General features: G+C 34.1%; 8 protein-coding genes across 9 annotated transcripts in view; 6 read left to right on the forward strand and 2 right to left on the reverse strand.

The window, feature by feature from the left end:
* Window positions 1-3,402: 3,402 nt before the first annotated feature.
* LOC129873215 (protein DUF642 L-GALACTONO-1,4-LACTONE-RESPONSIVE GENE 2) lies at window positions 3,403-6,667 on the forward strand. Its single transcript, XM_055948260.1, has 3 exons — window positions 3,403-3,603; window positions 5,056-5,556; window positions 5,788-6,667. Exons 1-3 carry the CDS (start codon window positions 3,510-3,512, stop codon window positions 6,369-6,371), a joined length of 1,179 nt encoding a protein of 392 aa, XP_055804235.1. The 5' UTR covers window positions 3,403-3,509; the 3' UTR covers window positions 6,372-6,667.
* Window positions 6,668-8,705: 2,038 nt separating this feature from the next.
* On the forward strand, window positions 8,706-14,173 carry LOC129872858 (la-related protein 6A). The gene is made up of 11 exons (XM_055947797.1): window positions 8,706-9,069; window positions 10,216-10,297; window positions 10,503-10,597; window positions 10,726-10,797; window positions 10,882-10,961; window positions 11,054-11,138; window positions 11,408-11,455; window positions 11,547-11,612; window positions 11,707-11,841; window positions 13,607-13,730; window positions 13,818-14,173. Exons 1-11 carry the CDS (start codon window positions 8,863-8,865, stop codon window positions 13,943-13,945), a joined length of 1,122 nt encoding a protein of 373 aa, XP_055803772.1. The 5' UTR covers window positions 8,706-8,862; the 3' UTR covers window positions 13,946-14,173.
* A 1,574-nt stretch (window positions 14,174-15,747) lies between these two features.
* On the forward strand, window positions 15,748-20,794 carry LOC129874205 (phospho-N-acetylmuramoyl-pentapeptide-transferase homolog). Of its 2 annotated transcripts, XM_055949456.1 has the most exons (8): window positions 15,748-16,087; window positions 16,196-16,270; window positions 17,039-17,256; window positions 17,445-17,892; window positions 17,986-18,050; window positions 18,739-18,932; window positions 19,144-19,352; window positions 20,339-20,794. In XM_055949456.1, the coding sequence occupies exons 1-8, from the start codon at window positions 15,911-15,913 to the stop codon at window positions 20,519-20,521; spliced, it is 1,569 nt and encodes a 522-aa protein (XP_055805431.1). In that variant the 5' UTR covers window positions 15,748-15,910; the 3' UTR covers window positions 20,522-20,794. The 2 variants fall into 2 exon arrangements, with proteins under 2 accessions (XP_055805431.1, XP_055805432.1); XM_055949457.1 differs by lacking the exon at window positions 16,196-16,270.
* A 1,071-nt stretch (window positions 20,795-21,865) lies between these two features.
* On the forward strand, window positions 21,866-25,086 carry LOC129874588 (40S ribosomal protein S14-2). The gene is made up of 6 exons (XM_055949894.1): window positions 21,866-21,972; window positions 22,859-22,978; window positions 23,064-23,109; window positions 24,355-24,440; window positions 24,547-24,676; window positions 24,804-25,086. The coding sequence occupies exons 1-6, from the start codon at window positions 21,970-21,972 to the stop codon at window positions 24,869-24,871; spliced, it is 453 nt and encodes a 150-aa protein (XP_055805869.1). The 5' UTR covers window positions 21,866-21,969; the 3' UTR covers window positions 24,872-25,086.
* Window positions 25,087-26,867: 1,781 nt separating this feature from the next.
* Window positions 26,868-28,676, forward strand: LOC129874504 (cytochrome P450 710A11). Its single transcript, XM_055949796.1, has one exon. It carries the CDS (start codon window positions 26,907-26,909, stop codon window positions 28,422-28,424), a length of 1,518 nt encoding a protein of 505 aa, XP_055805771.1. The 5' UTR covers window positions 26,868-26,906; the 3' UTR covers window positions 28,425-28,676.
* Window positions 28,677-49,434: 20,758 nt separating this feature from the next.
* Window positions 49,435-53,085, reverse strand: LOC129873485 (F-box/kelch-repeat protein At3g23880-like). Its single transcript, XM_055948589.1, has 2 exons — window positions 51,651-53,085; window positions 49,435-50,009 (listed from the first exon to the last, which is right to left on the reverse strand). The coding sequence occupies exons 1-2, from the start codon at window positions 52,861-52,863 to the stop codon at window positions 49,999-50,001; spliced, it is 1,224 nt and encodes a 407-aa protein (XP_055804564.1). The 5' UTR covers window positions 52,864-53,085; the 3' UTR covers window positions 49,435-49,998.
* A 240-nt stretch (window positions 53,086-53,325) lies between these two features.
* LOC129874194 (GDSL esterase/lipase At4g10955-like) lies at window positions 53,326-54,764 on the reverse strand. Its single transcript, XM_055949444.1, has 2 exons — window positions 54,599-54,764; window positions 53,326-54,496 (listed from the first exon to the last, which is right to left on the reverse strand). The coding sequence occupies exons 1-2, from the start codon at window positions 54,733-54,735 to the stop codon at window positions 53,536-53,538; spliced, it is 1,098 nt and encodes a 365-aa protein (XP_055805419.1). The 5' UTR covers window positions 54,736-54,764; the 3' UTR covers window positions 53,326-53,535.
* A 2,545-nt stretch (window positions 54,765-57,309) lies between these two features.
* The window catches only part of LOC129873417 (60S ribosomal protein L18a-like protein), a 6,806-nt gene continuing 4,340 nt past the window's right edge, over window positions 57,310-59,775 (forward strand). Inside the window, exon 1 of the mRNA XM_055948511.1 lies at window positions 57,310-57,762. Within this exon, the coding sequence (XP_055804486.1) occupies window positions 57,549-57,762 (214 nt within the window). The 5' untranslated portion in view covers window positions 57,310-57,548. The remainder of the gene's footprint in view (window positions 57,763-59,775) is intronic.

The raw sequence follows: 59,775 nt of genomic DNA on the forward strand, positions 1-59,775 counted from the left end.
TACTTTTTGTGTTCAGTATGTATAAAAGAAATACTCTTTTAGTCTATTTTACTTGTTTGTAATTGACTTGACACTCCTAAGGAGTAATAAATTAGAATAATAATTTTATTATATTATTTTTTGAATATAATAAATTTAATATTTTAAAAAATAACAATAATTAACAATAAAAATAAATTAGGAACTAACTAAAAATTATCTCTTAATTTTTTAAAATTAGACAAGTAAAAATGAATGTAGGAAGTAAAAGTGCTGAGGGTGGAAATGAGAGCTAGAGCCCGTTTGGATGGACTTAAAAAAAATAACTTTTAAGTATGAAGTGCTTTTAGAACTTTTATGTGTTGAAAGTTATTTTTATAAATAAGCAGTTGAGTGTTTGGATAAAAGTGTTTATGCTGAAAATAAGTTGTTGATGTGCTTGGCAAATAAGTGCTGTTAAACACTTATTTTCTGTCAAAATGACTGAAATACCCTTAAAGCTGTTAACACCATAATAAGTTGATTTAAAAGATTTTTAAAGTCTAAAGTTGTTTTAATCAAAAGTAATTTATAATGTAAAATCACTTCCACTATAAAATATTTATTTAAGTTAATTATTTTATAAATACATGTCCCATTTACACTTTCTAATGAAGTTTGTTGGAGTAATGTGATTGTTTTAGTATCTTTTGTTTCCAATCGAAATCACTCCACTATATTTTTTATAAATAGATGTCCCATTTACGCTATCTTTTTTAAAAAAATCTTTTTGACAAAATACAGTACTCTATGTTTACTGTAGGAATTAAACGAACCAAATGTCATGGGATTAGATGTAACGACAATGATGTTGGCAATTAAGTATGAATGGATGTACATATCAAGTTGAGTTAAAGATACGAAATAAGTTGAAAGATAGTGATTGTTTTGAGTTTTAGGATTAAAGAATAAAAAGGATACTTTGGAAATTTAGTTAAAATATAAAGGATATAAAAATAATTTTTATGGTCAAAGAAAATATCTTTAAGCACTTCAAAAAAAAGTTAGAATTTCTAACTTTTCATTTTTGGATGATTTTAAGAACTTTATGGCTTAAATTTAACATTAGCCAAACACCACAATAAACTAAAAATGACTTATAAATTTATTTGACCAACTTATAAACCCATCCAAATGGGCTCTTACTGGGTGGGGGTGAAAACAGTATGTAGAAATTATAGACGCTTTAAACATTTTCTAAATTAAATTTTGTAGACAAGAGAGAACTACTCCGATGATAAGCATCACTTCCAACCCAAAAGATATTTTAAGTCTAAATTTATATATATTTTTTATATATTCAAATAAAATTTCAATTTTAAATCATGTCCAAACAAATCCTTATTACTGTACATACCACTGGCCTGCTTCCTGTATGACATGTATTATCAACACAAATTGGCATTGATAGAGGGATCAAGAGGAGCGTGGTAGGCCAAAGTTGGTTTCACAAGAAGACAATCTTTTTGGGGTTTCTTGAATCAAAATTTTGTCTAATGATGTAAGACGAGTCATTTTGATGGGAGATTATTTCTCTAGTGGATAAAGACCACAATAAATATGAAGTTGGAAGAATCTTAATTTAACAAAAAGTCTCTCTCAAGAAACACCTTTTCTTAATACTCCATTATTATTGTACTAAGAAAAGCATATGTCCTTCATCATTCATTGATCAACAGAAGAATAAAGTTACTCGTAAAGGTAAATTAGCTAGCTGTTTAAAGTGGACCTCAAAAAACCTTAGCCCCTTTGATCCCAATCAAAAGCAAACAAAAGTAACTGAAAAATTATACTGCATTATTAAAGATACTTTAAATAATACTTTCTCCATTTTATTTCACATGACACCATTTTTTTAGGCTATTCAAAAAGCCTCCTATTTTTTCCTTAAATTTTATTTTCATTGTTGATGTATATGCATTTTATTATTAATAATAAAATATTAAATGCATATGTTAGTGGATATAAATTGTGATGAAAGATAACTTTACACTATTAGTTTTTGTAACTCTTATAGTCACTAGTTTATTGTAACTCATATGACGATTAGTTTCTTATGACTTGTGTAACATCTATCGCATCCATCTACTCACATTACTATCCCTCATTCTATCATTGATTATATGGAAGACTTCTTCCTCTATAAACAGATGAAATATGTTAAGTTTGAAAAAAATATTATAGTATGTAGTAGTGAAAGAAAGAGTTGAGACAGAGAGAATATTTGAAATCTTCAACTATATTCATTATATAAAAGAGAATAATTATATGTTGAAGGAAAATGTTTTTTAGGTGGAGCTTTGAACTCTACAACAAATACAAAGTAGTTTGAGTTATGCATGTTGTTGGGCTGTTGTATCTTGAATGAGACAAGTCAAAAAATATACTGCTGGATCTATGTAGATTACGCGCAGTGAGCTTGAGTATTTTTAAAGAGAACGAGAAATCCGCGTTTCAGTCTGAATATATTATTATTCAACTTTGTCATTTTATTTTCAACTGTAATTTATTATATTTTGTGATATATTACACCAACACATTCAAAATACAACCACAAACGTTCAAATTTTAGTCTTAAATTAAGTTATTTAGTATAAGGATCGTTTGGTAGAGTGTGTTAGCAAAAAATAATGCATGCATTAATTAAGTATATTAATAGTACCTTATTTGATACATTTTTTCAAGGCATGTATATATATTCTATTGTGTATTAAGTCTTGCATTGCTAATACCACGGATTTCCATGTATTAGTTATGCAAGGAGATTTAATGCTTGCATTATTACGGTTAAAGACCCAATTATTCCTCAAAACCTCTTTTACATCTTTTCTATCATAATTGTTGATGATATTTTTGTAAGTAAATATTTATATGCAATGCATATTATTTTTTAATACACTAAACTAAACAATGACTAAAAAATATTCTATGTATAATTAATGCAAGCATAACTAATTTAAACATTACTAATACACTCTATTTAATATTATTTTAATAGACTTTACCAAACTATTCATAACAATTTTACTATTGATGAAGAAAACGATGTAAAGAAAAAAAATGAAACGCGAAAGAAAAAGGAAAAGGAAAAAAGAAAAAATTACCTTCGTTCATTTTTATTTGTTATTATTTAATTTGGTACATCTATTAAAAACTAATTATTAATATAAATATTTTCTCATATTTCTATTAATTAATGTCTAATATTAGATTTTAAAAAATAATTTAAAAAATAATAATTAATAATAAAAATAAAATATGAAAAAATTAAAAATTTCTTTCTCAAAAATAACAAGATATAAATGGAAACTTACAAGTGAAAAAATAAAAATAAACAGAGTACGGAAAAGAGCGCGAGGCCGACAAGAAAAGGAAAAGGAAAAATAAAAAGAGCTTGAATCTTGGATAAAAAGGACATTTGCTCTTGCCCCTTTTCTTCACTCACTCAGAGCACTGTGAGAAAGAAAAGAGGGAATTTGTTGATTGTCGCCATGGAAATAGGTCGGAGCAGATCAACAAAATGCAAATGGGTCACCACATTTCTTTTTCTGCTTGCTTGCTCTGCTGCTGGACAAGTTCAAGATGGTATGCTTTCTTCTCTTCTCTTTCAATTTTACCATTTGATTTCCTACTTTGAAGCTACACACCAAACTATTTTACTTTTTTTTTCTTAACTTTGATGTTTGCTTGGTATGAGATCTGCTAAATAATTTCTCCTCTCTTCATATTTAGCTTCAAATGTAGGCTAATTAAAGCGTATAATCATTTTGGGACTCGACATATGTAGGAACATTTAAATCACAAACAATATACTCCCGATGTTCCTTCTTATTTGTCGATTATTTCAAAATATATTTTTATTTTTACTTGTTATTTTTAATATATATATTTATGTATTATTCTTAATATTAATTACGTATTAATTATTATTTTCTTAATAAGTATCCAACATCAAATATATAAAGTAAAAGTGAATGAAATTAGCATCTGTTATATTTTGTTATCTCCGTTTGAAACAAAATTAATTAACAAATGAAAATACTACTATTGTTAAGTACAATACATTTTTTTAATCTCAAAGTTAAGTTATAAATGGAGTAAAGTAAATGTTGCATTTAATTAAGTAATGATGTTGTTGATGTTGATATTCATGAGGTGTTACTGCGACACCCTGTAAGAATCATGACTATGCAGGGGTTTGTTTGGGGAAGGTATGAGAGAAAGTAATTTTGTATTAATTTTGATACTATTATTTAGCAAGTACAATTATTTTATACACAGTAATTCATTATATTAATAGTATTAATACATTTCTTATTCTAATACTACATTTTATTTAATATCGCTTTTTTATATTACATTTAGTACAACAAATCAAATTTGTAGGAATTCATTAGTATAAAAGTTTATTTATAGTGAGAGATAAAAAAAGAAAAAAATCATAAATCACTCAAGTTACATTTTAGGCCCTACAGAGTTACTACCCATAGTATTTAATTAGATAAATATTCCTTTCATACCATCACCATATTTGTCAAAGAATTTTACCCCGCCATGTGAACTGTAGTTGAAATGTTCCTTCATTTAATACATTATCTTTTGGTACGACTTTCAAGTAGGCTCAATAATTTTTACTTTTTCTTTCACATAATTATTCGTACAAAAATATTTTTAATGTGTATGTAGGTGTTAAGATAATGGATTTTGATTTCAAATTTCAAAAACTAGTTCAAGATTCTTTAAAAAAGACTTAACTCATTGGAGGCAATTGAGAAACTAAGACAGCTAAATCATAACTCCAACGAGTTGATTCTGACCCAGTGAAACAAACACACAACAAACATATTATTGGTCTAACTACGAGTTACCGTACACATATCGTATTTCTAAATTTTTATTTAGAGATTATTTTTGAAGGATTGTTAGCTCAAGTGTTATTACCTAAGTGAAAACATTGTTAATTAAATTCTTAGTGAAGTGTACATTTGTAGCACACACATCGTTACTTAATTATCAATCCAACCTTGTGTTTTGCAGGTCCGTTAGTTAACGGTAATTTTGAGACACCTCCGTCAGGCGGTTTCTCTTCCGGCGACGGGTACTCCGACGGGCCAACCGAAATCCCGAGCTGGAAATCAAACGGCACCGTAGAGGTAGTGGAATCAGGGCAAAAACAAGGTGGGATGATCCTCATCGTACCACAAGGTAGACACGCAGTTCGGCTCGGAAACGACGCCGAGATAAGCCAAGAGCTCAAAGTAGAGAAAGGCTCCATTTACTCAATCACTTTCAGCGCGGCTCGCACGTGCGCCCAGCTAGAGTCCCTGAACGTTTCAGTTCCTCCAGCATCACAGACCATTGATCTTCAGACTCTGTATAATGTTCAAGGCTGGGATTCCTACGCGTGGGCCTTTCAGGCTGAGGAAGATGACGCGCGGGTCGTTTTTACAAATCCTGGCATGGAAGATGACCCTACTTGTGGACCCATTATCGATGATATTGCTATCAAGAAGCTTTTCGGTCCAGATAAGTCAAAAGGTAAGGTCACTTCTGTTTCTTTATTGGCCCCATTTCCAGCTGTTTTGGTCAAAGATTCTCTCAAGTTTTTATTTTAATAGTTTCGACATAATTTGATTGATCATATCGTATTAGGAAAAAATTGCAATACTTTTGAAACCGTATGATATAAACCTATCATGACATTCACAACATTCCTGTAGTTATAAAAGCTTATTGTTAAATTCTTCCTTAAATTGGTTATTGGAACAGATAATGCAGTACTTAATGGAGACTTTGAAGAAGGTCCATGGATGTTTAGGAACGCTTCTCTTGGTGTTCTGCTTCCGACTAACCTCGACGAGGAAACATCATCACTTCCTGGTTGGATAGTTGAATCAAATCGAGCAGTTCGATACATCGATACATATCACTTCACAGTTCCAGAAGGGAAAAGAGCTATAGAATTGCTTTCAGGAAAAGAAGGCATTATATCCCAGATGGTTGAAACCAAGCCCAACAAGCCATACAGATTGACATTTTTGTTGGGCCATGCAGGGGATTCATGCAAGGAACCACTAGCAATCATGGCCTTTGCTGGTGATCAGGCCCAAAACATCCATTACACTCCCAATTCCAATTCTTCATTTCAGAATGCTAACCTGAATTTCACAGCCAAGGCGGACAGGACACGTGTCGCATTCTATAGTATCTATTACAATACAAGAAGTGATGATATGAGCTCTCTTTGTGGACCTGTTGTGGATGATGTGAGGGTTGAACTATCAGGGTCTAGCAGACTCAAGATTTTCGGGTTTGGGTTTATGTTTTGGTTGTTAGTATTACTTTTGGGTTAATCTGAATAGCTTTCTGTTCCACTCAACTTATATGGGTGTCCAATGTAGTACCACAGCAGGGAGGTCCAGAATCGGACGCCCCTGGTATAAAAAAGAAAAAAGGAAAAAAAAGGCTTGCTGTATTAAATAGAAGGTATGTATGTCTTCTCATGTCAATGTAGTATGTCTTAGTATTTTGCAATCAAAATTTCAAGGTGCTTTCAATTTGTTAAGGTTCAGTAATCTTGGGATCCTTCACACTATTATCTTGTGTGGTGCTATGACAAATAATAATACTACTACAATGCTATTTCTCACTTGGCTCTGTTTGCAGATCTGAAATTATCAAATTTATGATGTATGACTAATACCTAGTATAACTATCGGAAACAACCTTTCTATCTTGCAAAGTTAGAAGTATGGTTTACGTACATTCAACTCTTTTCAGATTACACTTGTGTGATTACATTGGGTATGTTGTTGTTGACTAATAGTTAGTAACATGAATGACTAATGACTAATACCTACTATAACTTTGTTGGATGCTTATGACTTGGAAGTCTTCATGAGTCTTGGTTTATTGTGGAAGCTGATGATCAGCCTTGTCCATGGCTGAAATTGCTCTCGCAGCAGTCATCAAGAAGGCAATTGACATATCCAGCAATGCACTGTTTAATGAAGTATCTTCAGCCTCATCCTTGCAGGAAAACATCGGTTGGATTGAAACAGAGAAGAGACACATGAGATCCTACATAGCGGATGTAGAGGCCAAGCAAATAACAAGTCAGAGAGTAGCAAACTTGATAAATGATATTCAACATCTTGCCAAGAATGTTGAAATTGTTCTCAACACTCATCTCTGTGAAATAGCATGTCATCCCGAGGGAGAGTGGAGGCTTCAATGTCTCAAAAAAGCTCCTCGGATTTTCTCATGTTATAGCCAAACCACCCATAAGTTGGTTGCTCGGGTTGAAGAGATTAAGACTAGAAAAGTTTCAGACATTGATCGTGCCCGGGTGACATATAACATCACAGATTCAAGCAACAATAATAAAGATGAAATTTTCATGAGTACTTTCGATCAGAGAAGCTCTTTCCTACATGTGGATGAATCGAAAATCATTGGTCTAGAGAAAGATTTCAAGGAGTTGAGGACGAAGTTGCTCGACATAAACCTAGAGTTTGATGTGATCTCATGTTTTCCAAGAGCCAAAACCGAAAGTATTATTACTTCTTTATATTTTGCATTGATTGCACTCACCAACTGCCTAATAAATTTAATTGTTTTGCATCTGTGAGGTGAAATGATGATTCTTAAATCGGAAATATTGTATTGTACTTCATGGAGTTAATTTATTTTCTTGTTAATTGAAAGAGCTGATTCTGCAGACTCGTTTTATGTAATCCATATGATGTACAGTATACTTGTCTCTATGGGTAAAATCATATTAATAGTTCCATGGTGTTTCTTTTTTTTTCTTTCTTTTTTCGAAGGAGTGTATTGGAGCCACGATAAAATTATCCCCGTGTGACCTATAGTCATGAATTTGAGCTATGAAATTAGTCATTAATATTTGTATTGGATCAACTATCTACCTCACACCCATTAGGAGTTCTGTCTTTATTGAATATATTTAATCCACCGAATCGAAGTTCTAAACTCCAGCGTCTAGCGAATAAAAATAAATGATAATGTGGTATATTGAAACCTACCTCAGTATTAGTACGATAATTTTTCACCGAAGTCGTATACAAATTATGACCTACCACTAAATAAAAGATATATTTAATGGTAATAGATGTTTCTTTAAGCTATAAATTACCGTAAAAATATTTAGGGATAATTGAGTTAATGTCATTCATCAAGAGTCATTAAAGTCTTGAACGATATTTATAAAGTGTTGGTTATAAATATTTGTATTTATTATTAACGCTAAATATAATATAATTGTAATTTATTGCCGATAAATTTATTTGTTATAGTGTACCATGCATTAGTACATATAAATTAATCATCTGTAATTTATTTTATATTATTCTGTATGTTAAAAGAATTTATACTAAACACTCGACATATGAGAAGTAATAATATTGTAATAAATTGTAAGAAATGTTATCATTACCTAATGTAACTTGAGACGAAAAATATAAGTTACTCTATATAAGAATTAATACTGTAGGGATTAAAACAGAGAAATTAATAGTGCAATAATTAGTAATATTAACATCTTAAATTATTACTTCTATTATAATTATTTTTTATAGGAAATAATTGAAAGCTGGACTAAATTGACTAAAATGGACTAAATATATATTTTTGCTTTTGATATTTCCTATATATACTTGCCTATTTCCAGTAAAACTTTTTCGAAAGATCAGAAGAGAAGAAGAAGAAGAAGAATAAGGAGGAAGAAGAAGAGGAAAAAAAGGAAAGAAAATAATGGGTTTTTTTCTTTGACCTTACAGTTTTCCATATCTTCTCTCCTCCCTCTCCTTATTAACAAAAAAAATAATGGAAGAAGACGGTGGAGGAGTAGTTCCAATACCTTCCCAAACCGCTTCGTCTCCGCCCCATGATGATGATCATCCAGATTTTTCACCTATTGGATCGCCGGAGTCTCACTTCATTGACGATCTTTCTCAGCCGTCTGATCAACTCCATGCCCAAGTCACCGATACTGTACTCACCGATGATCTTTGCAACAAGATCGTCAAGCAGGTTCGTTTTTTTATTTGTTTTTTCTAATGGGTTTGGTTTATCTCAATCATTGATGTACTGGGTTTTTTCGTTCTTGGGTTTTTATTGAGTTCTAGGGTTATATGCTAAAAAGGTCAATTTTTTGAGTGAAGTTTAGTGAGATAGATGATGGTGTGCAATTGGATTGGATGGGAAATTTGCTTGACTGTAGGTATACAACAACAACAACAAACCCAGAGAAACCCCACAAGTGGGGTTTCCTGTAGAATGCTACAGTAAATTTTCAATTGGATTGATGTGTTAGGTCAGTATGTGAATTGGGTGCAATTCTTGTTGTTTTGCTAAGTTGGGGGGGTTCTTGAATTAGTTGATTAATATTTAAAAGTTAGAAATGTTTGCTATATATGTTAGAAGGGGTGGAGGTATAAATGGGAGTTGCTTCATATGTTCTGAGATCCCTGTTTGATTATAGTAAACAAAATCCGATTTTAATTTTATTTCTTTATCATTGGATGTTCATAACAAGTTCTTCCAATGGTTCTTAATTATAATGAATAGAACTTGAGAAAAAAATTAATTTTTTTAACTTGTTCATTTATTGTAGTTGCAATATCTTGCTGAAACTTGCAAAGGAACTTTAATTATAGCATGATGTTTTCTGGACTTTAATGTGGTACCTGTCAAAGATCTTCTGCATCTATCAGAATGGATGGCAAATGCATGATTTCACTTTTTCTTTCAGAAAACTTTCCTTAAGTGAAGTTGTATAGACTTGGTTAATGAGCATTTGTTTCTCACATACATACATTGTATTCTCATAACAGCATTTTGCTATGTACATAACCTTCAGATATTAGAGTTTACCTTTGATAACTCTAGCCTTTTACTAGTCCTTGGTAGCTATAGCTTTGCTTCTCTGTCTTAGTGTCTAAATACAACCACAACAACATGCCAGTGAGATCCCACAAGTGGGATATGGGGAGGGCGTGGGTATACAGTGACCTTAACCCCCCTTACTTTGTCTTGGTGGCTAAGTATTAGTAGTAAAATCTGTAGCATATAATTTTTACTAAATGACAGTTTTTGCTAACGACCACTATCCAGTTCTTAAATTTAAATGAAAAATTGACAGAACAAAGCATGTAGCTGAAATTCTGCCTCTTGCAGGTTGAGTATTACTTCAGCGACGAAAACTTACCTACTGACAAGTTTCTGTTGAAGTATGTGACTAGAGACAAGGAAGGGTTTGGTAAGTATTGGAGCTTATTTATTAATGATTAGGAAGGTTCTTGTACTGGCTTCATATTGCTTTCCTACTCCCTCTCTATGTTCACTTATTCTTGTAACTCTTTTGGGGGCTATATGTTTTGTATCCTCTAGCATCTCCCCTATACTGATGCACTCCACTACCTTCTTTATGTCTTAAAATCTCAACTGAGTGCTCTATCTTGCAGTCCCTGTGAAAGTAATTGCTTCTTTTAGAAAAGTCAAGAAGCTTACAAAGGAGACATCAATAATAGCAGCTGCACTTGGGGAATCTTCTCTTCTTGTAAGTTTAATTCTTCTTGTTGGCTATAAAGAATATTGCTTCATACTCCTTTTAATCCCTTTGTCTTTATGCAAATATTCCTAGGTTATGTATTTCATTCTCTTTATTCTTTTTTTCTTATTCTGGAGGTTGTAAGTCGTGATGGGAGAAAGGTGAAGCGACTTCATCCTCTTCCATTAAGTGAGATTAAAGATCCCAAGGTACTGCTACTTCTAATGGTACTCAATAAGTATAATCTAGACTATAGTTGGGATGAAGTTATTCTTCTACTTACCATGTTCTAGGTTTGTACTGTATTGGTGGAAAATTTACCTGAGGATCATTCCGTGGATAACCTTCGGAGCATATTTGGCCAGGCTGGAAAGTATGCTACTTTTTCTTTGTTCTCACACTATTTTCTTTTTGATCGTTATATTTAACTAGAAACAACGGTTTTGAATTATTTTGAACTTCTAGTGTAAAGCATATTACCATCCGTGATCCACACACTGAAAGAGATCCCAGAAAATGCACAACTGCAGAGAAGCTTCTCAGTGGTAAGGTATGTAATTACTGATTCTACGACAGAGCATCTGAAGACCTGACTAGTGTGAAGCATGGGATGGGTCTCAAAACAGTTGACCTACATTTAGAATTTTAGTTTTCCTAGTTGTTCATGAGAAATATCATCACGTTTAGGGTCCAACTGGCCATGCTGTTTGTGTGTTTGTATCTACTCACATTGAAGGATATATGAGAAGTTTTGAAGTGGTAGCATTATGTTATTTCTTCATGCATGCTTTGGACATTTTTTTTTTTTGATTATTGTAGTTGCATGCTCTCGTGGAATATAACACAGTAGAAGCTGCTGAAAAAGCTGTGAGTGTGAATCAAAGTTCCTATTCTAGTTCATTTTGGCTGTGTCATTTCATAAAATCTGATGATGTTCATTTTGTTGGTGGCTATTCAGGTGACCATTTTGAATGATGAACAGGATTGGAGATTTGGGTTGCGAGTCAAGCTTCTCAAGAAAACAGTAATTTGTTTTGTCTCCTCATCTTATTTCCTCTATACACTGAATAATATTGTCATTGGTGTATGCTGTATAACATGTTATGTTAACTCTTCAGACCAAGCCTGGCCAAAGTAAGAAAGGCTGGAGAGATCCAGATTCTGATAGGAATAACAATATCCAAGCATCTGATCTGGCAGTTAATGAGGAAAACAATTCAAGTGAGCATCGTATTGATTCACAAGACGAAGAGGTTAATCATTATAACTTTGCAACTTTTAGATTTATGTCTAAATATAGCTCTGCTTAATAGTAGTATATTTGTGTTAGTGGCTAGAAAACAGAAGAGTAAGGTGTGGAGAGACAAAGGATGAATGCTTTATTATGGATATTTTCCTATTTTTAATTAACATACCTTAAGAAATAGGGTGAAGTGGAAAATAAAAGAAGAAAAAAGTTGATGAAAACTTATGACTGGAAGTCAGGAAGTTGTTGAAAGTCAATACAATAATTAAAGAACCTTCTTGTATGTTGTTATGGCTGGAGCAAAATTCAGAATTTCTTATTCCCCAAGAGAAAATATTCTCATTCATCTTCCATTCCTTCACATATGGCAACTGCCACATATAGAGTCCACCTCAGTTTGGACCCATTTTCCATGAAACATAACTCCACCCTTGCTCCTCTCGAAGATTCTTCCTAGAGGAGCTCACCAAAAAGCATATTCGGAAACAGTCCATCTCCCTCAATCATTATCATACCTTGAACAACCATAGGAACCCAAAATCATGTTCTCACACCACCAGTGCACTTCACCTTTACATGACCCTTCTTCCCTCTTTTCCTCACTATTCACTCTTTCATCGATGAGACAAAATTCATATTTCATCTCGTCTACTCGTACATCACTCACATCCATTATAGAAAATCCGACAAACACCTCTAACTCTTCTTGGTTTTAATACTATTTTCATTCACAATATACTTGACCAAAAGCTTAGTCTGTGAAATCCAAGAAAGAGCCCAGCAGGAAATGCCACAAGCCCACAACTGACAAAACCAAAAGCTTTATCCTCTCCATTTTTTCTGTGCAATCAACGTCTATGGTTTTTTTCCATTACCTCATCAAGGTTTGAGAGAGAAAAAGGTTGGATTGAGTTGAAAATTTTAGGGCATGACTTTGAAAGTTTTTTTGAGAAAAAAGAGGAAGAGAGGGGAAAAAAGAACATTAAGGATATCTGAATTTCAGGGCACAGCTATCACTCTTTATGCTGAAAATAAGAGTGAAAAAGTGAGGGAAATAATAATGGGGAACAAAGGGAGGTAGGGTTAAATAACACTTGCAATGCTTGTATAAACCCCTTATTCCCATTTGATTATATCCATCAAGTCACCACACCGGGTGGTGTGAGACACATTTTGAACAAGTACTGGGGTCTGGGGAATATTAGGTGCAAAGTGTCAAGTGTGTAATTGATAATTCGGATCAAGAGGAGAAGTTGTGTATTCTCCCAAAATGTTTTCCTTCACACTGAGACACGTCTGCCAAATGGATTTAGGCTTTATTATTCTAAAAACCAAAGTATGAAAAGGTGAACAAATAGTTTAGATGTTCAAACTAGTTTGATTGGGGGTAGGAAAGGGAAACAAAGGAAAGGAGTAGCATATTCATCGTTAAGAAGAAAGGTTAAAACAGTACCCTGTTGTTTGCTGCCTACTAAAAAGGTTAAAACAGTACCCTGTTGTTTGCTGCCTCTCTTTTTAGTTCGTGATATGGTTATACACCAATCACTCTATTGTCAGTCCAATTTCTTTTCTATTGTTTCATATGTCAAATCAATCAACTTTTTACTCATTCTTGAACCGTCTTCTTATGTTGTACACTTGACAAAAATCGTCTAGCTGCCATGTTCGCTCATGGTTTCTTGAGGATCAATAAAAGCGAAATTTCAGGATTAGTGGAGTACCTTTTCAATATCTCTTGCATATTGTTGATATATGTATTTTTTGCATTTCAGGAGGGTGACCATCTATCGAAGGAGACCATTGGGGAGCATGCACAAAAGGAGAAAAATGGGCCCAGGGTGCCAACCAGAAATCGAGGCCGTGGAAGGAGAAACAAGCGTGGCACAAATGGACATGGTAATTTTCCGAGGACACTACACTTATTTTCTTTCTTGCTTCTCCATATTCTCTTGAAGTTAATGATATTTGTTTAAACATCATCAGGTCATGGAACTACTACTTCCATTTATGCGGCTGAACCGTCGAAACCTCCTCCTGGTCCAAGAATGCCTGATGGAACCAGAGGATTTACTATGGGACGAGGCCGACCTCTTTCTTCATCTCCAAGCTAATGATGTTTTGTGAAATGTGTCTTATTGCAAATATAATCTATGTTTGAGGATTGAGTTGTTATGTATTCAATGTGAAAAATGCTTGGATGATGAATTTCGATGGTTAGTGCTTCGAATTTGCAAATGTACTTACTGTGTTACAGAATTGAGGGTTCCTGGGGACAGAGGTATATAACGTTGTATTTGCTCTATGTACCATTATGTTGTTAAAAACTACTTTTGTGCCAATTTTGCCTCCATTGGTTTGTCCAGTTGATTTAACGGCTTAGGTGGTGTTTTCTAAATTTGCATTGTGGTAAGGTGATTTACTAAAATGACTTCAACATGTCCAATCCAATTTTCTGAACAAAACACCATACTAATCCCTCCTTGATGATGCAGATGTGCTGGAGAAAATCCCACCAAAAATCAATCTTTTAGTATCTCATTTTGACTTGGATGACAAGGCTATAAGATGTCATCCATAATGGAAACTTCGTTGTTAAATATACTTACAAATGTGATGAGATACATTTAGTTATTGCTGATCCATTAAGAAAAGCTGTCACCCTTTCCAACCTTACCTAAAAAAAAAGGTTGCCTAATATAACAATGACCTAATCTTTACCAACTCTTAAGCACTAAAAGAAAAATACTTGTGTTTTATTATTTGTCCCCATTTGTGGTCTGTGAAAGTAGATTTTTTTTTGTTTTTTTGGAGCTGACACTCACCAACTATAAATTGGGGATTTATCGAAAAACAGTCTCTCTACCTTATAAGGTAGGGATAAGGTCTTCTTATCCCTTCCAGACTCCACTTGTGGGATTACAATGGGGATAGAGATGAGATTTGCGTACACACTACTCTTTTCAAAATCGTGGAATTACATTAGATATGTTGTCGTTGATGTCCACCTATCATAAAATCAATTGTGGACTTAGAAAGATTTTTGGAACTGATGATGATGAGTAGATGGACGAAGGTTGTCCCTGAGGCTCCTTAGAAGCTCCAGCAGAATCCTTGGCACCTGAATTTGAATTCTAATCTCACTACTTCTTTTCCTTATGCCTCTGTCCTATCTGACTTAGCAATGCATAGGCCGGCCTTGTCCCTTCTTTTACATAGGTCATGCTGAGCACTAACTAATGACATACTATATAAGATACGTTTCAAATGGTTTTAAGATTATTATTTTTTTGACATGGTTTTAAGATAATTTCAATTTAAACTTTTTTTTTGTTTTATAAATTAACATTCCTATATTTATAAATAGTTTCAAGAAATTGTCATAAAAATATCATAACGTTTTAAGGATCATAATTTTTAAAAAATTGTTTCATGTCTAGTCGTCTTCACATAAAATTGACAGGGAAAGAGTAACAATCAATATTTCCTAATTATTCATGAAAAAACAAAATCTATAATTTGCCGTCCAGAAAAAAAGAAAACGTAATTATCCAATATCGTATTTTCTCATCACACCAAAATAGACCATCTTACGAGGAAAATATATTCCGTTGGTTAATTATCTGAACTTAGACTTTATTTTGTTGGTGATGGTTGATTTTTTACCTCGTAATTCTTTTTCTTATTTTTTACATTATTCTTTTTAATAGCTCTATTGATTAGCTAATTGAATTTTTACTTTGTTAATGTTCGATTTCTCCGCCTTATAATTGTCTCTCCATTTTCCTTCGTATTTTTTTAATTAAAAAAAAGACAACATTTATTCTTCGTTTCTTACGCGCTTTAGTGGAGCGTTACCACCACACTCCAGGAAGCTTTTCTTCCGTGGAATTCGAAGTCAGGTGTAGAATTTATGTTTTTCCCTCTTTAGGCATTCTTCTTTGAACTTAGTATATTCCCTTCTCTTCTCTCTTTCTACCAAATAAACCACTATATCTAATCTAATTACATACATATGTTTGTTTAATGGAGTTGATGTTAATGTAAATCTGATAAGCCTTAGATTTTGCTCCTGAAAAATGTTAGTCATCCGATCTCACAAATCTTGTGCTTCAAATTTGGATTTGAATTCTGATTTCTATCGACTTGGGGTTTCTCAATTTCGAAAAGGGTCTCTGAATCTGAAATTTCAGCGTTTATTGATCAACTTTAATCATCATCATCATCTCCGATTAAGCTCTCATTTTCCATTGAAGGTAATATTGTCTTTGGAAAACACTATACTGTTTTCGTACCTTTCAAGTGGGTTATTGATTAAATTGACTTTTGTATTTGTTTTTCGTTGCAATTTGTTTTCGATAAAGATCTGTAGATCAAGTGCTACGCGCAATGGGTTCTTTTTGCCTCCTAGGATTCTTCAAGTTCGAGCAATGGATGATGTAATTTTTCGTCCCCTTTGACTTTTTTTTTTCTATTCCTATTTGGTATCGCTGCTCTTTTCACTTTAGCTATGAGAAGATAGACCAATGTCTTTTTTTTTTCCCTTCCAATTTTAGATATACTTATTGGTTAACTGTTCTATTTGGTGAGATGTAGAATTTCATCAGCAGAAAATGTTGTTTCATGAAAGACGTTTTACCTAAGAAAATAAAAAATTAAAGTCATTTCAGTCTATACATTATACAACAACAACATACCCACTTGAATCCCACAACTAGGGTCTAGGGAGGGTAGAGTATATGCAAACCTTACCACTATCGTATGTCGGTGAAATATCATATTGGTGGAGGGAGGAGAGGTGTGAAGATGATTATAAGTAGCAAGGAATGAAAATGTTGTTTCATGTTGATAGGAGCAAGTTTATGAAGTATGAAGAGCATAGTAGATAATGACAACAAGAGAAGTAGTTTTGCATAGGAAACTATTTTCCTCAAGCAAAACCTTTTAAAAAAAATTTAGCAACCAAACAATGCCCAGTCGGACTTCTTCTTTGATGGGAAATATCAGGATTCTAATTGCTAACACAGATTAGAGTGGGACCTGTCAAGTGACCGCTAAATAAATATTTAGGCAACAGGAAAGAGGTGCACAAGAATGAAGGTATAAATGGGACAACATATACTATAACCATTTCCCCTTGCTGCCATGGAACAAACCTAATACTAGTTCGTTCAGTGTGATATGTGTTTTTCTTTTTTCTTATGTAGGATGTTGGAGTCTCTTCATTTCATGACTGGGGAGACAATAATGGAGCAATCGAATATAGGTTCTCATCAAGTGAAGGTGAAGACAGTGATGGAGATATTATACTACAGCCAATCACAGATGTTGATTTGCCTACCTCCAAGGAGCAGCTTTATTCTGCTGACGACTCCGTAACAACTCAACGGCTAACAATGCTTGGCAGAGCGTACAAGAGAAAAAAGTAAATCTACTTGTACCAGTATAACTGGTATCTGTATACCTGTTCAATGTGCCTTATACTTTGCTGCTATTAAATTATTGGACTGATGAACTTAATGGAATGAAGATTGTGTGTTTAGCATTACTCTGGGGAGGTTGTTTTTGGTAATTTCTCCATTCTCTAAGCGCCTTTCAAACCCATATATGCAGGACAAAATATGGCATTCTAAACAACATAGGTCTCATAATGTTCTCGACGGTGCTTCTGTCCCTTGTGGATTGTTGTGCATGGAAAATTGTTAGATTGCCCCTGGCTCCACTTTACCTGATGCGTCCCTTTCTCATCTCCGCAGTGGCAGTGTCTTGTGTAGGTTATGTCTGTGTCCCGTTATTTCGTAGTTTAAAACTCCACTCTGTAATCAGGAAGGAGGGGCCTGCTCGGCACTCTAGTAAGAAAGGAACTGCTACAATGGGAGGATTGTATTTTATCCCAATTGGAGTAATTGTTGCTGAATTTATTGTTGGGTTTTCTTCTCTGGAAGTTCTCGGAGCATCTGCAGCAACTTTAACTTTTGCAGCAATTGGATTACTTGATGATTTGATAAGTATGAGGAACAATAATGTTGGCTTATCCGCTCGATTTCGAATCATATTGGAGGTGAGCCTTCTTTTCCTTTTTTTGTACTTTTTGCAAATCATACGTTTGCTTCATGTTTCTCTGGAGTTGACGGTACTCCTCTCTGGCACACAGGTAGCTGCTGGGACATTTTTCTCCTTTTGGCTGTATGCGTCGGACATATCATCACCCTACAGCATGTATACATTCTTGTAACTAATTTCATCAACCTTTTTATGATGGTAACTCACAAATCTATCTTATATTGACAACTAGTCTTTCTTATTCAGTATATCAACAAGATTTAAGCTCATTTATTCTCATTCTTCAAATTGATGTTTCTAAATGAACTGGATTAGTCCTAATTTGCCTTTGGTCCTAACAAATTTGTATCCTGAATTTTCTAATTGGTCAATGCTGCATTTTGGATTTTGTAGCATTCCGTAGTTGGATTAAAAACTCTCTAACTTAAGGTTGCAACAAACTCAGGGGATATAAGAATGACAGGAGTTACTTATCCAAAAAAAAAAGGATGACAGGAGTAAATGATCTTGATAACTTCCTAGCAGCATATGCAAATGCTGGATGTTTTAGATACATCACTAATCTTCATTCTTTTTTATAGAGCAGTTTCTTGCACATCTTCTGAAAAATTACAGTTCGAGTGTTGAATACAAAAATAAGAACGAATAAAGAATTCAAAGCCTATGAAGCCTTGCTTGAATGTTAGAGTTCACTTGGATATACTGCTACTGAAGATGCAAACATGCTTCCTGTATATAGTGACAAAAATCTGTTCTTTCTCAGCTAGTTATTAAATTTAATGTGGTATATGCATAAAAAATGGTTCCGTATCACTTAAGGTTCATATCTTCTGTGTGCATGCAGGAAAACAGTGGTTCCCCTACCCGCACCTCTTGGGCTCATATGCCTTGGAAGACTCTATCCTATTTTAACTTCATTTTGCTTTGTTTCCATGGCTAATGGAATTAATCTTACTGATGGTCTCGATGGATTGGCTGGAGGAACAGCCACATTGGCGTTCATTGCAATGTCGATAGCAGTGCTTCCTATATGTTCTGGTCAGTGCGTGAACTATTGATCCTTGTGGTGGTCATTGCAATTCAAGTGTACTGACTACGTTGTCTTACTTAGTTCGATATTGTTTGTTAAAATTCTTTGTGATGAAAAAAGTTGATTTCATTTTAATTTCTTAGAGAAGCAGTGTCTTGAAACTTGCATTTTTGAATGTTCATGATTCTTGCTGAGTATGGGTTTCTGCTTCCAAAACAGAGCTTTCCATATTTGGAGCATCTATGGCAGGAGCCTGTGCAGGTTTTCTTCTGCACAACCGGTACAAAGCATCAATATTTATGGGTGATACAGGAGCTTTAGCCTTAGGGGGTGCACTAGCTTCTATGGCTGCTTGTACAGGGATGTTCTTTCCATTGTTCATCTCATCTGGTGTTTTTGTCCTGGAAGCGCTATCAGTTATACTGCAGGTTTCTTGTTAACTGTTCTATAATCCTTTAACCATGGATAATTTTCTATCTCAAAAGTTCTGGATGATTATTAGTTTGTTTGCAAATATGATATTCTTAGATATTCTCATTTTGGTAACTTTATACTTTGCTTTGGTATGCGTTACTTGAGCCGAGGTCTTCCGGAAACAACTGTTCTATCCCCACAAGGTAGGGGTAAGGTCTACATACACTCTCCCCTCCCCAGGGCCTAGACCCCATCTGTGGAATTACACTGTATGTTGTTGTTGGTGACTTTATCCTTTCTAGATTTCTTGATCGAACTATGTAATATAGAGATGCTTCTATAGTCTACTTGTGTCAGTGTTTGAGAATTTGGAAGAGGAATTCATTGCTCCCTTTAGCCCCTTCATCTTTATTTTGAACTTCTAGTACTGTGGTCAGTTCCCCTTCCCTCTCTGTCAACCTACCTACCAATGCAACTTAAGTTTCTTACTTTGGTTTCTCCTGATCATCCATGTGTGTGCTTCTCTTCAGAAATATATTCATGGAGGGAATTAAGGAGAGAATTTAAAAGAAATATGAATTATGCCCTTTTCAATTCCCTTAATCTACTTTTGCTTAAGTTGTCCTTAATACAAGAGAAACAAATGTGTTTTCCATAATTTGAGAAGTTTGCATCACTCTACTTAAATTTGCTTATTGATTTGATTAAGGATCTTTCACTGTGCAAATGTAATTAACTAATCAAAACTGCCTTCTTCACTCTAATAAGTTCGGCTAAGGTTGATTGTATTCCTTGTTCTTGGACCCGAATTGAGGTTGAGTTTTTTGCTGTTTCTATAAGCATGGCATATATGTGAAAATGAAATTAATGTCTACTTGCATATACAACCTCTGTGACTTGATTGTTCTCACCTATTTCTTAAGAAGCTTGTATCCAATTATCTCCATTGATATGCTTGCACTTTTTAGATTCAACTGACAGAGACTTACCTCTGTCTCAGGTTTCCTTATTCAAGACAACAAAATATTTCCTAGGAACTGGACACCGCTTGTTTCGAATGGCACCATTACATCATCACCTTGAATTATGCGGAGTTAAAGAACCTGTCATTGTTGCTGCTGCATATGCTTTTTCTTGCATTTTAGCCTTGAGTGCCGGATATGTGGGACTGACTTCAGTATAACCACAAGTCATGGAGCATCTTTGTGACTGCTTTTAAAATTTCTGACTGCATAGTTGACAAATCGGAGTTACTTCCTGCAAATTTTCTCTTTTACCTTCAAACAGAGAGAATAGATTGAGGAAACTGTTTTTTTTTTTCTTTTTCTCTTTTATATGTAGTAATTTTGGTCGGCCTCTGTGACCTAATTAGCGTTGAATAGTAATTATCCAAATATTTGGGAATCTTTAAATTATCCTCATGTCTTCATTGTTGTGAATATATTACTGTTTAACATATTCGGGATTTGAATTTTTTTAGTAAATTAAATAAACAGAAGGTTTTGTTATGTCTTCCATTCCACTTTCTATCTTAAAATGATTTTCAGTTTAGTTCCACTATTTAAGAACCTTAATGTAAGGTAAGGCTGCGTACAATAGACCCTTGTGGTCGGGCCCTTCCCCGGACCCTGCGCATAGCGGGAGCTTAAGTGCACCGGGCTGCCCTTTTTTTTTTTACACTATGACCCAAGCTAATTTCACCCGTCATCACTAGCATAAAATGGAGAGGTTAATCAATATTAGTTTCCTTTTAGTGTTAGAAACTCCGCCAGTATGAGTTTATTTATATTGTCGGTTACAAATTTAAACAAAAGAGGAGGGTTGTCAAGGGTCAATAAGGAACAACTTCTCTATTTCATAAAGATAGAGGTGAGACTGTGTATGTCTTATCCTTTTTAAATTCCACTTATAAAATTACATCGAATTTGTTGTTATTTATAGTGTTAGAAATACATAAGAAGACGTTGTAGTTTGTATCCTAGTATTTCAACACTCTTTATCAAAAATTAATATTGTTCCAACTAGAGGATTTCAAATTCAAAGGGAAAAAGAAAATGCAGCATAACTAGAGTCTAGAATTTTGAAACATCACATTTGACTCAAATATCACAAAACATGAAGGGAAAGGAAAAAAGAAAGAAGAAGAGAAACATATCTCGGTGATTTGCTTCTTAAGTCTATATTTTATATATACAATGTTACTCACTTTAGTTTAGTGCTTTTTTGGTTCTTTTTAATAAAAATTATGACATATATTTAATACATTTATAAATGTATATTGAAGCTTATAATTTTATTTTAAAAAACCTAATAATTAATTTGTTAAGATTCAATTCGAGTTTTCAAATAAGAATTGACGTGTGTTCAATGTATCAAAAATGTCCTCTTTATTGGAGTATATAAGTTGTAGTTTTTGAAGAAATGGTACACTTTGGATTAAAATAAAAGATATGATGCAATTCAACATTATGAGAAACATCTGGGGCTGTTTTAGAAAATATTAGTTTTAAGTTTCATGCTGAAAACCCTAGAGTGTCCTCCTACATATAAAGCTGCAGCTAAACCAAATCGCCTCCTCTGAATTCAACACCGCCGTTTCAGCAGAAGTCTCATCAGCAACAACACCAAACCATGGTAATGCAATATATCGAAATCGCTTGTTTTTCTTGTCTTGATAGACTAGTTTTCCTTGAATAATGTGCATGAATTGAATGTAATTTGCCAGTTCAATCCATGAGTTATCTGGGTATGCTTAGATCAGTTATTATTTTGGATTTGTAATAAAAAGATTGTGCCTTTCCTAGTGAAAATCTGGTTTTCCTCTGTTATTATTTTGATCTTGCTTAAAGACATGGTCCACATTGTTTAATCTCTTGCTTGTAAAAAATAGAAGCTTACAGTATTTAGATATCAGTAGTTTAGGACAGTGATCGGTGGAATTGGAACATACCCCAGTAGACTATCTTAATGCTTCAAAGTGTGCAGACTTTTGAAAAGTGATGCAAATCGGTTTCATCACATTTTAGGCATATATAATAATGATTGGATAAAGTTTTGCTCAGTAAACCAAATTTATTGAAGCTTATAACTTGTTGATTAAAAATTTGTGGACAAGATATGGAAAGGGGGTTCAGATACATGCTAGCATCAAAGGAAGTGCATTCAGCACACACCTCACTTGTGGGACTACATTGTTTATGTTGTTGCATAAACTCTACAAGTAAGCATTGCTGAACCCTGTAATCTTAGGCGGATTTAGGATTTTTGGTTTATGGGTAGAGACCATAATCCTTTTTGCTTACTGGGTTCTTGATAGATTATTTCTACATATTAAATAATTTTTCTAACACAAGTATAGTGGGTTTTGCCTAATGCGTAGCTACAATGGTGGATCTGCCCTTAGTCTATTTTTTAGGAATTTATTGTTTGCTTAGTGGCATAAGTGAAAGAAAGAATGATCAGTATTAAGCTTTCTATGGTTATCTATTTTATTGTAATGTTGATGACTTGGGTCTTGCAGTCGAAGAGGAGGACTAGGGAGCCAAAGGAAGAGACTGTCACTCTTGGTCCTTCTGTGAGAGAGGGAGAGCTTGTTTTTGGTGTTGCTCACATTTTTGCGTCATTCAATGACACTTTCATTGTATGTGGTAACCAATGGATCCATTATTCCTTATTGTCTCATTATGTTGTCTCAAGTAGTTACAGACTTTGTTTTTGGACTGCAGCACGTGACTGATTTGTCTGGAAGGGAAACAATGGTTCGTATTACTGGTAAGGACTATATCTTTTCACAGAGTAGGCTTATTTAAATCTGAATATCTTGGTATTTGGCTTGATATGCTGGGGAGCTGATAGATTAAGAGATCAAATTTAACATAATCTGGCTTTTATTTGCTTTGTTTAATTATTTAGAGTTATAGCACTCAATTGTAAGCTCTGTTCTGACAACAAAAAACAATCTGAGTGACATCTTTGCCATGTGTTTTCTTATATTACTTGATGTATACCTTGATGCTATCAAATAATATAAAAAAAATACATGTGATTAATGTGATTGCACTGGGTATGTTATTACAACCTTAATTCTATCCTTGCCAGGCATGGAAGAAAGTCAAGTTTTGGATTTCATTGGGAGTTAGGTTGCATTGGTTTTACTTATAATTACTGTCACATTTTAACTGAGAATTCTTTAATGTCCTAAATTGGTGCATAATGTGATTATTATGTTCTAGTCGACGTTTGTGACTTATTCTAGGTTTGGTCTTAGTTTTTAGCTTCTACCGCTGATCTCAAGCTTTATGGGCCATAGTGCTTGTGTGATGTTTATTTTGTTTGGAAATTAAATAGATATAAACTGTCAGCTTTGCATTATATCTCTGGTTCTGTTGAACACCACAAGTTTTTTTGTGATTCCTAATTATAGTCTTTTCTCACTTCTCTATCCTTTGCAAGTAGCCTATTAGCTTTGAATCATTAGCTACTGAATTTTTACTACTTAGATCCTGATTCTTCCCTTGCATACACCCTCTAATTTTTCAATATAGCTATGTTTATTCTCATTGTTGGCTCTACTTAAGCTCTTTTTTTGGTTATTAGCTTTTATATTCTTTTCCTTCTATTTTTTTATCTAGTATCAGGGCATCAATGCTTTCATCTATTGAATGTCAGTAGTTCTGGATTATGAGTCTGTTATTATTGTAACTATTTTAGCTCTACCTCAAATTCTGTATAGCATTTTTAAGCAATAATCATAGGGTAAATTTCTATTTGATCAACTTTGTGCTTTTACTTTCTCTTTGACATTGCAACCCTATTTTAATTCCTCGTAGACATTAAGAACCTTTGTTTTCTCAATGTCATACTGGTGCATCAATTATCCAACTTGAAAGGTTGCTAGATTTTTTGCTGATATTTTAATGATTCCAAAGCTCATTTATATTTCTGCTCTTTACCTATGTCTTTGTTATTTATTGGGAAGAGTTGTAATGAATCTCTGCTGTCACCTGTTTCTGATAGGTGGGATGAAGGTCAAAGCTGATAGGGATGAATCTTCTCCATATGCTGCTATGCTTGCTGCACAAGATGTTTCTCAGAGATGCAAGGTTGGAGCTTATATTCAGTTTTTATTTTCCCTTACCATCTACCGTCAGTTGAGTAATGTGTTTCATTTTGCTGAGACTCTTTTGGATCATGTCTTCTTGAGTACAGGAGCTTGGCATCAATGCACTTCACATCAAGCTTCGAGCCACTGGTGGAAACAAGACCAAAACACCTGGACCTGGTGCTCAGTCTGCTCTCCGGGCTCTTGCTCGTTCAGGAATGAAAATTGGTCGTATAGGTACTGTTTAGCTTTTGTGTATCAATAGTGAGAATTATCTGTCCGTTGTTTTAGTAGAACCCTTATGAGAAACACTTCATATGAAGTGAAAATGTAGATGAATCATAACTTCTAAATTATCTTGCAGAGGACGTGACTCCAATTCCTACTGATAGCACTCGCAGAAAGGGTGGTAGGAGAGGAAGAAGGCTGTAAGCTTTCTTCTTTTGTCAGGAAGCAGATGCGGCTTCTTGTTGAGAATGCTGCAGGTGTTAGTTTTGATATGGACTTGAATCTTATTCATCTACTATGTAGTTCTACTGATGTTGGCCTTGCCTATAAATTTTGCTTCTTTTTCGTGGTTAAATTTGTGAAACAATTATGAGAAATATGAATTGTGGCCTACAATCTATTAGCTGGTTGAGAATCTATGTTCCATGGGTTTTCCATCTCTTCGGTATGTTAATTGCACTTTTGTGTTAAGATAGAAAGGAAGGAAATAAGGTGCTTTTGTGGTGTTTTTTTCTACTTTCAAAATAGTGAGTAGAAATGATTCCTTTTTGTTTTTCTGAGTATGGTAATTGAATTGAATCTATGGCCTTGTCAAATCTATGACCATTCAAGAAACTTGGCCAGCCTCCATGTTCGACTACAAAAGGAAACCCAGCCGCCAAACTTAGCCCCAAAAAAGGAAGAAGAAAAACTCACCTCAAATTCTTCTTCGACCAAACAAAAGCACAAACCAGCCTCCATTTACGTCAGCAAAAGACAACCCCACTAAATGCATCTCTTGTCATAAACTTGACTAAATTTTCAGCACAAACGAATTCCTTAAAAGTACAGAAAACCACATGAAACGAGAACACATTGGAGAATTGATGTATGTCCTAAAAACAATTTTAACTATTTTGAGAAGGCAGTTGGATAGGATGTCATCTAAGTTAACACTCAAAAACGCTTTAAAACAGGACTAATAATTTTTGAAAAAGGAAAAAATAAAATTTAAAAGATGGCTAAAGTCAACTATTTTTTGTCAAAATGGGACAACCTATTCTATTCTCAATCATTAAACTACTAGCAATAGCATTCAAAAAACTACCCGACTTTCCGAAAAGAGAGTAAACTTTCTTTCATCATGTTACATTATCATTTGTCTTAAAATATCAAAATTGTTAGGAACCTTTTAGAATTTATATAAATTTTGTCATGCTAGTAAACAGATAAAGTATCTTAACGTCAGATTGTTATGTAATCCGACGTTAGAAAATGTATAGTTGAGCATATAATGTATATCTTGTGTTTGGTCTACTTGATAGAATGTATTTTTTTTTTTTGTAGTATTTGCGACAATATACCATAGAATCGTCTATTAAAAACTGAATCCATATGCAAACATAATTACTAAATACTTGAATTGTTGAGAGGAAATGAATGTCCGATGGAATCGAGGTGTGCAAACTGGCCCCATAAGGTTCAATAGGTGAAAGGATTTTGGACAGAGAGAAACAAAGGAGGAGCAAATTCCCCATGTAATATTTGCTTTGTCTCTTTGCAAATGTCTTGGAATCCTCCAGTGGACCACTGCTAAAGTATGACCAGCTGGATTTCAACCCCACCAACCAAATAATCTATATGCTTACCTGTTTGCTTTCCTATGGGCTATGCAACAGCCAACATGGCCCTTTAAAATTGTTAATCTATTATATTTGCTAATACTAAATCAACTGATAAGAGAGTGTCCAGTTTTGGTCATTCTCTTTCCCCTAAATGTAATAAACATTGCTTGACTTTACTGTGAACTCAAGCTCTACCTATATTCAATCAATTAGTTTTTCCGCATGCTTCGTATGCCCATTATAACACTTTCTCCCTCTTCAAAAAGTGACACTCAGACCAGAAAACTGATCAAAATTCACATTCTTGACTGACAACAAGCCAATGACCAAGACCAACTGCAACCTGGTTAAATACAACACATATGACACTGACACTGTACAATCTGAAATTTCTGCCTAAAATAATTCAGATTTGGTCTCTTTGGATTTTCCTTCTTCCACGTTTTCCAACTTCTTGCACAGTTTTCCTATATTTTCCTTCAGCTTTCTTGTTTGACCCACCAATCCATCCTTCACATTTTGACCCTTCTTCCTTCTTCCCTCCTACTATATAAACCCCAACATCAAAAATCCTACACACCATTTTAAATCCATTATATCAAACAGTTTGGAGGAAGAAGAGAGCTACATTGCACATGGCATCCCTTTGGATCATGATATCCCCATGGACACCTTATTTCTTCTCTTTCATAGCTCTTCTACTTCTTCTTGAACAAATCTCTTACCTCAAGAAGAAACGTTTTCTTCCTGGCCCAACTCTTGTATTCCCCTTTCTTGGCAACGTAATTCGCTTAGTTACCAACCCCACTAAATTCTGGGACGTCCAATCTGCTTTAGCTAAGTCTACCAGACATGGCTTCTCTGTTAACTACATCATCGGTAAGTTCATTCTTTATATCCACTCAACTGACCTCTCCCATAAGGTCTTTGCCAATGTCCGCCCCGACGCTTTCCACCTTATCGGTCATCCTTTTGGGAAAAAGCTATTCGGTGAGCATAACTTGATTTACATGTTTGGGCAAGAACATAAAGACCTTCGCCGACGAATTGCCCCAAATTTTTCCCCTAAAGCTCTTGGAACTTACACTGATATCCAACAAAGGATTATTATCAAACACTTCAAGTCCTGGTTAGACGAAGCATCCAAATCCCCTAATAGCCCAATCCCACTTCGCTTCCTTTGCCGGGATATGAACTTGGATACTTCCCAGACTGTCTTTGTTGGTCCATACTTGGACGGAGAATCAAGAAACCGATTCAATGTTGACTATAATTACTTCAATGTTGGGTTGATGAAACTCCCTATTGATTTGCCGGGTTTCGCCTTCAGAAACGCTAGGTTAGCAGTTGGGAGATTAATCGACACCCTTTCTGTTTGTGTGGAACAGAGCTTAAACAAGATGAGAAGAGAAGAAGAACCCACATGCTTGATTGATTTCTGGATGCAGGAGAATTTAAGAGAGATTAACGAAGCTAAAACCAATGGATTACAAAAGCCATTTGAGTACACTAACAAGGAACTTGGGGGTTACCTATTTGACTTCCTCTTTGCAGCTCAAGATGCTTCTACTTCTGCTCTGTTATGGGCAATCGTACTTTTGGATTCTCACCCTCAAGTTCTGGAGAAAGTCCGGGCGGAGGTGGTGAAATTCTGGTCGCCCGAGTCATCTCAGCCGCTGACGGCTGAGATGCTTAGGGAAATGAAGTACCTAGAGGCAGTGGCGCGTGAGATTATCAGAATCAGATCCCCGGCGACTATGGTGCCGCACATTGCCGGTGAAGATTTCCGGTTCACCGAAGATTATGTTATCCCAAAAGGGACAATTGTGTTCCCGTCGGTTTTTGACTCGTCGTTTCAGGGTTTTCCTGAACCGGAGAAGTTTGACCCGGACCGGTTCATGGAAGAGAGGCAAGAGGAACGGGCTTACAAAAAGAACTTTCTAGCATTCGGAGCTGGGCCCCATGCATGTGTTGGCCAGAAGTATGCAATTAACCACTTGATGCTTTTCATTGCTATGTTAACGGCTCTGATTGATTTCAAGAGACACAAAACGGACGGTTGTGATGATATCTCGTATATTCCAACTATTGCTCCAAAGGATGATTGCAAAGTGTTCCTTTCACATAGGTGCACTCGATTCCCATCTCTTTAATGATCAAATTTGCCCATTTTTTTAAAAAATTAATCTTGATCATCACTTTGGTCCCATTTTGACCATGGATGTAATAGAAAAAATGGGGTCGATGTGTATTTGTTATTTCTATTTTTCCTTTCTTTATTGTAGTGTGTGAATACATGTAACTTGATCAAATGATCAAGATTCTTTTAAAATGCTTGTTGGAGCAATTGATGGAGTGGCAAATATTTGGGATTGTGTGGAAGATTAATAAAAAAAATTCCTTTTTGATTATTGGAGTATTTATATTATGAATAGTGTTCTCAAAATGTGCCAATAATTTATCGACCGTCTAGTTCGTTTATATTTTAATAGGTTGGGAACAAACGCGAATTCAAAATTTTGAATCTCTGGGTGCCACGCAATTTTGAACAATAACTTATGGCAAAAACTTCAGCGTAGAGCAAGATAATACTTAATATTAATTAGTAAATATGCATATAAAATTTAGACTTATTTTGTTGGTTTAGTTAAGATTTTACTTACAAGAGGTTCAGGGTTTTAATCTACTTATCCACAATTCTTTTTACAATAAATTCGCTACTAATGTCTTGCATGATAATTTTTTTTTTTAGTAAAATACACCCCATAACAGGACTCAAACTTGCATCCCCATAATGTTAAACTTGAGCTTTAATCAATGGCACCACAAGACCCATTATTTTTTGAGAGGGTGTTACATTTAACATTTATATTTTTCTGATAAATACATAAATACATGTATATTTATAAATATTTATATACACACATATGTATATACAGATTTTCAATCGAGACCGCAAGATGGCGTAGCACCCCCTCCAATATACCTATATCCACCCCTGATTGTGAATGATTTTTAAATGGATAAAATTTGGACTTTAGCCCATATTCTACCCGTAATTAGAATTTGAGTAAAATTTGAAAATTAAGGAAACATCAAAGGTGTGTTTAGTATCAAAATGAATATTTTTTAAAATTTTTTCATATTTGATTGGCTTAAATATTTTTAAAAAAATAAATGTAGTTTCCTCAAATTTAAGAAAAATGATAATTCTATGTGAAGAAAAATATTTTCTAGACTCAAAACTCTCACCAATACAGGACTCAACCCAAAATCAGAATTTTTATCCTACTCAGATCCTGACCGAGACACAATTCTCGAACCCACTAGTGACCAACCCTGACCTCATCAATTCAAAATTTGACTTTTGATCTCGAGTCGAGACTTGACTTTGAACTCCGACTCCAACCCCTAATTCATGACTCGGAACCAAATCCAACCCCCCATGTCGCCCTGAGACCAAAATCCCAACACCAATCCTGACTAGAGACTCGACTTGAGAATCATTGCGACTCTCGATTCCCAACACCTTTTTTAACTTGAGATTTAGCATTGATCCTTATTTGGGACTCGACTCTTGATCGAAGACTTTGAGTCCAAACCTTATCTTGATTTCGATCTCAATCTCAACCATATTTCTAAACCGAGATTTGATTCTTGACTCCAGTTAAGAGGTCGATTCCTAGGTTGGGGTTAGGTCAGGTCTTGATAAATTGTTCTTTGACTTTGAATGTAATGTAGGTCTTATAATATTTTTTGCAAATTGGTTATCGAATTATTGAATTAAATTTGGATATTGAATACTAAAGTAGAGTATCATTTACTCATGAAAATATGGTTTATACGTCTAATTTCTAAGAACTAGTAAAATTATCAATTTGACTAATTTACCTCAATCATAAAATTTTGATCTAAAAGATTAATATATTTTAAAATAAATAGTCACATAATGTCATATTCTTCGTATATAAGCTAAGTACTATATATTACTAAAAAAGTCATTTTATTTGAAATTTTTGAAAATAAAATTGTGTTTGGATTTTTATAAATAAGAATTGTTTGTTTGAATATACTTATTCTAAAATATGGACTTCTAAATTTAGTAATAAGAAATTTAAATGTTAAATTCATATGATGAGAGTTAGTTAGAACTAGAGTTACAATTAGTTAAAATCATAGTTAGTTAGTTCGTTAAGAGTTTGTTAGTTAGTTAATTTGTCACAGTCGAGTTAGGTAGCTGTCACAGTCAAGTTAGTTAGCCAAGTTAGTTAGTTAGATTAATTAGTTTGATTGATTCATGTATATATACACATAATCACTTTGTAATGATTATTCAATTCTGTGCTCCAAATGCCACAATTATTGCTCATCATCTTCTGATGGTTACAATGCATCTCATGTCACTTGTTAGTCTTCTAATTGTCAACTTGTTTCCTCTCTAGTCAAATGTGAAAAGACCTTAGCTGGGAATGAATGTCAAGCTTCACCATCTCCTATTGTAAAATACTCTCAAGATTTCAATAAAGAAACTTTTTCTGTTACTGATTGTCCTTTTTGTTCTATTGTTAAATCTTCTTCTTTTAATGTCAATTCTACTCACAATCATGATAAAAAAAATTGTGGCATGCTAGATTAGGACATGTACCTTTTGTAAAGATGAGGAGTATCTCCACCATACCTGTGAACTTTTCTAACAAACAGCCTTTCACCTGTAATATATGCCCTATGGCTAGACAAATCACAAAGCATAACCACCACTAGCAAATTCACATTGACCTATGGGGACCATATCACATACCAACACATGATAATTATCACTATTTCTTAATCATGGTAGAAGACCATAGTAAATCAACTTGAACACACTTACTCAGATGCAAAAGTAATGCACTTCAAACTATAAAGGCTTTCATAGCTCTCATAGAAAATCAATTTCAAACCAAATTAAAGATCATCAGATCTAATAATGGTCTAGAGTTCACAAGCACTGAGGCAACCTATTTCTTTCAGAAAAAAGGTATCATACATCAGAAATAATGTCCTTACACACCCCAACAAAATGGTGTGATAGAAAGAAAGAACAAATATCTCCTTGAAACTATCAGTCTCACTCCTAGTCCAATCATAATTATCTATGAGATATTGGGAAGAATGTATCCTGACTGTAACCTACCTCATAAACAGATTACCTTCCAAACTACTATAAAACAAATCCCTATATGAATTGTTATATCAAAAGAAGCCCACATATTCTCATCTCAAAAGTTTTGGTTGCCTTTGCTTTCCCACAACCTTGAAAACTCACAAAGAAATGTTTAAATCAAGGGCATCACCTCACATCTTTATTGGATATCCATTCAATATAAAATGTTACAAAGTCTTAGATCTAGCTATCAAAAGAGTTCATGTGTCTAGAGATGTTCTTTTTCATGAAAATGTCTTCCCTTTTGTTATTGCTCCTGTTAGTTCCAACTTTAATTCAAAACTGAAGTTTCTTGTCCACCAGTTTGATAATTTGACTTGCATGCCTAGTATAACAAACACTTTTGTTAATGATGAAGTACTGGACACAAACACATCACATGAAGTTACTAACAACCAAGTGACCACTACCACTAACTGTACTGAGTCCACACTGAATGTTATTTCACAATCCATACCTTCACCATCATCACTAATGATACAAACCAGGCCCAATGTTTCCAGTGATGCTCCACCACCAACTAGGAGGACAACTAGGATACTTCACACTCCTAACTATCTAAAATAATACACCTACACCTTACCGAACCTGCTTTCCTCCATAACTGCACCTAATACCTCTGATATACATCACTCTCTTACCTCATTCACCTGAAATCATTATCATGTTTGTTTTACCACTTTATGTCTTGATAGCCAGTAGTTGGTTAAAACTATCTCACATGAATGTGAACCTTGGGATTTGGTCACTTTACCTGAGGGAAAGAACGCCATTAATTGCAAATGGGTATATAAGATCAAACACAGGGCAGATGGGAGTGTGGAGAGGTTCAAGGCCAGATTAGTAGTGAAAGGATATACTCAATAGGCTGTGATAGACTATATTGAAACATTCTCACCTGTGATTAAGATGAAAACTATTAGAACCTTAATCTCTCTAGCTATTAAGAAAGGCTAGGATCTATACCAACAAGATGTCAATAATGTTTTTCTTTATGGTGACTTAAATGAGGAAGTGTACATGGACTTACCTAAGGGACTTATAGTGGATAGCAGCAACATAGTTTGTAAACTGAAAAAATTATTGTATGGCTTAAAGCAAGCTAGCAGATAGTGGTATGATAAGCTGGCCAACAGTCTTTGTTCAAAAGGATACACTTACTCAAATAGTGATTATTCACTGTTTTATAGGAAGAAAGAAAGTTTTCTAGTATTTGTTGCTATATATGTTGATGATGTTATCTTGACTGGGACTGACTTGGAAGAAATTGACTCATTGAAGGGATTTCTACATGATCAGTTCAAAATAAGAATTTAGGCAAACTGCACTACTTTTTAGGTCTAGAAATATTGTATAGACTTGATGGTGCTCTCATTTCACAAAGAAAGTTCACTATTGATCTGTTGAAGGAATTTGACTCTATGAATTACAAAGTCACTACATCACCACTTGATTCTACTGAGAAGTTGAAAGCCACTAATTGCAAGTTATTATCAGACCCTACTCATTATAGGAAGTTGGTTTGGAAGCTTAATTTTCTTACAAATACAAGAATAGACATAACATACAGTGTTCAGTACCTTAACCAATTCATGCAGTCACATATAGAACCACATTTGAAGGTATCTTATCATATTCTTAGGTACCTGAAACAAGATCCTACATCGGGGATTTTCATTTCAAACAAACCTGAACTTAATATCAGTGCCTATTGTGACTCAGACTGGGCAGCTTGTCCTGATTCAAGGAAATCAGTTAGCGGATACCTTGTACTCATAAGGGATTGTCCTATTAGTTGGAAGTCTAAGAAATAAGCTATAATATCTCTGTCTTCTGTAGAGGTAGAATATAGAGCTGTGAGACAAGTATTAGGAGAATTGGTATGGCTTGAAAGTTTACTTGATGAGTTAACAGTGCCATGTTCCTTGCCTATAAATATATTTTGTGATAGCCAAGCAACAGTTCACATTGCCAAAAATTCAGTCTTTCACTAAAGGACAAAGCACATAGAAATAGATTGCCATTTTTTCAGGAACAAACTTCAACAAGGATTGATCACACTTCATCACATCTCCACCGACTCACAATTGCATACATCTTCACCAAAGCCTTGACTGGTATCAAACATGCTACAATTCTGCGCAAGTTGTCTGTGATCAACTCACCTCCAACTTGAGGGGGGTGATGAGAGTTAGTTAGAACTAGAGTTAGAGTTAGTTAGAGTCATAGTTAGTTGGTTGGTTAAAAGTTTGTTAGTTAATTTTTCACAATTGAGTTAGTTAGCTTAGTTAGTTTGATTGATTCATATATATATATATACACACATAATCACTTTATAATGATTATTCAATTCATTCATCTTCTTCAATAAAATACATTTCTCATGATTCTTTTCTCTAAAGATTTGTTTCTCTCACGATCGCCATTAATAGAGGGAAGTAACTACTCCATCAGCAGTCTATGCTGCTCATTTTGTCATTATATTCATGAATCTTTCTAATGCGGACAATAAACTATCATACCTTGATTAGTTAATTTATGGTGATGTGGGTTGTGAAATTTTCTGATAGGAATACGTTGAAGCTGGCACTGACGTGGAAATCTTGTCTTGACTTTCTTCTGTACATTAAGGGACCTTTATTTCTTTATTTATTTATTGGCACAGACCTGAAAATCTTGTCTTAACTTGCAAGTATTTCATCCTTTCACTTTTATTAATTTATTATATTAAAAATAAATATTTATTTTTATTTGTACAATTTAATGATTTGTAGTTAAAAATGATTTATTACTTAATTTTTAATTTATTCTTAATACTAATTATAATTATTTCTAAAAATATTTTTTAAAATTTTAAAAAGTAATATATTAAAAGTGTCATTCTAATTATCATTTGTTAAACGTGTTTTTTAATTTGTTCTAACTTGATATTTATATCCTCTAATTTTGAATGTGCACAAATAGACGCTTATTTTTGTATAAAATTTGTCTATAGACAAACACATCGTAAATGACATAACATCACACGAATTGTCATGTAGAATGCTTATATCTACTTGTTCAACTTTAGATGTGCACATTTATAGTAAAAATAAGTCCTAAGATTTGTTATTTGTTTTCTTTTTTGGTACTACCTCCGTCCCATATTAAATGTGCACTTTCAACTTTACACGATGATTAAAAATCATTAATACATTGGAAGACTTTATAATTTTACCCTTTGTTTATATCAATGCAATATATATATATATATATATATATATATATATATATATATATATACATATATATATATATATATATATATACATATATATATATATATATAGAGAGAGAGAGAGAGAGAGTATATAAATAGCTAGTATTGAGAATTGTTCACATTCAAAAGACCATATTAATTGTAGGGGTAAAATAGAAAAAAATTAATTAATTCTATCTTAATTGAGTAAGTGATCAAGTAATATGAGACAATCATTTTTAGTAAGATATTCATCTAATATGGGACGGAGGAAGTATCATTTTAAATTAATTGTTAAACAATGATTAAATAGCTTTCACATCATAAATTGCTAAAAAGAATTGTGCACAAAACAACTTTTTAAATTTATGAATTGCTTATGCTCGGTGATAAAAAGAGTTGGATGTCTATCTATCTATGACAATAATTTGGTTATATAAGTGGATATACTAGTCTATAAGTGGGCCATCCTCCATATATATAAAAATAAAATAGTTGGACATGTAATCAGTGTAGGTATCTTCACTAAGTTTAAAAATTAATACATGATAATTAAATTTGTATTATTTAATCTCTTTTGAGAATGAACTAATTTCGTCGAAAATTAGTTTTTCTTTTCTTTTTCAAACTTGTGGTTGTATTCACAACATGTCGGTCTTAGTGTGAAGCAACTAAAGCAAAGACTTTAAGCCCTTATTTTTTGGGGCCTCATTTTTTAGTAGTAGTAAATTTATAAATTATTTTTTAAAAAATAAGTATTTTATAGTAAAAAAAAGAGTAATTTTTAATATTTTTTCTTACAAAATTTAAAATTATTTTAAACGATTTGAAGCATATGAAAAATATTTTTGATTTTTCATTTAATGGTAAAAAAAATTGAAATCACAAGGTGAAGAGATAAACAAATATGTCTTAATCACGAAAAATTCTTAACATAATGTTACTGAGTTATTGATAGTTTAGACTAATTTTATAATTAAGAGTAGAAAAAAGGGACTGATATACTCTTTAACTTTGCGATTTAGAGTTGATATAATCATCGTTACAAAATGACTCACATATACTTCTATTTGTTACGTAAATGGCCCAAATTACATATCGAAACTGATACAAGTAAAATGTTATATTTTAATTGATATACTCAATAAGATTAAAAAAACTTTATTATTTTCTAAATTTATATATTGCTTGTAACACTATATTAATAATCCTTGTAACGATTGCATTTTTGGAAAGAACTTTTCAAAATTAGAACTCACAAAATTTACCTAATATCAATAATATATAAATTATCAATTGAAAAATCGATTATAAAAAGGTTACTAATAACTATACATCTAAAAAAAGTTTTTCAAAAATAAATAAATAGACTTCATGAAGATGAAAATATTTAAGGCCTCTCATTACGAGTAGGCTTTAGGCCACCAACGTTGAGCCGCACCTGATTCACAATCGTGAGAAAAGGCACCGACAACATAGCAAGATAAATAAACACTGAATCGATAAAATAGTAGTACAAATTACAAAATATTGCAGTAGATTTTTTTTCTTTTTTTGGTTTTTTCATCCGGTGTTCGGAGCTCATATTGGAGTCCCGATTAAATTTGGATCGCGCACTACATGACTTATTCGGGGGTGACGCTCCCAATAAGATTTTCTTCATATTCATGGCTCGAATCCAAAACTTCTAGTTAACGGTGAAACAGTTCTACCACCTAGAGCACAACTCAGATCGGTGATGCAATAGATTTCTTATTTAATATTTTCATAGAATTATCACATGTTGTACTTTCCTGTTATGCCCTTGTGAGATTCATGTCAAACATACCTTAGATAAAAAAAAGAAAAGAAGGTTATATCCAAAGTGTGCAACATATATATATAAAAGTAACAAAAAGAAAAAATGAGGGACAATTATGGGACATCACTGACCATGGAAGAACGTATTGTTTTACTGACATACATGTGAAGCACACTTTTGGGTTCTAGAGTTTAATTTATTTCTTTTGATTTCCTAATTGGGGTTCGAAATTTGTGAAATCTTAATTAAATTTGAATCGCACACTACAAGACATATTTAAGGGTGACACATCTAATAAGATTTTTTCATAATCAAGGCTCAAATCCAAGACTTCTGATTAAGGATAAAACAGTTCACTATTGCACCACAACTCATACTGATTTAGAATTTAAATTTACTTGTAAGGATTGCAAAAAGGTAAAAATAATAATTGAGGAGTAATGCAGGAGTGCAAGCTTTTGTAAGAGAAACTATATTGAGTAGGGCCGAGGTAGCGTATAACACGTCGTTGAGTTGATCTCAATAGTTTTGATTTAAAATATATATAATAAATTACTAAATATATATAAAAAATTAATTCAAAAGCCAATTACTTGACACTTGAGGTCGTGTCTTTAGATTTAGAACTCATTGGTTTTTGTTGGGAAAATGTATAAGAATAACATTGAATATCATGCATCAGTAATAATGAGATAAGTAATAATGAAATAATGATGAATATGTTTTTGGTATAATAAAAGCAATTAGATGCTTAATCATGTCTTCATTTAGTCACATGATATGTGGCTATTTTTTTCACTTTTCACATGAAATACTAATTCTATCATTTTAATATAACTGATAGGATAAAATAGTATCGAAATTAGCTAGTATCTTACACCAAATATAAGATAAAATTAATTATCTATACTTATCTCATATATCAAACAATTCGAGAGAGTACTTATCAGTTATCACCATAAACCTTGTTGGTATTTATTGCGCCAAAGTTTGTTTGGATCCTCTCTTGGAGTTTTAGATTTGGGATTAATCTCTCCAATATGAAATTATTAAATTTGATATCTATTTCCTAGAGATCGACCGACATTATTGAGAGAAGGTTTCATTGTTCTGTAAAAAGAATTAAATAAACAAAATCTGCATGTAAAGGAGCATGGCAAAATATTGCAAACTTTGCAGAGATGATAGAAAGATGGAGGGGCCAATCTCCAATAATTATGGGCCACGCAATGAGGTGATATTTTAATAAATTAAAGGATACTGGAAATTTGTTGTTTTCATCTACTCGATATAGCAATACTTTTTTTGTATTTTAATTTCTCGATCACTGGAAATAATCTTCGCGTAATAAAAATCTCCTCATAACAATCTCATTAATATGGGACAAGCTCATCACCAGATTATTCATAACGCTCTATCTTACCACTTGGCTAACAAGAAAAAAGTCTTTTACTAAATTAAAAAAAAAGAATAAAATTATATTGCCTCCAATTTTTATGTAATACAAAATGTTCTCAGGATATGATCTAATAAAGATTTTCTTAAGGTAGCACAGATAATTTATATATAGGCACGCGGTTGATTACATCATTTACTTCCAAAGAAATAATTAATTCGTGCCCATAGTTTATCATGTAATTGTCATGACATACGTACGTATGGGACATATGATAAAAAATAATTAGTGAAATAAATAATTTTGAATAATATTTCAGATAAATACAATTGAGATAACAAACAAGGTGATCCTTGAGGGATCTAAAAGGATGAAAGAGAAACAAAGAATCTAATTATATATATGGTTAATACATGTTTTCACCCAATGAATTTTGTAAACATATTTCTCTTAATACCCCTTAATTTTATGGGAGACCTATTATATATCTTTATTTTATTTCTAAAAAAGTGGGTAAAAATAAGATCCTCTCGCACTGCCACGTGCTTCTCACGTGTCAAGCCAAAAATTGGATATGGGATTATCCCAGAGAAAACGTCATAAATGGTCTCTGTATAGTCCTTTAACTATTCAAAACATTATCAAGTTTGGTCTCTTAACTATATATGTATCATTTTTAGTCCCTTAACTATATGCTTATCGATTTTATTTTTTTAAGTATTCAAAAACTTATTAGGTTTGGTCTCTATCTATTTTTTTTTATACAAATAGCTTAAGTTTATATTAGCAGAACTCATGCCTCCATGAAATTAAATCTTTAACCTATTTTTTCAGTTATTTCTCTCTCCTCGCTATTTTTTCTTCAAATTACTCTTATGAAAAGAATCATAACCTCAACGATTCAAAATAAAATTAATGAGGAAAGAATATATAAGTCTTGATTTTATTCAATAGAGGATAAAATGAAGCATATTATTATTGTCTATGCTTAAATGTTATATTTTCTTCTTTAGCAGTTAGCGGTAATCAGCGTGAATTATTTTAATTTTATTTTGTATACAAAAGAAAAATAAAAAATGTGATCTTAGTCTTCAAATTTCTCTACGAACAGAATAGTAAAATGGATCTAATTCAAAATTTTAAAAAATCTAAAAAAAGAAGAAGTTGGGAATCTACAATTTTATAAATTTAAACTTCTAAAATATTAAACAAATTCCCTTCAATAAAGTCATTGGAGTATAAATTTTGGAATCAAAATATGTGAGTACAAAAAATTAAATTTTATTCTCATTGTAAGAAATTTGCTTCTAGTAAATATAAATAAACTTCTCTCCGCACCTAGCAGGTAACAATTTCTTTTTTATAATAAATTTAGCATATTCAAGTCATTAGTAGCAATAATATGCATCAGTATATCCTCCGTTGAATAATATCAGGACTTATATCTTCTTTGCTCGTGAATTTATTTTGAATTATTGAGGTTAAAGTTCTTTTTATAAGAGTAATTTGAAGAAAAAGTAGTGGGAAGAGAGAACTGGAAAAATGGGTTAAAGATTTAATATCACGGGGCATGAATTTCGATAATACAAACCTAAGTTATTTGTATAAAAATTAGACAGAAACCAAAGATGATAAGTTTTTGAATACTTAAAGGACTAAAATCGGTAAATGTCTAGTTAAGGGACTAAGAGTCTGTTTGGTTTAGCTTATCTAAAACAACTTATAAGTTGCTTTAGATAAGCTAAGTTTACATGCCCAATTATTTTCTTGGATTTATTTTAATCACAAAATGACTTTAAGTTGCCAACAAACACTAAAACAAAGTTGAAAACAACCTATAAGCTGTTTTCATCAACTTATAAGTCAATTCCAACGGACTTTAAAAACGATAAATGTATAATTAAGGGACCAAACTTAATAACTTTTTATATAATTAAATGATAAAATCCGATAAATATATAATTAAGAAACTATCTTAAACTTACTCTAATAGTTGAGAGATCATTTATGACATTTCCTTGATTCTCCAACCATATATGCATTTTTTTTAATCCAAAATGTTTCTAAGATTACCGTTACAAGAAAAAGAAATTGTGAACAAATTGTCTTCCCAACGTTAGGGAATCTTGATTATTTTTTTTCAAGCTATATAATATTTAATTAGCAACCGTAAAATTGAGGAGTACCAGGAGAAAAGAATAGTTACAAGTTTTACCATCATCATCATCGTCAACACCATATCATTATTTCTATTAATATAAAAAGTAATTTTCTTTTATATATTGGCTTTTTTTAATATGTCAGTTAATTGTCTCTTTCATAATTTAAAGGATTAAATCTTTTATTATTGGGCAAAAATAGGTCACTTTTCAATATTGTCAAATGGCAGATTTTAGAACGAGGGGTCCAGATTAATTATTGTAGCATTCTTAAAATAGTTTAATTATGATAACTTAACCAATAACCATATATTAATTAGTTGACAATATTTGGGATAATTGTTTCTGGGATTTTTGGTAGTTGTTGAGGTCATTGGCCCCTTTATAAAGATTAGGAATATGAAATTCTGCAAAAAAATTGTATATAGATTTTTTGGTTAGTTGAAGGGAAACATAATAATAATAATTACTGCATAATTAATTATGCATTGTTTGATTGGCCATTTTAAATAGTGTTTGTACTATTTAAAGACAAATATGACATTTAAAAGTAAATCATTCACATAATAATTTCATTATTAACCCAATCGATACATATACCATCAGGGATCGTTTGGTGTAGTGGATGAGGCAAAATAATTTTGGAATAAATTTTCAGTAATCCTCAATTATTTATTTGGTAATAAAGTGTGAGATAACTTATCCAAGATAAATAATTGTGATTGAGATAAGTTATCCTTCCCCTTGAGTGGTATAGTAATTTCGAGATAACTTATTCTGGGATAAAGCAGGTAAATGACAAAAATATCTCTTTAAACCCTTTTTATACATCACTTTTCACATTCATAAAGGGTATTTTTGTAAACAAATAATTTATTCTTAAAATTTATATAATGCATATTATTTTGAATGCAACAAATCAAACACTCAGTAAAAAATAATTTAATCACAACTTATCCCATCATAACTACTCTCATCATAATTTATCCCATCATAATTAATTCCATCATTACTTGTATTCAAACCAAACGACCCATCAGTGTTATATGTTGTAGGAGTAATTGTTGTTGGCAATTATAAATCAAGTCCCTCCCAAGAATTTCCCATGCACTACGTACTTATGGTTACAGAGGCTGATCTAGAATTCAGTTTTAATGAGTTCAACTTGTAAGAATTTTAGCGTTGAACTTGTAGTAAAGTTAAATTATGTGTTCAAATTTAATTTTTATTAAAATTTATATATATATATATATATATATATATATTTATATTTCGTGCTTAAAGTTATAGATTTAGATGAATTCGTAATGGAAAAGACTACATCCGCCCTTGGATTCTGATTGTTCTTATGTACCTTCAAAACGCTAGTTACCCCAGAAAAAAATGCGCATAGTTAACCTTATCTTCCTTTTATAGGTCCTTTTCAGAGTTCAATAGCTTTTTTCTTAAATATGTTTTTGGTGTTAACTGGTAATTGAAAAATATTTTCGGGACCAAATGTATACTTTATATTAAAGATTAGTAATAATATTAGCAAATTGACAAGTGTTACACTAAAATATTTCAAAAATGTCCCGGCTTGACCTATAGGTCCGCTAAGTAACGTAAAGAGAGAAAATGACCTGAAATAACAAATAGATGTTAAGTGGAATTATATGTTTCAAGGAAATTTTTATTAAAGGTGACAAAAAAGTTTCAAAGCTAAGAAAGAGTGACATAAGTCTTAATTATTGAGTAGAGGTGACAATTTTAAAATTAGTGTTAATGACACTAATTTTAAAACCCCCAAATTTTATTATTTACACAAAGACCACCCCACCCCACCCCACCCCTCCTCCGCCTTTATTGTCAATATCATTTCTACCCCTTTTATCGCCTCCGCCGTGACTCTCACCACCATCAACTCCTCTGCTACTACCGCCAATTCCTTCTCCTCCTCCATCAGCACCACCACCACGTTATTCTCCCTCCTCCTCCATCACCATCACCTCCCCCTCTACCACCACCTCTTCCTCCTCCTCCTCTTTCACCATAGCCACAACAACCATTACCTCTTCTTCCACCAACACCACCAACCTTCTCCTCTGCTACAACTACTATCGTATTCACCAGCTTCTTTTATGTACACCTTATTTTCTATAAAAAAAAAATTAAACAATTGTCGAAGTTGCTATAATAATTCAATAATTGCTACAACAATTTAAATAATTGTTAAAGTCGCTGCAGAAAATCAAGTAACTGTTGTAGTTGTTGTAGCAACTGTGATAGTTATTGCAACAACTATTTGTAGTTGGACTTTCCTCTTATTTCATTTTCAAATTTTAAGAGGGAAAACATTTTAAAATTTCTAAATTCTAATATGCACCCCAAAGTCTTTAATTATTCTAATCAGATCCATATTCTATTTAATAATATTTGACTAAATCAATATCACCTTTTTTTAATTGAAGACTTTTTTATCACCTAGTGCTAAATTTTCTCATGTTTCAAACTATCATGAACCAACAATTGAATTGGGAGTAATAAAAGTTCCATTCAACAATTAATTGTTGGCACAATGCAGCCAGTTGTAATTCAGGCTAGTGGGCACAGAAAGATATATTTTTCAAGAGACAAAAATGCAGGCCACACAACAACAGTTGTAAGGACTAAGACGTATATTACATGTTCAAAATGTTTGATATATCATTTTCAGATACGAGCAAAAACTTAGGAACCCAAAATAACTACCTAATTAAAGTAAAGGAGAGAAATTGAGTGATGAAAAAAACTCAATGGGAAACACAAGATGTTATGAAGCAAAAGAAAACTCAAAAGGCATTGTACAAAAACATGAATTCACTAAATACTAACTGACGAGTGCAATAGAAATTGGTTAGATAATAAAAATTATACCTTTCAAGTTTCAACATCACACGGTTGTAAAACAGAATGGGAAAAACATCAGAGGGTTGTAAAATAAATGCTTCCCCCCCCCCCCCCCCCCTTTTTTTTTTATTTTTTTATAGTGCATTCATATTTTAGAAATCATAAATTTGCCTCTTTCCCCCGTACTCCAAATTGGTATATATGTATATGCTTTTGCACTTTTTAATAAACAGAAAATTTTAACTTCTTTCCAATAACGAAAAACTATTTCTGCTTCTATTAAAAAGTAGTTTCACGGCCAAACATCTTAATTTTTCAAAAAATAATAATGTGTTTTTCTTCAAATAAGTATTTTTGACCTCCTGACAGCATTGTCAAAAGGCTTTAAATTTCAATCCATCTACCTAATAACCTCACCGTCCCACCTAAAACAACCATTAAACTAAGAGAGAGAAAAAAAACCTTGATTCCCATAGATTCATAATAGACCCATTGGGGTGTTCTTCAAGCTTTTTTACATCTGTGATTTTAGTTTTTCTTTAAATCCCCCAAATCAGCAAGTAAATCCAAATTTAAGTACAAATATTTTTCAAAACAGTTTTAACAAGTGTTATTTACAAATTTCAGTTCTCAAATTTTGGAATTGAGATGCAAAATTCTCCGGCTTCAAAATGAAGTTTCAATCATTTCCTTCAATTTTTTCTTCTATCTTATTCACCACATTAACAGCTAATTCATATTAGGTTTTCCAAATTTACTTTACAGTTGATTATTTTCAAAGATTCAATAACTTACATCTTTAAAGAGAACTCCAACTTGATTCGAAATCCTTCGAACCTCAAAATCAGTAGATAAATTTGATTTTAGTAAAGTAGGCGATCTTAAGCTTGAATTTGATTGGTGTTGTATTTGAAATTTAAACTCATTGTAAATCACCATTGAATATTGAGAAGAAAAAAATTGGTTTAAAATATGTTGAACACTATTGAAGCTCGAATGAACCTCTGATGGAGATTTCAATTTTTTTGATGTATAATTTGTATAGCAATTTTGGAGGATTTTGAAGATAGATTATGGTGGCTTGGATTGATTTTATAGTTGAGTTTAATGAAAAAATGATCAATAAAATCATGCTACGTGACCAGAGCCAATACATTGACATCGGGGGCATTTCAGAGCGGAAAGGTTAATGGAGGGTACTTTTGTACCAAATTTGATAATTCAAGGATATTTTAAGTCCTTTCCGTTGGTAAAATAGGCGGTTAGAATGTTAGTTAGGGATAACTAATTGGCAGTTAGCACAGTAATCAGTAGTTGGACTTTCTTCTGTATATGTTTGTACACATTTTCATTCATTCAATACACAAAATATATTTCATATTCTTCTCTACTCTGTCGACAACTACATTTGCATATCTCCTTCACTGAAATCTTGAGAAGTGTTGAGATGTAAAGAAAGTAGTTAAAGGAGTTAGAAAATCAGTTAGAAATAAGGGCAGTATAGTCATTTTAGTTAGTTACATAGTTAGAACTAACTAACTAATTTGTTAGTCAGTTAAGTCAATGTAATTAGCTATATACACATAGCAACTATGTACTGTTGATGGTAATGGGCATTTTCACAGTTAGCCCTAAAAATAAAATTTTCTTCTTCTCTCTAACGCCTCTTTTCTTCAGCTTCTTCAGCTTCTTTATCTCTATCTTCTTCATGGCTGATCAGTGAAAAAGTAGAGCTCAAATAAGCTCATGGTATCAGATCGTTGGTCACTAAAAGAGTTAACATAGTTGAATCGAAGACTCGAAGATCAGAGTCAAAGAATCAGTCAAAGTTGTTAGCTTGTAGTTTGCAGATCTGAGCTCCGTCGAAGCCAAAACTGCAACCAACACTGACTTCCGCAACAAAGAGCTCAAAAGGTTGAAGAAATGACAGGTGAAGCCACAAATTCAGCTCAACGAGTGGGTATACCAAGTTCAGCAAGCTCGGCAGGTAACAATGAATAAGGTATTGACTATAATCATCCCTTATTTCTTAGCCCCACGAATGTGAGTGGTATAAGCATCATCTCATTTCAGTTGGAAGGTATTGAAAACTACACCTTGTGGAATCGATCAATCAAATTAGCATTGTTAGGTAGAAACAAATTAGGGCTTGTGGATGGAACGTGCAGAAAGAAATGTATGGTGAATAACTGTGGGGCCAATGGGAAAGAGCAAATGCAATTGTGTTGTCATGGCTTATGAATTCAGTCTCGAAGAGTTTGTTGAGTGGAATTGTGTTTGCGTTGAATGCTTCGAGTGTGTGGACTGACCTGCAAGAGAGGTTCGATAGAGTTGATGGATCAAGAACTTATAGCCTACACAAAGAAATAGCTACCTTACAACAAGGAACAACCTCTGCAATTGTGAGAAGTCCAGAGGTTTTGTAGCCCATATGAATAGACAAAAGTTGTATTAATTTCTAATGGGACTGAATGACACATATCATCAAGCTAGAAGTCAAATTCTCATGATAGATCCCTTACCTACTATCAATCAAGCGTATGCTATGATAGTAGGAGATGAGAGCCAAAAGGCTGCGGTTACAGGAATCAACAATTCGGGACTATATGCATCAACTTCTGAGTCAGTAGCTATGTACTCGAGAATTGGAAACAGTTCAGGTATGAGCAATAGGTTCAAGAAAAATACATCCTTAATTTGTGATTTTTGTAAGTGTAGGGGCCACACCAAAGAGTCCTACTACAAGGTGGTGGGTATCCTCTAGATTTCAAGTCCAAAAAAGGCTCAAAGTGCAAACATGGTCTATGCAGACACCAATAGCCTTACAAATCAATCTCAGCAGTCAAGTCAGGCTAACTTCTCTTATGGCTTGAACACAAATGTGACTGATGAAGCTTTGTGGGGCAGAAATAACACAGTACAGCACACTGCAGATAAATCACCAATTACTAATTCTAACAAGACAGCTGAGAGAGAGGTCAAGCAACTACTTCAGGGTTGTACATTCACAAAAGATCAGTATGAACAAATTCTTATGATGATGAATCAACAGTCTGGTTCAAGAGCCAATGCACCTGATTGCAATAAGGCAAACAATGTAAGTAAGGCTCTATGTGTAACTGAAAATAGTGATGTGTGGATAGTGAATACATGGGCAACAAATCATATGGTGTCTAAACTACAGATGTTACTAAAGAAATCTGTCCTTCAACTTAACACTCCTAAGGATGTGTGCTTACCAAATAGTGGTACCACTAAAGTAACTCATATTCGTTCTTGTAGTCTACCATCTAAAAGTTTGATTAATAATATGTTTCATATTCCAGAATTCAAGTATAACTTGATGTCTGTCAGCAAAATAACCAAGGAATTAGGCTGCTCTGTCTCCTTCTTCCCTGATTTCTGTGTTTTCTAAGAACTCTACACTAGAAAGGTGAAGGAAGTTGGTAGAGAAGAGGGGGGGTCTGTATCTGCTATGGAACCAATTAACTCAACGTGATGCAAATAAGGCTAAGGAATCTGCATACTCTGTTGATGCTGCTTCTCCAACAGACAAGGAATCAGATATGGAGCTATGGCATAAGAGGCTAGGATATGTGTCTTCAGTTGTACTGGCCAAGATGTTCAATATGAATAAAGTTAGCATGTGTAAGGTGTCTGAATGCTTAGTGTGTCCATTTGCAAAACAAACTAGACCTGTATTCCCTTTTAGTATCATCAAAAGCAGTAGCTGCTTTGATTTGATACATGTTGATCTTTGAGGACCTTATAATACAACTATATTTGATGGCAACAAGTACTTTCTTACAATAGTTGATGACTTTTCAAGAATGACTTGGCTATTCTTACTTAAACACAAATCAGATGTGTGTGTGTGTCTCTTAAACTTTTCTTGCAGTATACTAAGAATCAGTTTGACAAGGTGGTAAAGGTCTTAAGGTCTGATAATGGTACTGAGTTTGTGAATTCAGTATGTGATAATATATTCAAAGCACTGGGTATTATCCATCAAAGGTCTTGTCCATACACTCCTCAACAAAATGGAGTGGCTGAGAGGAAACACAGACATTTACTAAAAGTAACCAGAGCCCTCAGGTTTCAAGCAAAAATACCTATCAGATTTTGGGGTCATTGTATCCTAGCAGCTGCTTACCTGATCAATAGACTTCCTTGTAGTGTGCTTCAGTTCCAATCTCCCTATGAAAGATTGTATGGCAAAAAACCAAGTTTATCTCATTTGAGAACCATTGGTTGCCTAGCTCTAGCCAAGAATCTCACTGAACATGACAAACTCATGCCCAGATCAAAGTCAGCTGTGCACATGGGGTACTCTGAAGTGCAGAAAGGCTATATCCTGTTTGACTTGCACAATAACTCATTCTTTGTCAGCAGGGACGTTCAGTTTAGAGAAGCTATATTTCCATTTGCCAAGGATGATAGCTCAGCCACCCAGCAATTGTTTGTAGATAACCTACAAGGTCTAGGTGAGACATCTCCACAGCTTTAACTATCCCCATTCACAATCCCAAGTACTGCTCTATCTATACTTTCTGAAGAGGCTACATGTGGGCATCTTGATGCTGGTGAGCAAGAGTGTATGTCTATACAAACACACACTATTGCAAGTGATACTGATGTGTCTGGGCCACCTATTACTAGAAGATCTGCCAGGTCTAAACATCCTTCCATATGGCTGAAGGATTTTGTCTCTCTGAATATTAAATAGGTTGTTCAATATCCACTATCCAACTATGTAAGCTACTCTCATCTGTCACCTTCTCATCAGTGCTTTATTGCAGCTACATCATCTGTGATAGAACCTACCAGTTATGCTGAAGCAGTCAAAGATCCAAGATGGGTTGAAGCTATGCAGACAGAGATCCAGGCCTTAGAAAACAACAATACTTGGGAAGTCACTTCCTTACCTGCAGGAAGAAGCCTATTGGTTGCAGATGGATCTACAAGGTTAAATACAAATCCACAGGTGAAATAGAGAGGTTCAAAGCCAGGCTAGTAGCAAAAGGATACAACCAACAAGAAAAGATTGATTACAAAGAAACATTTTCTCCTATTGTGAAGATGGTGACTGTCAGGGCTGTTCTTGCCATGGCAGCTTCCAAGAACTGGCACATCCATCAAATGGATGTCTTCAATTATTTTCTACATGGAGACCTAGAGGATAAAATATATATGCAGTTGCCTCAGGGATTTATCAGTCAAGGGGAGAATGTATGTAGACTAACAAAGTCTCTTTATGGACTCAAACAAGCTCCAAGGCAGTGGAATCACAAACTTACTGAGGCTCTTATTTCTCTCAAGTTCAAACAAAGCCAATATTATTATTCCCTATTCATCAACAAGTCAGCAGAAGGTATTGTCATTGTACTTGTATATGTAGATGACATGTTAGTCACTGGAAGCAGCCTAAAGTTGATAGAAGAGACAAAGAAAGGTCTACAAAATGCATTCAAGATGAAGGACTTAGGGAGCTCAAATACTTTTTGGGGATTGAATTTGCAAGATCCACAGCAGGAATACTCATGCATCAGAGGAAGTACACTCTTGATCTGATAGCAGAAGTAGGAATGACTGCAGTTAAGCCAGTAGCAACACCAATGGATGCCAACATCAAGCTCACATCAAAGCTCTATGATGACCATGTGAACCAAAATCAAGAAGAGCTACATGATCCTCTAATAGATCAGGAAGCTATCAAAAACCCATAGGTAAACTTCTGTATCTCAACATGACAAGGCCAGATATAACCTTCAGTACTCAAACATTAAGTCAGTTTCTGAACCAGCCAAAGAAGTCCCACATTGAGGCAGCCCTAAGAGTAGTCAAATATTTGAAGAGACAACCTGGACAAGGTATACTACTATCCAGTCAATCAGACAACCAAATTACAGCTTTTTGTGATGCAGACTGGGCAGCATATGTACTCACCAGGAAATCAGTCACAGGATACTTGATCAAGATGGAAAAATCACTAATATCTTGGAAAGCCAAGAAACAAACTACAGTGTCTAGAAGTTCAGCTGAGGCTGAATATAGAAGCATGGCATCTACTGTTTCAGAACTTGTATGGCTGCTGGGAATGTTGAAGGAGGTTGAGGCTGATATGAAGGTACCAGTGCAGGTCTATAGTGATAGCAAAGCTACAATTCAAATTGCAGTCAATCCAGTTTATCACGAAAGAACAAAACATATAGAGATAGATTGTCATTTCATTAGAGAAAGACTACAACAAGGCATGATCAAAGTTGACTACTTACCAACCCAAGAACAACTAGCTGATATATTGACAAAGGGATTGTCTAGAGCTCAACATGAGCACCTTCTATCCAAGCTTGGAGCTTTGAATATTTTTGCACCTCCTATCTTGAAGGGGAGTGTTGAGATGTAAAGAAAGTAGTTAAAGGAGTTAGAAAATCAGTTAGAAATAAGGGCAGTATAGTCATTTTAGTTAGTTACATAATTAGAACTAACTAACTAATTTGTTAGTCAGTTAAGTCAATGTAATTAGCTATATATACATAGCAACTATGTACTGTTGATGGTAATGGGCATTTTCACAGTTAGCCCTAAAAATAAAATCTTCTTCTTCTCTCTAACGCCTCTCTTCTTCATCTTCTTCATCTCTATCTTCTTCATGGCTGATCAGTGAAGAAACAGAGCTCAAATAAGCTCAAGAAGCAGTGAGCAAAGTTATCTCTTCACTGCTTCAGCCTTGAAAGACCATCTGTTTTTGAATTCTTTTGGTTTTAACTCCTTCACCCAATACGCATCAGACCAGTTTCACATATGGAAATAACTACGAAACAAAACGAAGTACAGGCCAAGCATTGAGTGAAGAAAAAAGGGAACATAAACATACATGTTTCGAAGCCAAAGAGAATTCAAAAAAGTATTATACTTCAAACATGAATTCACCAAAACAACTACATGCATACTATTTTCCAACTAAAAAGACATCAAAAAGTTCTTCATGCCATCTCTGAGGTTAGCCAAAAAGGAGCAATCAAGGTCTGATGATTTCTGAGGGCTGTCCCATCAATAACTCTAAGCAAGCCCTGCATCATCAAAAAAAAAAAAAAAGGAACTTTGTAAGTTTCTCAAAATATCTTTTTTGGAGTTAAAGTTTATCGATGTAATGGGAAAATTTAACATACAAGATGTATGCAAAAGGTAGAAATCCTACAAGAAAGCATGTTTCTTAACTATTAGCATCTACACGAACTCCAATAATAGAAGTACTTCAACAATATCCGAAGAACAAAAAAGTATACAAAAGAATTCTATAAGAAAGCATGTCTCTCGTTACGAATAGCATCCAGTCATCAATACTAACTGGAACATTAGAAATACTCCAAGGATATCCAAAGAACAAAAAATGTTCTACTAAGCTGTAAATAAAAAATGCAACTCCATCGAACACTCTTTCCATATCATCCGCAAAGTACTAAAGGGGCTATTTCCTTTCGCTCTTTCTCTTCCTTGCCGTGCCTGCTATCACTTATTCACTTCAGACACACTCCACACTATAGAGTATATAATAATTGTCTACAGATGCCAAGGTTATGACCAGTCAATTCGTTGTTCAAAGATTGATAAACAAATTAACAACGGAGGAAATTAGCAATTGAATAAAGGCAACAAATATTCTAATACTTTCATCAGTAAAGACGGAGGAAAAAAGAGGGGAGGGGGGCACATTCAAGGAGAATAGCTCTACCATTCATGAGGTCTTCAAATGAATATCCAAAAATATCTTGCTATTAAATGAATGGAAAAAGAAGTGTCCCATAGAAGATAAGTAAACTAGTTCAGGAGTCAAGGTTTATAGATTTTCTAAGTTTCCCTCGCTAAAAATTATCATAGCTTGCTGGATCGATATGTTATTACTACTTTTCTGTGACAAAAATGACATATTGTTGACTTCCAAGTTCCATTATTCTTCTGTTTTTGAGAATGCCAAAAAAAATGAAATGAAAATGATCAAAGTTCCATATATTCTTCTGTTGGTATTTCACATTTATCATCATTGGTTCAAAGTCCAGCTTAAAAGCTAAAAGCTAAAAGCTCTAAGACCAGGGAATACAGTTTTCTGTATGTTTATCCTTTTATTAGATATCAAAGACTCTTCCGCAAGATCAACATAACTCTATTTTTAATAAGGAAAGGTCAATAGAACTGGACCAATGTTTTCTTAAATATTGCTATTCGGCTAAGGTAGTGTGTCTGTGTGTGTCTTGACTAGTTCACAGAGCAGTTTGTTAAAACCACAAGTACATTTGCTGGGACCTTGGACCAATGCTATGGAAGTATTATAGTAACAATGAATACCTTGGATAACTTCTCAACGGATTCTCTATCATCTCTTTTTTTTTTTCCGTTTCATTTAATTGGTCTATGTTATAGTGTTATAGGACTAAGATGGTAAGAAATCTGAAAGAAGCTAAAAACAGCACTAATACACATGCATCTCAACTAATTGAACAGAATTAACTAAAGTAATCAGTAGACTTAGTTCACACAGTAGTTAACACATCAAAGTTCATGTAAGTTACCCTAGTGCCTGTATAGCGCATACACGTGCACATAAGATAAGAAAATGAAGCAATGACAACATCTAAAAGTGGAAGCTGAGAATCTATACATAGCAAGAATATAGTAACATAAAATTGAGTATAATGATAAATTGATCACCGAACCTTGTGAGTTTTTTGCGTGCCAATTTACTTGAGCATCTTGCTTCTTAACTGGTAGCATCCCTCCTATCAGAAATAGGCTCTCTGAATAGTCAACAATCACATATGATCCATCCTTAGTATTATCAATACTGAATTTTTCCTTGACTGAACTAGTTATGGGATCACACAAGAATACCACTCCTTTTTCATTCTTAGCTACAATGTCACCATTCCTCAAACAACCCAAGATTCGGTCAAATCCGACTAACGGTCCAACACTGTATTTCTTACTCCAACCATCTACATCATCCATTACCCAAACATCCATATGACAATCATCTTTATGATCCCAGTCTAACATACAAAGAGAACCCTCCAATTCCACAAGATATTGATGCTTCTTACGCCTTCCTATGGATGGTAACTTCTCAAACACTAGTTTCCGCACATCAAATCGCACAAACACAGCACGTGATCCAAATTTATCAGGCATACAAACTAACCAATATGCCACCCCTTTAACAATCACATTGCAAGTAAACTCAAGAATATGAAAAACCATCTCATTTTTCAGCTTCTTCCATTTTCGACTCTTGGTTGAATACACTTCAACGTGGTTCGGGACTGCATATGTTATGCCAACACAAAAGATTCTCAAGATCAACAAATCGTTTTGTTGGTAATCAAATGCCATTCCAACAGACGCCAAAAAGTGCAGTCCTTGAATGGGCAAGCTTTCAGAGAGCTCCACCATCTTATATTTCCTCATCGCCGGGTTCCAAAGGTTAATCATTTCACCCCAAGGTGGATTAAAAAGGCAGACAATGCCATTGCAAGGACCCACAATGTACATATTGGGGAAGAAACAAGGAAAAGGGCTGTCCAGCTGGACAACTGATTCCGGCGAGTTGTATTGTGAGATTAGATGATTGTTGGACTCTTGATGGCGGCTGCCTATAAGAATGGATGATGAACCAGCAAGCTGCAAAGAAGAAGAGTGACGGAAATGGGCGGCTATGAAGTTGGGCATAGAAATGAGGTTTCGCCATTGCTTGCAAACACACCTGAATCGTAAAAGAGTCTTTACAGGGAGACGGGAAAGGATATTAGAGATGATTTCTCTTGGGAAATACAAGTGGGAAGTTGGTTCTGCAGCATCTCTGCATTTTGTTTCTTTGGAATTCCCTTTACCTTTACCTTTCTTCTTCCCATGTCCTTTGCCTTTAGGAGGCATCTCGGAAGCGGGAAAAGGGTTTTGCGAAATCACAACAACAATCTTGATAAAGAAGAAGGGTTTTAGGGTTGCGAAATCAGAGCATGTATTTGTCTTATGTGACAGAACAGGGGACCCGACAGGGACTTGTCTGTTTTGGCATCAGCTCTCAGGAGAGGTTTTCAAACCATACTTTTGTTTACATAATGTATCATATTAGCACAAACCTATAAAACCCATTCAAGCAAGATGTTAACATATTTTTTTTGGTACAGTGCTTTTTAATTTTCTTCCAATAAAAGTAATTTTGAGAAACAAAACTTCTTTTTTAAAAAAAATGTGTATTTGAATATGGTTTTCCTTACTAAAAGCCTTCCTATACGTGTTTATATGAAACTTTAGTTTTTATATCAAAATTTTAATTTATCTAATTGGGGAGAGGGTTGTGATACTGAGTACTTTAGCAAGTCAAATGTTTATGTATAGGATCAATTCATTCATAAGTCAAATGCAGAATGTCAAGCCTTACAATCTTTTGTTTTGAAATTTCAATCTTTACCAGCCCAAATTCAAGTACATATTGTTTTCTATCCACTTTATTTGAAGGATAAATGTGCCAAAGGGATGAGATTGGCTTTTAAAGACACTAGCCTTGATTTGTTTAGGAGCTTGAATGGTGTATAAGGAGTTGAGCTATCTACTTATTACCATGCTGTTATTGAGAGCTATTTGGAGTTCCAAGTCATCAGACCACCATTGTTTTAGCCTGTGTGCCTCAAGAAACCTCTGCTTTCCCTTTGACACCACAAAAAGCTTTACACTAGTTAGCGCATTTCCACCAGGTTTTGCTTCTTTCTCCTTATTACCAATATTGGAACTGTTTTGTCCTCCATCTGGATAATTGTAGTAGCAGCAGATGTAGTCACTTGTGTTAACATACAAATGAGCCATAGGCAGCATTTGCTTAAGCTCTGAAGTGATTCTTGATTCTGTAGATTCAGCTGCACCCTCAGCGACGCTCTTGCTTTGATACTCTGACTGAGAAGGAAGCATTGATTTGAATCTTTTCCACACAAATCCAGCTTTTCCGCTCAAGATTCTATAACTCATGGCTAATGAAACAGATGGTGGATTGAAAAGATGTGCTTCTACATAAGTTCCTTCAGCAGCTAATGCCTTGTATACCTCGAGAGCAAAAGCAGCTCCTAATGAGTGTCCTGTGATGGACACATTCTTACTCCCTTGCTGGTTGAAGCTAATTGATTTTAGAGCCGATAAGACTCTCTCGAATCTGAAGGATCCTTTGAGACTTTCCCATGCTAAGTAACGTAGATCATCCTCGATATCTCTCCTTATTGTGGGGTTCTTCAAGAATGTTCCTCTGATGGCTAATACCACTTTTGGTGCACCAATTGGTCTTATTGGTATAAAATCAGCCAGGGCTGCTGCTTGATCCCACTCCAAAACTGCAGCAAATATCGAACCATCTCTTTCATCGACAAGGGGTTCAATCAGTTTGTACTTAAAGGGTGTCCACCACTGTGGTGCAAGGGCAGTTTCTATGCCACACCTATTTTCTTGCCTGTCAAGTTCAAGCAAGTATACTGATTGTACAAAGCAGGCCATCACTGCTCTTTTGTAGCTTTCATCCTTCCTACACATTTATGTTGTTTTACTCCAATCACTATACATCATTATAAGTAGTAGAAGGAATTGAAATCTGAACGAAGACATTAAAGGATAAACGGAAACTAACCAACTGGAGCTGATGAGTTCTCTCCATCCAGGAGAAGAAATGTGGCGAGGACCGAATACATGAAAGGCCTTGGGATGGTGCTGGAAAGAATGGTTTCTCTCCACTGAATTCTTTCTGAAGGACCAATATGTTCTCATTTAGGCAACTTCTTTTTTTCTTGAGTTTCTTAATTAGGTGGAGGTTGTAGCAAATAAAATGTGACAAACCAGCCTTCAAAAAAGAGAAGAAAATACACCTCCCAAGGCCTACAAGGGAATCACTTTTGCATTTCATATAATTTGTGTATGGTATAGGATACCAATGAACTAATGTGGATTTTTCCACCATATCTTATACATATTATAACAAATTAAAGAAAAATAGTACATACTTTTGCACATATGGTATCTTATACATATTATCTTGTGCTTGGTAAAGTACAGTCACCCTTGCTAAATTGGACATGCTTGGATCTTATTCTATTCCTATGTATAGATTAGCTTAAAACAGAATCTGATTCTGTTTTGCTCTGAATGACCTAAAAGAAAACTAGCATAATGCTCTAGGAATACATCTATAAAAATCGTTTCTTTGTCCTAATTTTTCACATGCACTTTCATATATGTTATTTGAACATCTCAAGGATAAGTCGAAGAACATGATATCACTAAACAAATGTTTCTCGAGTCTCTAAACATTTTGATCTCCTTTTTCTCTCATCCTTCTCCGTTCTGGTTCAGAAAAGAATCAACTTAAAGATATTATTTCAAAGTAATCTCTTGAATATTTCCTTATTTGAACGAATCGCATAAGAAAAAAGAATTTCGTAATTTCATTTTAATTTGACGACCACGACATTATGATAGAAGTCCTCTCATTTTCTGCTACAAACTCTTTTAGTCACTGAGAAAACTCCAATACTTGCTTTCCAAAACACAAAAAAGTATTTGGACAGTTATTTGATTTTAAGCAACTCCTAAATTATTTTTCAAAAGAGTTTTTCAGGAAGTACTACAAAACTACTTATTAAATAGTATCAAATAAACAAAAGTATGTTCGTTAAAACTTTAAATGACCAAGCACTACAACTTTACAAAAAGAAAAATTTCAATTTTCGACAACAACAACACACCCCATATAATCCCACAAAATTGGGTCTGAAGAGGATACAGTGTACGCAAACTTTATTGATCATACTTCAAAGGTAGAGATGTTGTTTTCGATAGACTCTCGGCTCAAGGGAAAAATAGTCCATAACGGTCTAGAAAAAAAAAGTAATATAAGTACAAGAATTAATAACAGATAATAAAAAAAAACAGATAGTAACACAACAATAATTACAACAAAATAATATGATAGTCGAAATACAGACAACAAATAATAATAGAAATCGAAGGACTAGAAACTACATGAGCAATACTATAACAAATAGTATGGACGAATAATAAGATAATGCACTACTGCCTAATAACCTTCTACCATAATATTTGTCCTTCACAACCTTCTATCTAGGATCATATCTTCGATAAGTTTGAACTGAGACATGCCATGTTTAATCACCCATCTTCAATACTTTTTCGATTTATCTACCTATCATGAAACCATCCACAGCCAGCCTCTCAAACCTCCACACTGGGGCATTAGACATCTCCTCTTCACATGCGCTAACCATTTCAGTCTCGCTTTCCGTATCTTTTCATTCACCGAAGTCACTCCCACATATCCCATATATCCTCATTTCTTATCCTATCTCTCCTGGTATGACCACATATCCATCACAATATTCTCATTTCTACAACTTTCAACCTCTGAACATGAGATTTCTTGACTTGCCAACATTCATGCCTATTCAATAAATATAGTTAGTCTAACTACCACTGTGTAGAACTTGTCTTTAAAATTTGGTGGTACCTTCTTATTATACAAGACTACGGATGTGAGCCTCCATTCCATCCCCTGGACAAATGCGGTAAGTGACATCCTCATCAATCTCCCACTATCTTGGATTAGACTTAAGATGCTTGAAATTAAACTTCCTCTCTTTTAAATGACCTAAGTATCAAACCTCACTTCCTATCCGCCTCATAGGTTACATCACTTAAATTGTACTCCAAATATTTTGTCTTGATCCTACTCAACCTAAACATGATTTAAAGTTAAATAGTTTAATTCTTTTAATGAGCCTGGTTTAGTTCTTACTTTTAGGAAAATGGAGACGGTTGCCTTGTCCCCGACTGCAGACACAATTCACAAGGACAAGTAGGGGAAGGGAATGTACTACTACTTACCTTATATGCTGTACTATGCTTCCTTTTATCCTAATGCTCATATTCAATGAAAGGCTTAGTTACTTGTGTCATTCCTACCATAGTCGAACTCTCTTTCTCAAATGGAGTATGAGACACCCATATCTTAATTTTTGGATGCTCAAAGACATAACTTTAGTTTGACAGCCAGTATAAGAGGCCTCTCTTTGTAGAAAAGACCTCCTCTTCGTTTAATTATTTACTAATACATAACTCAAATGATCCTGAAGTGGATCTTCTCTTTGTGTTTGTCATAGCTCATCCTTACTCAACTTCCTTCCTTTTCTGAACTAACCTCTTCTATCACATTTCTACATGTCATTAGGAGAAGTCAATCCGCAATAATAAACCGGCTATGCACTAAAGAGAGTTTTGCTTCATAAAATCTAAAATCTTCCAGTGTGTTAGGGGCATCTAATGTAATATATATCCAAAATAAATTTTTATGCCCACGTGTTGGCGTGAAACTTACCAGCTAAGCCAAGCTGAAAAACAAATTGACAAAACCATCAGCACACCTTACCCCCTAAGATAAACCGAAGACCGCGAAATCGCCTATCTCAGCGCCGCGCCGATCTGATTCTGAAAATCGGCGTCAGAAACAATACGACTTCAACTCAATCCCGAAACCCTAAACCGTTACTCGATCTCAATCAGGGGAAAGTATGGACGAAGAAGATGGGAAGAACAGGGCCTCTTCGGCCACCGGCGAACCCTTGCCGCCAAACTATTACTACGGTACATTTCAAGGAGTAGCTAATCATCCGCCGCCTCCTCCACAATCTCAGCCGGTGTTTGGTTTTCCTCAGCCCATTCCTCCGCCTGGTGCCGCCGGCGCTCCTCCTCAATACTATCCTCATGGTTATCAAACTGTTCACGGTGTGCTTTCCCACATATTCATATATCTACAGGCGCTGATCTTTTTGCTTTTAGGCTTGTTGATGAATTCTGCTTGTTTCCGTCAATTAAGTTAAAGTTGAGTATTTTAATTCAACTTTTCATCTGTCTTTTTAAAATAACAACAACAACAACATAGGCAGACCTTACCTTACCTAGGGGGAAGAGAGGCTAAATCAAGTATATATAGCATGCATTTGTATGATTCGTTAAGGTACAAATCTGTTAATTTGGAACAGAATACAGGATATACATGTAAGTGTTATTGGTTATAGTATTGATTGGATGGTAGTATGGTTTTGTCACCGATCAAAATTAAAAATGGTTGTATGGTTTTTTCATTGAGGATTTACAAGAAGGGATTGATAATGCAGATTGTAAGTTTAGCTATATCAAGTAGGGCACGTGTAGGGAAGAGATTATAGCCCTCAAATCAGGACTCATCAAAATGCCATATGAATTTTGTATCATATGGTGAACTCTATGCAAAAATTTAAACATAATGAAAGCCATCCCATATAGCAAAATACTCTAGAGAAATTCAAGCTGTAGTAGTAAAATAGCATGAATCAACTATGTCTCAATTCTAAATTAGTTGGAGTTGGCTTAATGAGTCTTCTGTAACCATTGCACTCTATTTAGGTCAAATTCATTTCAATACTTAATAATATGTTTTTGAAAGCTAATTAAAAGATTCACTAAATCTCACACTTGTTCTACACAGACATACAAGTCTGTAACAGAAGTGAAATGATTCCTGACAATCAAAGATCTTATGTAAGTAACAACTACTAAGCTTTAATTTTAACTAGTTGGAATCACGGGCATGGTGCTTTTAGCCCTTACTTCTATTAGTTGGTATCACGGATATGGTGCTTTTACCTCAGTCCCCATTGATTTAGAGAGATTGTAGTACTTTTTAAGACAACTACCTCCATGTGATTTTAGATCTAACACATTCTGTTTATCTGTACTTAAAAAAAAAATAGAAAATAATGATCTCAAACTAAAAACCTCAAAATATACACATATCCATACAAAAGTTAAGACATCAAGAAGGTCTACAATCATGTGAACAGAAGGTTCTTGTTGAACATTTTAAGGATATAGGTTATGGTGGGAAGTGGATTCGAATGACTCAATTCTTTATTTCTATAGTAAAGCTTTCGGTGATTATGAATGGCTTTCCAGCAGTATTTTTCATAGCTCACAATGGCAAGACAGTGAATTCCCCTGCCCTTGTTCTCTCAATAATAGTCATGAAAGGACTAAGCAAAATAGTCCATGAGGCCCTGTTCGTCGTAATTAGCTAAAAGGTTACCGTGTAGGGAGACATAACTTAATCTCAATGGAATTGTCACACATTCTTTAAGTTGATGATATCTTGATTATGTGTGCTCGGAGAATAATTACTTAAGAATTCTCATGCTCTGTGAGGTGAGATTGTGTCTGATCTTTATGTCAATCTTGTAAAGAGTTTTCCATATCAATTTAAATGATTAGTCAAAAGTAGTGTCAACTGTCACATCCTGGGTCCACGCCCGCATCCTGGGGATGGCTATCATAACTGGAATCTTCTTCGACCTGATGGGGCGTCATTGAAAAGGCGGAGAGGAAGTTCTAAATAGTGAAAATAAAGAATCTATGGGAAGGAATATAAGGAAGGCAAATCGGCCTCAGCGCTTTGGTTCAATAGCAAAGGTAGTATAGTGTGTGATGTGTGCATACCACACATCACTCATTCATATTTCTTATTTAAATTGAGAAGGATAGAGGAGTGAATCCATTATCCAATGAGTTTCGAAGTTAGAAACAACAATTGTCCCAATTGAGTAATGAGTCTGGAAGCAAGTCGGGAAACATTGGTGCACTTCCTCATCTGAAGTGGAGTTCAAAGTGCAAAGTGGGAAGAAAATGAAATTCCGATAGTACTCTTGGCTTGGTCATACTTCCTTGAAAGTAAGATATGCTGATTTGTATAACTTTACTTCAAAC

Source organism: Solanum dulcamara, chromosome 11, assembly GCF_947179165.1.
Source record: "Solanum dulcamara chromosome 11, daSolDulc1.2, whole genome shotgun sequence".
Taxonomy (NCBI): Eukaryota; Viridiplantae; Streptophyta; class Magnoliopsida; order Solanales; family Solanaceae; genus Solanum; species Solanum dulcamara.

Coding starts and splice junctions, on each gene's coding strand:
- LOC129874588 (XM_055949894.1), top strand. Junction 24,441..24,546: donor ATGTTTCTCAGAGATGCAAG/GTTGGAGCTTAT, acceptor TCTTGAGTACAG/GAGCTTGGCATCAATGCACT. Junction 24,677..24,803: donor AATGAAAATTGGTCGTATAG/GTACTGTTTAGC, acceptor ATTATCTTGCAG/AGGACGTGACTCCAATTCCT.
- LOC129874194 (XM_055949444.1), bottom strand. CDS start 54,735: ATGAGAACATATTGGTCCTTCAGAAAGAATTCAGTGGAGAGAAACCAT. Junction 54,497..54,598: donor GAACTCATCAGCTCCAGTTG/GTTAGTTTCCGT, acceptor ATAAATGTGTAG/GAAGGATGAAAGCTACAAAA.
- LOC129873215 (XM_055948260.1), top strand. CDS start 3,510: ATGGAAATAGGTCGGAGCAGATCAACAAAATGCAAATGGGTCACCACA. Junction 3,604..5,055: donor TGCTGGACAAGTTCAAGATG/GTATGCTTTCTT, acceptor TGTGTTTTGCAG/GTCCGTTAGTTAACGGTAAT. Junction 5,557..5,787: donor CGGTCCAGATAAGTCAAAAG/GTAAGGTCACTT, acceptor TTATTGGAACAG/ATAATGCAGTACTTAATGGA.
- LOC129873485 (XM_055948589.1), bottom strand. CDS start 52,863: ATGCCTCCTAAAGGCAAAGGACATGGGAAGAAGAAAGGTAAAGGTAAA.
- LOC129874504 (XM_055949796.1), top strand. CDS start 26,907: ATGGCATCCCTTTGGATCATGATATCCCCATGGACACCTTATTTCTTC.
- LOC129874205 (XM_055949456.1), top strand. CDS start 15,911: ATGTTAGTCATCCGATCTCACAAATCTTGTGCTTCAAATTTGGATTTG. Junction 16,088..16,195: donor GCTCTCATTTTCCATTGAAG/GTAATATTGTCT, acceptor TTTTCGATAAAG/ATCTGTAGATCAAGTGCTAC. Junction 19,353..20,338: donor CGCTATCAGTTATACTGCAG/GTTTCTTGTTAA, acceptor CCTCTGTCTCAG/GTTTCCTTATTCAAGACAAC.
- LOC129872858 (XM_055947797.1), top strand. CDS start 8,863: ATGGAAGAAGACGGTGGAGGAGTAGTTCCAATACCTTCCCAAACCGCT. Junction 10,798..10,881: donor GTGAGATTAAAGATCCCAAG/GTACTGCTACTT, acceptor ACCATGTTCTAG/GTTTGTACTGTATTGGTGGA. Junction 11,613..11,706: donor TCAAGCTTCTCAAGAAAACA/GTAATTTGTTTT, acceptor TTAACTCTTCAG/ACCAAGCCTGGCCAAAGTAA.